At 42.3% G+C, this 72089-nt stretch overlaps 1 long non-coding RNA gene across 1 annotated transcript; it reads right to left on the bottom strand.

Annotated features, from left to right (window-relative positions):
• Positions 1–6783: 6783 nt before the first annotated feature.
• Positions 6784–26448, bottom strand: LOC120403802. The gene is made up of 4 exons (XR_005597738.1): positions 26114–26448; positions 14749–14944; positions 7367–7450; positions 6784–6864 (listed from the first exon to the last, which is right to left on the bottom strand). It is a non-coding gene; the product is annotated as an uncharacterized LOC120403802 (long non-coding RNA).
• Positions 26449–72089: the final 45641 nt, after the last annotated feature.

The raw sequence follows: 72089 nt of genomic DNA on the forward strand, positions 1-72089 counted from the left end.
TTTCAAGTTAAGGTTTTAGGAGATGATATCGAATGCTTTACTATCAAGTCCAGCTATGTTACATCTACAACACTTCGTAATTTTGTAATTTTATCCCAATAAAGTGATCAAGTTTATCTGACTTGAATTTATTTTTATAAAATCATGTTTTTATCGTTTTTCGTTTTATAAATATATGATAAATTATCCATATCTAGATAGATAGAACATATATTTCTCTTTGGGTACATTCCCAACTTGTCATAACTTTTCAAAGTTTATTAACTGATTATTTTAATACTCAGGAATGCATATCATTTGGTCCTGCAGATTTTATTCCCTTTTTTTTCCCTTACTTGCTTTTTCTAAATAACTCTATAAGATCTTTGTTATGTCTTCAGTCTCTATCTTATTTCCTTATCCTTCTCAGTTTAAAAAAAAGCAAAAACTTCTCAGTGTTATAGTCTTGTTAAAGTCATCATTAATTTACTCTCCCTCATCATTGTTTTAGAATTTTGCGCTACAGGCTGGAATTTTCAAAGGCACCTAAGGTTGTTAGGTGTGCAACTCCCATTGAAATTCAATGGGATTTGAGTCCTAATTCTCTTCTGCTCCTTTGATAATACCAAGCATAAACTGTACATTTGTAGGAGTATAATAAGTCCACATGATGGAATAAAAAACCCAATGGGATACTGTAATAGCTGACTATAAATTATACAGAAAAGAGCTAGATTGGAGAGGTGGAGGGATAATGCTATGTACATACAAGATTCCATTGCATCTAGTGAAATAAAAATTGAAAGAGAAATCTTGGGCCCATTCAAGTCAATAGCAGAACTCCAAATGATTTGAATGGGGCCAGGATTTTACCATCTGAAGGGAGAGGATCACACAGTAAAATGTGTATGGGCACAAGTCCCATATTATAAGACTACAAATAAACCAATAGCTCATATTGTACTATTAGATTCCAGATCAATAAAATGATACTAAGTGTAGACTGCTGAGAGAAATCAAATAGGTAACAAGAGATAATAAAACAGTAATAATGGGGAACATCAACTACCCTCATATAAACTGGCCAAATGTGACAATGGGATAGGGTTTAGACAAGCAGTTTCTTGTCACCTTAAGTGATTGCTTCTTGGAACAGCTAGTTCTGCAGCATGCAGAGAAGGACACTTTTGTCTCCTAAAGAAAATGCAAAGTAGGTTCAAAAAATATTAAAATTTGAGCCACTAAATAAGAGACTTTAGGAGCAGGAGCATGTGATAGTACTCTGGAAGGTTTGTATGACAGGCACAGCTAATGAGTGATTTTACTTCAAATACATTTTGTTTCCACGAACACTGGAGAAAAGTTTTACCAGCTTACAAATATTCACAGAAAGTGAATTTCAAAGAGACTTGCAAATTTGCAGGAACCAAATTTTGAATTTGCATGCATCAATATTTTCCCTGTCACATGACCAACATGACCAAACAAACCTAAGCAACACATCTGGAATGGGTATTTGTGATCAATCTATAAAGTAAAACAGTGAAAATGACATTAATTGTATAACTAATAGATTCAAGAGCATAACAATTTGACCATAGATATTTTGTCATCAGGACAAGGGGCTAAATTAAATGTATAAATTATTTGCTATGAATTCTATGTTTTTGGTTTCCTCAGCATATTTTGGTTTTGCTAGGGACACAAGTATCATCTGTCTTTCATGAGACATGCTCACATTTGGCAGCCAGCTCTGTCATACCTGCTTGCTGCCCATGTACAATACCATGCTGTCAGCTGGACTGCAACTGCAGTTCCGCCTCCCAGCCACCATGGCTATGCTGTGGTCCTGGATTCTCTGGCCTTTCCTCTCTGCTACCTCCCTCTGCCCCCATGATCTCCTCTCAATTGTCCCTATGCCAGTATGGAGCCTCAGCAATTAGGAGGTGGTAGCTCCTGCCCTGTGCATTGCTGATAGGGAAGCGAGAGGCTCAACAGAGGGAGATCAGAATGCAGAGGCTGAAAGGGGACAGAATGAAAGAGGTGACCCCCAAACTCCCCACATCCCCAAAAGCCTTGCAGGCTCCCACTGCCCCCACAACCCACCCCCTCTTGCTCTGCCTCCCTCTCGCAACAACTCCCCCAGGCTGCGTCTTGCTCTTTTGCCACCTAGCAATCTTCTAGGCTTCCTCCATCTAACTATTCCTCTCCCAGACTCTTCACCCCTTAAGTTATCCCCTGAATTCCCAGATGGTGCTGAATACCTGAGTTCCTCCTTGCTCTTCAAACTAACTTCCACCCCTTCCATCTGACTCTTGGTTCTCCTCGAGTCCTCTTGCTTCTACATGGCTTTTCTCCCCGCATCCTGCCCCACATGCTTTCCCTTTCTTACTCAAGACATTTTTCCACTGGGAGTATATAAAGGGATTTGCATTACGCCACATTTGTTTTGATGCTTTTATCATCTAGGGAAGGCCATCTCTACAACAAGTCTGCTATGTCGTGCGATATGGTCTCTTGCTCTCTATATCTGACTAAACCAACACCCTTCGGATCTGAACATGCGAGCGTATAGAAGATACTGATGGCATAAAGGAAGTTTTGAACAACTGATTGTAATCATAAGAGCTCTGTAACAGAAATGCACAGTGGGCTGCACTCTTTTTCAGCCGTGTCACAGAGGCGTGAAACACTGGTCATTAATTTCAAAGCACGTGTGCGCCTATATTATTTTGCAAAAAGAACAGGAGTACTTGTGGCACCTTAGAGACTAACAAATTTATTTGAGCATAAGCTTTCGTGGGCTACAGCCCACTTCTTCGGATGCATAGGCTGTAGGCTATGAAAGCTTATGCTCAAATAAATTTGTTAGTCTCTAAGGTGCCACAAGTACTCCTGTTCTTTTTGCGGATACAGACTAACATGGCTGCTACTCTGAAACCTATATTATTTTGGAGAAGGATAGGATAAAGATGTTACATGTTTGTATCCAGATGGCTCCCTATTGTTTGCACACTTATGCAGGCTCATACACTTAAGGTAAGATTGATGTCAGCATCTTAGGCTCGCTTTATTTGCTCCTTATCTGACACTTTCAGATGAGTACAACACAACACAACTTTATGCATTTAGCTACATTTAGTTAAACTGTGCCCCTTTTTGGAGTTCTACCCGCACAAATGTGGATCTGGTGATTCACACTATATGGTGGACAGAAAAATCTGGATACATCAACAGGTTGGCAGGGAGACTGCTAACAGCTGCCAGGAGTGAACATTGTTCCATATTGTGAAGATCTGCAGTACAATAACAACAGCAAAATTGAATGACTTGAAACTTTAAAATGTCATCTATGCTTCCAGGCAACATGCCTTCATATTCTATAAGATGAATACTGAGTTCTTGGGTTAGCTTTGGTATAGTACTTTCTCAGACTACAACTTGTTCATCATAACATCTCAGTTAATAATAGGTGCATTCTATTTTCATTGTACTTGTATCAAATCTCTGGCTATGCAATATTGTTGAGATCAGCAGAGGTGCTTGAGTTGTAGTGTCCGGGGCAAAGAGAGGGAGCTTATGAGGAGCTGCTCTCAACGAGGGCCCCTCCACTTTGGAATTAACTCTTTCCCACCATCTGAAATAATCCAACTTTATTAAGCTTTAGGGCAGTGGTTCTCAACCTTTCCAGACTACTGTACCCCTTTCAGGAGTCTGATTTTTCCTGTGTACTCCCAAGTTTCACCTCACTTAAAAACTACTTGCTTACAAAATCAGACATAAAAATACAAAAGTGTCACAGCACACTATTACTGAAAAATTGCTTATGTTCTCATTTTCACCAGATAATTATAAAATAAATCATTTGGAATATAAATATTGTACTTACATTTCAGTATATAGTATATAGAGCAGTATAAACAAGTCATCGTCTGTATGAAATTTTAGTTTGTACTGACTTCGCTGGTGCTTTTTACGTAGCCTGTTGTAAAACTAGACAAATATCTAGATGAGTTGATGTACCCCCTGGAAGACCTCTGTGTACCCCATGGGTACATGTACCCCTGGTTGAGAACCACTGCTTTATGGCACACTGTAAAGTCCATCTATTTGGGCTGGCACATAGGAATCTATCTCGGAGTGTGGATTATTTAATTGTAGTGGTCTATGTTCTGCAGGAGCTAAGGAGAAGAGAAGTTTGGATTTTCTGTGTAGGTTGTTGTTTTGTTTGTTTTTTGCATGGAGAGAGATGGTTGCAACTACCAGCTGACAGTTTTAGTTTTGTATTTTTGATTATATGTTAGTGCCTGAACTAGGCATTCTTGGTAATGTTTGTATGTTGAAAATCAAAATAAATAAAGAAATACATTGGGTGAACTCCTGGCCCTATTGAAGTTTTGCCATTAACTTCGATGGCATCAGGATTTTACCCACTGAGTCTGTGACCCTCAGTTGAATGGAATATGATATAGTACTGCTCGGACCTTGTAACTATTTTTATTCTCTACTTTGTGATTTGCATCAGATTAAACTGTCTGACTTTGGTTACTTCAATATTGTAAACAAATTGGTGGCTACCTACAACGGCAGAAATAGAACTCTGATCCGTTTGCTCCAAAAGATTAGGTCTCTACAACATGAGCTAAAAGAGAATCTCTGTTAGCTGTCAGAAGTCAGGTCTTATGGCACACAGTCTGGTGGTTTCAATTCCATTCAGTAAAATAGTAGTGACACACAGGCATGATAAAATATGTACCATCTAGACTTGATTATATTGTCTACATTTATTACTATTATTATTTGTATTCTCAGAGTGCTTCAGAGTCCTAGTCATGGACCAGGACCCTGTTACATTAGGAGCTGTATGTATATTTTTAAATAGAAAAATACATAAGCCTTTTCCCCTCCCCCCCAAAAAAATAACAATAAAAAGCAAGAGATGTCATGCCTATAAAAACATAGGGCCAAATTCATCCATGGGGTATCTCCAACTGAATTAGCCGAGGGATGCATTTGTACCCTTATTTTGTATTCACTCTGCCAACTTTGCAGGAACCCTTCACTAATGCATACTATTCTGAGAGCTATGTTTTCATCATCAGTGATACCCGTGCATAAACAAAGATATTCTGGCTAGGTAATAAGGCACGATCATAAGCTAAAGTTGTAAATGTTGATGTAAATTTCCATGGCAAAATTGGTAGGGAACACAATCATTTTCAAGTTTCCTAGAGGTATAACAGAAAATGGAGCTTCTGTAAAAAGGTATAAAAATAATCACTTAACTGTCCTTTTAACAAACAGGGAAATTTTGAAGCCCTAGCAAACAGGTTTCCAAATATGATCTTGTCGGATAGGCAAGATGGAATGAAATGAAAACACTTTAAAGGTATTTTTCCCATTTAGAAAATAATTTACATATATAGTACCGACATGGCTAGTTTTGCACTCCTTTGTAATAGAGTGCATGCTGGTGGCAAGCCTGGATGTAATTTTAATTTTTATCGCTTAAGGATTCCAGCTATAGTTCTTTTAGCAATAGTTTCTGAATAAATGCATTGGCGGGGGGCAAATCCTGATTATATTATTCTTGCAAAATTCACTGGAACTTTTGCATGAGTAAGGCAAGAAGGATTGTTCTTATCAATTCAGGGCCTTTCATTATTTAAAAGATGAGGCAATATTTTCAGTACTTTAGATTTCTACAGCAAATAGTCCGTTTCTAAATGTAGGTAGTTTTTTTTTAAATATTAATAACTCCTGATCCCTGCTAGACCTTTTATTTACATTCTTCTGTCCCAATAAATAAAATAGTACATAAAACCATGTTGCTTACATGATGATGGACTATTAATATCTGTATGGATGAAACACAGGATTCCTAGAGCTTTCATTGAAATAAGTCTTTTTTTTTTCTAATAGACCATTTAAATTGATTATAGCCCTTCTCATGTCACATATGTTATCTTCCAAATTTCTTAACAAAAAGAGTTAGTGTGCAGTAGCCACATCATTCCATTTAGGTCATGTTTGTTACATCCAGTCCACGGTGATTGGAGATCCTTTATGTAACACGGTGCTCCAAGTGTAAAAGGGCAAATCATTAGCTTAGCACTCTTGACACGGGAGGGGGTTTAAATTGATGTTGCTTTTATATTGTATCACTAATAAGGACCTGTGTGTTTGTCTTTGCCAACATGCCATGGTTGATCATTGCCTTTGTTGGGCAGTTCCTTAATTTATTAGGCAGCTCTGCCATCTGAACCCAACAAGAATGTTTCTAGACTTCATTAGCACTCCATCCATTTCTAAATGTGTTCGTTCATGCAATTTTAAACATTCACAATCCCCATCTGTTGTTCCCATATTTCAGAAAAGAGCTTGAAGGTCAAGGATATCTTCAAACATTTCTGGCTTTCACGTTTTAATAAAATATAATCTGCAGTTTGGCTTTTGATTTGGGTTTTTTAAAACTGAGTCGAAAGACACTGTCTTCTTTCATTGAAAGGATTGGCTCTCACTTTTACATTAAAAAAAGAATGAGATATTATTTAAGAGGCATGCCACTTACATTGGTCACAGCAGGGAGACTAACCTCGCTGCCCAACAACATATTTTTCTCCTGTTAGCAATTGCCTTTATTCTTCTTTAAAAATGACAAGGTTTTCAGTGTCAGTAAACTGCTCTAAGTGCTATTAGTCATTTTATTAGCTGTGCTTTTACTTTGACATTATGAGACAAAGAATGGTACTCAAATATCATTCACTTTCAAAAATATTTTATTTTCTTGAATTACTATAATATCTTAGCATTGTTGTTATTGCTTCCTTGCATGTGGAGAGATAGGGAGATGTGATAAGATAACTTTGAGGTGCCACATCCAACCTGAAAGACAGAATTATTTATAGATGTTTAGAAAATGGGACAGGCACCATGGTTTAGCAGTATGCACACCTGTTACTACTACATTCTCAGTTATAGACATAAGCATCACCATCATCCTTATTTTACTATTTGTTTCTGGTACCACCCACAATGTAAGCTACCCAGTACAGCTTACACCATAAAATGTCTCACAAATACCATTTCAAAATTCTCATGCCTGCATTACTTATTCCAAGCTATCCTACAATCCTGACTCAGGCAAAATTCCTATTGAAAGTATTAGTAGTTTGCTCTGAGCACTGAGTAGGGCCTCATTTAATTGGCCCTAACATTGTAAACAAAAAGCTGAGAACAGGCAAATCCTACAATACTGTTAAATCGAAGTATGCAATTGTCTGTGCCAGTGAGATGCTTGTTAGGAAGGATCTTGTGCTTTCACAAGTTGTGATATGAACAAGACATAGAAACTCTTAATACATTTTCACCTTTGCTTGTTCTTTACCTTTCTTACTCTGAGAGTGCATTTTTTGTCCATAGATTTTCTTGGCCTTCCATGTTTCTGTGATATAATGTCCCTTTAGCACAGCTAAACAATAAAACAGAGGGATATTTCAGGGAAACATCTGGAAAACAAGCTACAGTAAATGAAATAATTTTCCCTTTTCTTTAAATATTTTCTCCATTTATTTGACAAGGTTTTAAGTGATGATTTCAGAAAGATTTAGTCCACAATTCTTTGTCATCTAAAACCACATATTGGTATAAAAATGAAAGTGTTCGGCATGTCTAAAATTAGGACACTTCACTGAAATGTCTGTCCCATCTGAGGACTACCCAACATTAGGGCTATCCTCAACTACTGTCATCTTATGGCAGTTTTAGTCATCATTGTGCTACAGCAGTGCTAAAGGGTCTTAAAACTGCCTTAAGGCAACAGCTGAGGATTCCCCTGGTGTAGAGGAATCTTCTGCTAGTTATTCCTGCTTTGTTCCTCCCCCCTTTCCCATTGTAGGGTTTTTTTTAGCAAGGGATTGGGTTGGGGAGGAATGTAGTCACATTTGAGAGATAATGAGAATTGCATGATGTGTTCTAGTGATTTTTGCCAATGGCGCAACCTTTCCAGGATTTTATCCACCAGCAGAAGTTAGAGCAACTCTGAGGCTGCTCTAATTTGTGACAAAGATTGTTTCAGCTTCTAGCAGTGTCCCTGGAGGAGACAGAAGGAAGAGTGAATAAGTGGTATAAAGCCACCTATGTTTCATATCATCAGGTGCACTAACTACTGCTTTGAAACAGCTGGGGAATCTAACCTTTCCTTTTTCAGCACTGTCAATCTATATTCCCTTTTAGAAACACTACAATAAAAGGCAGAAAAACAGATAATATAACAGGGGGAAATCTAGGCTTATTTAATGGACATAGAAAAATGGGGAGAGAAATTTATAATAGACAATTGACAATATCTCCTTTCGACTTTTAAAAATTCTTTTTGATGAGTACATTGGGTGATAAACCTTTAAAATGTATCACATAAACATTTTTAAAAACAAACAAAAAAGGAAATAAACAGCCATATAAATGTCTGGGAGGGTCGTTTATTTTGAGATTTGCTGCTGCTATTGCATAAATTCTCTAACTTTTTACAGCTGAAATAGCAAGGTTCAGCATTCCTCTACTAGTGTTCTCCATCTAGCAAAAGAAGGCATTCAGGTCTGCGAACTACACTGACCAGTGACAGCAAGAGAACGGGAACTATTGGTACACTGGGTTAATGCATTTATCTTTTAAATCCAAAGACTCATTTTCAAATCCAGATTAGATTGTGAATTAAAATAATTTTGAGTTTAATCTATCCCCTAGCAGAGATCTGTCTACTCCACAGCACAAAACCACTTTACGGTTCTCTATAAACATCAGCCCAGGCTTCAGGCCTGATCATGTTTCCACTGAAACAGTTTCAGAGGGAGCAGGATGAGGCTGTTAGATAGCTGGGGTGGCGGGGGTATGGCTGCATATTAGAATTAAGTTGTACAAGTAAGATTTGCCAAAATCCTGTCTAAACTGTGGGGTCCATCCCACATGCATTCCGTACATGGAACTCCCATTGACTCAAATGAGAATTCTGTGCATAAAGACTTTACAAGATTCAACCCAGCTACGTGTCGTCCTAACTAGCACAATTGTCCTAACATTTCAGGGCAAATTCTGCTTATCTTCCTCACACAAGTAGACCCACTGACTTTGTGAGGAAAGTAAACAGGGTTTTCTTCTTACATGAATATATCAATTCAACCAATTGATAAAATAAAGGATTACGTGATTCAAACACCTGTTCCAGAACTGTATTTCTAAGGAACTCTATATCTCTTCAGAACTGTATCTGTGGGTATGTCTACACTACAAGACTATTTTGAATCAACTTAAGTCGAATTTGTGGAATCAACCTTATGAAGTCGAATTTGTGTATCCACACTAAATACACTAATTCGACTGTGTGAGTCCACAGTAACGGGGCAAACGTCGACTTTGGAAGCAGTGCACTGTGGGAAGCTATCCCACAGTTCCCGCACTCCCCGCTGCCGATTGGAATTCTGGGATTTCCCCCAATGCATGCTGGGGGGGGAAACTGTGTCGAGGGTGGTCCTTGGTAACTGTCAGCATTCAACCGTCACTCCCGCCGGCGGGAAATCAGTTCGCGCACTTTTCCTGTTATAAGTGACAGCGCGGACGCCACAGCACTCCACTGCGTTCATGGAGCCCGCTGCGATCATCGCTGCACTTATGGCCGTTGTCAACTCCTCGCACCTTATCGTACACCTCTTCAACAGTCAGATGCTGAGAAATTGGGCGAGGAGGCTCCGGCAGCGCGGTGAGGACATGAAGTCTCAGACTGGCACAGACCTGTCAGAAAGCACGGGACGCTGCGCCGTGGAGATCATGGTGGCAATGGGTCATGTTCATGCTATGGGATGGCGATTCTGGGCCCGGGAAACAAGCACGGACTGGTGGGACCGCATAGTGCTGCAGGTCTGGGATGAATCACAGTGGCTGCTAAACTTCAGGATGCGTAAGGGCACTTTCCTTGAACTGTGTGACTTGCTGTCCCCTGCCCTGAAGCGCAAGGACACCAGGATGTGAGCAGCCCTGACAGTGCAGAAGCGAGTGGCCATAGCCCTCTGGAAACTTGCCACGCCAGACAGCTACCGGTCAGTAGTGAACCACTTTGGCGTGGGCAAATCTACCGTGGGGGTTGCTGTGATGCAAGTAGCCAACGCAATCGTTGAACTCCTGCTCTTGAAGGTAGTGACCCTGGGAAACGTCCAGGTCATCATAGATGGCTTCGCCGCGATGGGATTCCCAAACTGCGGTGGGGCTATAGATGGGACTCACATCCCTATCCTGGGACCGGACCACCAGGCCAGCCAGTACATTAACCGAAAGGGCTACTTTTCAATGGTGCTGCAAGCACTGGTGGACCACAGGGGATGCTTTACCAACATCAACGTCGGGTGGCTGAGCAAGGTTCATGACGCGCGTGTGTTCAGGAACTCTGGTCTGTTTAAATGCCTCCAGGCAGGTAGTTTCTTCCTGGACCACAAAATAACTGTTGGGGATGTGCAGATGCCTACAGTGATCCTCGGGGACCCAGCCTACCCGCTAATGCCCTGGCTCATGAAGCCCTATACAGGCGCCTTGGACAGTGAGAAGGAACTCTTCAACTACCGGCTGAGCAAGTGCAGAATGGTGGTGGAGTGTGCTTTCGGAGATCTCAAGGGGAAATGGCGGAGCTTACTGACTCGCTCGGATCTCAGCGAAAACAATATCCCCATTGTTATTGCAGTTTGCTGTGTGCTCCACAATCTCTGTGAGAGCAAGGGGGAGACCTTTATGGCGGGATGGGAGGTTGAGGCAAATCGCCTGGCTGCGGATTACGCTCAGCCAGACACCCGTGCCATTAGAAGATCCCAGTGGGAAGAGCTGTGCATCCGGGAGGCTTTGAAAGCTAGGTTCCTCAGAGAGCAGGGTAACCTATGACTGTCCAGTTGCTTTACAGAGAAGCTGAACCTGCCCATTTCTTTACCCATTTACTGTTGACTCTCCTCTGCAGTCTCATACCCCGTTCACCCCGTTTGCCCCCTTCCAACACATGTGTAAAAATAAAGGTAATGGAGCATTGCTATTTAAAAACCTTTTCTTTAATAATGATTTCGCGTCAAAGGGTTGAAACAGGGACGCGGACTGTGGTGGGTAGGGTGTGCAGTGATGTAGAGACCGCTTCTAGACTCTAGGAATGATAGGCTACTGCTCCTACAGCGTTCTCTGGGGGAGGACGGTTACAGGTGGGTGTGCAGGAAGGGGTGAGGGGTGTAGGCTTTGGGACGGAGTTTGGGTGCAGCCTCAGGGCTGGGGATGGGGGTGAGGGGTGAGGGGTGTGTGGGAAGCGGGAGGAGGCGTAGGGGGTTGCGGGCTGTGGCTGGGGCTGAGGGTTTGGGGCATTGTGGAGGCTCAGGGCAACGGTAGAAGGGCAGGGTGATGGCAACCTGCCTTGCCATTTGTGGATGGCAGGCGCTAGTACCCTGGGGCAGCAGACAGCATTTGTGCCGGTAGCCGCTCTACTGTCAGGTAGGGACACAGCGCGGGAGTGACGACACACCGGGGGAGGGGTGGCAGGTGGGCGCTGGGACCTGCTCCAGGCAGGGAATTGACGGGGCGGGGGGAGACCCGCGTGGGCCAGGGCCCGATCCAGGCTGGGCCGGGGGAGAGACCCACCTCCAAGTATACCTGGAGCAGGGCACCTGTCGCCTATGAAGAGAACATTAAAAACACCTCACAGACTGACCAGGGTGCCTAGTGACTGCACTCAGTGAGTAACCTGCTGTTGATCCTGCCCCCATGTCTGTAACCTGTTCATGGTGACTGTCCTATGCAATTACCAAACCCCTCTCCCCCATTCACAGAAAGTCTTCAGCAAACAAACATGACAGAAACAGTAATTAACAGCAAACTACTTTTAATACTCGACAACACAGTAAAGGTGAGAACTTTTCAAAATCTAGGGACTGAGAACTTTTGGGTAATTTAGCAGTCCGCTGTGGTGCAGTGACAGTTTTCACGGCCCTTGGTACCCCTCCTTCTTGTTATTCTGGGAGAGGTGGGTATTGGAGTGTGTGGCAGGGGAGGGCGGTTGCAGACACAGTGCAGGGGGGCTCTGTCCTCCTGCCTGCGGTCCTGTAGAACATCGACAAGGCACCTGAGCGTGTCCGTTTGCTCCCTCAGTAGTCCAAGCAGCGTTTGAGTCGCCTGCTGGTCCTCCTGACGCCATCTGTCCTCCCGTTCGCTGTGTGAGCGCTGCTGCTGTGTGAGGTTCTCCCTCCACTGGCTCTGCTGGTCCACTTCTGCTCTGGAGCAGCCCATAAGTTCTGCAAACATCTCGTCCCGGGTCCTTTTCTTACGACATCTAATCTGCACCAGCCTCTGTGAGGGGCATGGTGGAGCAGGTCGGGATACTGTTGCAGCTGTGTGAGGGGGAAAAGGGAGTGAATTGCTTACAAAGATGCCTTTTCTTAAAAATGAAACATAGTCTACTCATTGCCTGTGAACCAGACCATGGACAGCACCTATCTCCTGAGCACTCACTCAGGGAAAGTTCGATTTATCTGCATTCGCTTTCATTGCCTGGGGTATTGCACTGCAGACCAGACAAGCGGGGCAGGAAAGCTGAATCCGTGGAGCAGCCAGGCATGGTAAGCCAAAGGCTTTTGGCTGCTTAAAAGTCAATGTCCAGCTCTGTCCTCTTGCTGCAGGCAATCCTGAAAGCATAAACTCTGCCCCTGTTCCACCCCCTCGCGGTTTTCCCTTGGAAAAGATCCCTGTATGCTGCCACTCTATAGCCTCCAGCACGTGGCTCTAAAGTGACGCTTCTTGTTGTTCTAAGGAACAGTGAAGCACTACCAATAGTAATAGTACACAAATCACTCTACTTCCATGCAGGAGTCTGCGCGTGAGATCACCCTGAGGAGGGTGTCACGGAGAGACAGGGAGCGCATGCTGAATGAAAGCCAGCACAAGCCAGGGCCCTATGCTGCGATGCTCGTCAAGGCACTGGTCCCGGAGTACCAGCTGAGAGCGTGGCGCGGAAAAGTGTGCTACCTCGGAGCACCCAATAAGCCAGCTCTCCCCAGGAACCTCCTCCATAGGCTTTTCGACTATCTCCAGGAGAGCTTCGTGGAGATCTCCACGGAAGATGCCTGTTCCATTCCCCTGCATATAGACCTTCTGTTCGCCTAGTCTATTTTCCTGTTCCATTAATAATAAAAGTTTACATGTTTAAAGCACTGATCCTTCTCCTGATTCAGGGTCCGTGGTAACGGCTGCGGAGGGTTGGTAGGGGATCTCAGTGAGGGTGATGAAGAGATCCTGGCTGTCAGGGAAATCAGCGTTGTAAGCGCTGTCGACTGCCTCCCCCTCCTCATCTCCTTCCTCATCTTCCCCATCTGCGAACGTCGACGAGGAACTGGCCGTCGACACTATCCCTTCATCAGAGTCCACGCACACTGGTGGGGCAGTGGTGGCAGACCCACCGAGAATGGCATGCAGTGCCTCGTAGAACCGGCATGTCTGGGGCTGGGCTCCGGAGCGTCCGTTTGCCGCTTTGATTTTATGGTAGCCTTGTCTCAGCTCCTTGACTTTCACGCGGCACTGCATTGCATCCCAGCTGTATCCTCTGTCTGTCATGGCTTTGGAGACCTTCTCGTAGGTCTTCGCATTCCGTTTGTTGGAGCGCAGCTCCGAAAGCACAGACTCATCGCCCCACACACCGATCAGATCCAAGACTTCCCGGTCAGTCCATGCTGGGACCTCTTTCTATTCTGGGATTGCCTGGACTCCTCTGCTGGAGAGCTCTGCATCGTTGCCGGTGCTGCTGAGCTCGCCCCGATGTCCAACCAGGACATGAGATTCAAAGTGCCCAGACAGGAAAAGGAATTCAAATTTTCCCAGGTCGTTTCCTGTGTGGCTGGTCAGAGCATCCAAGCTCGGACTGCTGTCCAGAGCGTCAACAGAGTGGTGCAGTGTGGGATAGCTCCCAGAGCTACTAAGTTTGATTTGCATCCACACCTAGCCTAATTCAACATGGCCATGTCGAATTTAGCGCTACTCCCCTCGTCGGGGAGGAGTACAGAATTCGAAATAAAGAGCCCTCTATGTCGAATTAAATGGCTTCCTGGTGTGGACGGGTGCGCGGTTAATTCGCATTAACGCTGCTAAATTCAAATTAAAGTCCCAGTGTAGACCAGGCCTAAGGCAACTTTAGTGTTACTATACTAGTACATCACAGAAACAGGAGTTACAGTGTATGCACAAGCTTGAGTCACCCAACATCTGCCCTAAATCTGACTAACAATGTTGTACAGCACAGCATTCTAAAAGTTAATACCGAGTAGTAAGAAGCACTTCTCTCTATCTGTAAGCTAAAGATGTTATTTGAATTAAATATGCAATATGTAAACATATATGCATACTCCTACACATAGGACAAGATCTTCACCTGGTGTAACTTTGCATAGCTCCATTGACTTCAATGGAGCTATTCTGATTTACATCAGCTAAAGATCTGTCCAAAAGTGGGCAAAATTCTAGTCTCAGCTATACCAGTGAAAACTCATTTAATTCAATGGCCTTTTTACCAGTGTGACTGGGAACAGAATTTGTCATGAAAGATACATACAGCTTTAGGTATTTGAAGTAATCTTTTCAGAATTTGTTACCTGATTCCTGCTTGCAATTGCCAAAAATGTTTCTACTCTGCATTTGACCTCATTGGTAACACTGAGAGCTTTATGAAGCAAAATGGCAACAGTTGGTTTGTAATTTATATATACTAACCTTTGATCTCTGGATCCCATATTCAGTCCCACTGGCAGAATCAAGTTAAATGAATTTGGTCTCAACTTGGTGTCTGGAAGGGGATAGTCCAAGGAGATAGAAACTTGATTCCTCACAGTGTGGTAAATTCATGTAAGTTCTTGAACACAGCTTACAAATCTGCATTATTCATGGCCGATCCACTTATTTTATCATACTGTAAAATGTAAAAAAAGACCTTTATATAATTCTATAGTGCAATATATGTTCTTGCTAGCTGATGTATGATTTGTTTTTAGAGATGAGAGGGTTGATACGAATCCACCTAGCAGCCTCACATTCTCTTTTCTTACTCCTTTTATTTAAAAGCTCTCCAGGCTTGCAAGCCTGTATGGGGATAAATTAGAGTCAACTTCCAAGAAAACAATGTAAGCATTCAAATATGGAAAAGTCATTTTGTTCCAGGCTCAAAACAGCTTTCATTGTGATCTGACATAATTGCAAATAAAATAAATTGAATAAGAAATATAAATATTGTCATCTCTGTCTTGCTTTTCTTGAGTCTAATGGGTGAATGACAGTGAGTCTGTGAACTATTCCGAGAGAATCAGAGTTTGAATCTCTGATGATTAGTTCACTGCAGCTCTAATTTACAGTATTTTGGTGGTATATTGAAAATGGCTACCATTTTTAGCTTGATATTGCAATTTCTGAGTAAATAGTAATGTAGGCAGAGAAGTATAAGGTTCCCCCGCTAAAAGCTTAGTAATCCACTCTATTCTGACTCCCATCTTCATTAAAGTCCACTCTTGGCTCAGTGCAGTAAGGGAAATGCATAACAGAGAAAGTTACACCATTCCCAACATTCAATCTACATAAGGGAGTAAAACACTGCAGTCGTTTGCACTGGTTTCTCATGATAACTCCCATGTAATTGCTCCTCTTCTCAAAGCAGGTCAGATTTGAGTGCAACCTGCTTGCAAACCCTACAGTACAAATAGTTACACATACTATACTGCCCAAATGACCTGGGAACTATAGTATGTGTAATGCATTTTGAGAAGTAATGTGCACCTTTAATAGAATGCAGTAATGATGCAAGAACACTATGTACACTAAAGAAAACCCATAGTAATACACAGAGGTATGCCCAACACAAAATACAATGATCTGAGTTATTATGATTTATTGTTCTGTAATGCCAAAAGTGTGTTAGCTGTTGCACTGGAGGTATAGGAGATGTACAAAATATACAGGCCTAGTGATTCTAGACCCTATACTCCAGAACTAGTATTGTATTTGGAGGCAGCATTCTCCCTCCATATCTCATTATAGTGGTTCAGGTTTTCCAGTGATGCACTTCTATGTATTTAGATCACTTCAGCTCTAGATTCAGGCATGGCAGAGGTGAGGAGTTATGTAAGTGGTAGGCATGTGTGAATTGCTGAGCAGAGTAAGCTCTCAGGATGATTAAGGCTGCTGCATAGCTGTTTGATCAAGTATGGGTTAGGAAGTCCTGTCACTGGGTCCAGACACACACTCTTTTGAAAGCTGACATCTCTCCTGTTTGGGCTATTTGGCCTGGAACAGGTTGAGAGCCAACAGAGGGACATTAAGGCCAGCTAGTATTCTAGTAGGAGAATCTAAAGCCAGTGTGTCCTAGTGAAAAGTGCGCCGGACCCCAAGTCAGGTGAACTTAGTTCTAGTTCCAGGTACTGCCTCTTGTTTGCTGTGTGAACTTGGGGCAAGTCCTTAACCACTCTATGCCTCAGTTTCCCCATCTGTAAAATGATACCTCCTTTGTAAAGTGTTTTGAGATCTATGGACTAAAGATGCTATATAAGAGCAAAGAATTATTATTTTCCTCACTGAATACAACTGATTGCTCACTAGAAGTAGCTCATGTGTGCTCCTAGGAATTCACAGGAAGTAATCTAGTATTTGTAAGATTTGGCCATATAAACCTCACCTTCATCACACATCATGACATGCCAAGTCCTTGACTTCCAACAACAGTCTTGTCTCTCTCTCCAGCATAATCTTTATATTACAGAGTGATTTTTTTTGTGGGGGACGGGGGTTAGATTTGGTCTAGCAATACCTCATCCTTCTGAATCTCCATTTTCAATGGGTAAATGTACATTCCTCAGTTCCTAATTCTTACTCCAGATCACTTACACTTTTTCAGCCACTGCAAACTTATACCAATGTGTATCTTTCTGTATGCTCACAGAGTCTTTATTTTATCTTCACTGATACCAACATTCCATTAATCTTCCACTTAGTTGTAATCCCTAGTAGGCTTGCCAGAATGGTATTACAGTGTGAAATAAAAAAAAGTAATTAGAACAGAGATTGATTACCAATTTAGTTAGTTTTAATCCCTGCTAGATATACATATCTCACAAGGGTGATGATGTTAATCTTCAGAAATGCATTAACTGAAAGAAATGTTTTTTAAGAAATGTGTCCTACAAGTCAGCTGTGTCAATATATTTTCCCTGAAGACCTTACTTAATTATTACTATAGGCATTATAAGTCTATTTTCCAAGTGGTTTGTCAAGTACTCATTTAACAGAGTTCACAGTACATACAACCTACAATAGAAATGGATACTGAATTAGCAGATAAAGTTTATCATCATCTACTGGATTATTATCCTGAAATACAATCAATTTGAAAGATGCTACTGAACAAAAGATAATGTATTTTTCTGCACTTAGCACATATGTTCTCTTGTTCCAGTCACATCAAACCATTTTGTTAGACAGATTTTATAGGAATCATATCCAAACAGTTTGTTCTTTTTAAAGATATAACCATACACCAAGTACAATAATTGTACAACAGGCCTCATTATGTATAACCTTAATCTCTCATGTCTTCTAGGAGATTTCCTTCTTTTTCACCATAAACATACAATGTAGAAAATATGAAAAGTGTGTTCTTTTGTGTGCAGACTTTGCTTTTTTTAGGATTAAATATTAAGATTCCGTTACTCCCTCCTTCCTACTTTCTGTACATATGTTTATTTCGTGGTCATACTAAGTTAACTATCTAATACCTTTTCCCCCAGCACTCAAGGGTCTACCCCTTCTCTCACTGAAGTCAGCGGCAAAGCTCCCACTGAATTTATTGGGAACAAGATCAAGTACAAAAATATTTTTGATATCGATATACTTTTCCATGGATGCACCCACAAACCATACTATGACACCTGATAGACTCTGGTATCACCCACCATATCTGCGATGTCAAAATTACCAGAGCCATGCGTGGCGCAGAATGCTGGACAGACCACAGATTGGTAAGAGCAATGCTCAATCTGCATATTATCCCCTCACATCGCAAGCACCCCAGGCTCAACAAAACAGCCTTCAACATAGCAAAGCACAAGCACATTGACTATCAGGTGCAGTTTCAGTAGTCACTTGATGACAAGCTTTTATCATGCCCATCAATCACTGGCAACCCAACAGAAAAATGGAACCAGTTTAAAGATGTGATTATTGACACAGCTAAACCAGTGCTGGGGCCAAAGAAAAGTGTACACCAGGACTGGTTCAATGAGAACAGTAAGGACATTTCCAAACTCCTAAGTGACAATCAGAAAGCATTTGTTGAATGGCAGAATGATCTCACTTCCATCTCAAAGAAATATAGGTTTAAATACCTACAAAGCAAGGCCCAGTTTGAACCGAGGAGAATGCAGGATGAGTGGTGGGAGAGGAAGGCTGCAGAAGTTCAGCATTACACAGATACGAACAATGCAAAGATGTTCTTTAACTCTCTCAAAGCAGCCTACGGACCATCTAACTCTGGCACAGTTCACCTGAAGTTGGCAGATGGCATAACCCTCATCAAAGACAAGGAGGGAATTATACAGAGCTGGGCTGAACACTTCAATAGTCTACTCAATAGAGACCATCCACAATCAATCAGCATGACCTTGATCAATTACCTGAGAAACCCTTCAAAGAGGATCTCAATCTCCCTCCATCAGTTGAAGAGGTCATGAAAGCCATCAAACAACTGAACTCTGTCAAAGTGTCCAGAAAGGATTGTATTCCAGCAGAACTGTACACAGTAGCAGGCGCAAAGGCTATTGAGGTGTTCCACGACATCTCGAATAGCATTTGAGAGGAAGAAGAAATGCTATTATTGTATCACTGTTCAAAAACAAAGGCAGTAAAGCTGACTACAGAAATTACAGAGGTATTTCTCTCCTGTGTACAGCAGGGAAAATACTAGCTCACATTCTACTGAACAGACTCATTGCAAACATACTTGAGGAGAATCTGCCAGAAGCACAGTGGGGTTTCAGACCAGGTCATAATACTACAGACATGATTTTTGTCATAAGGCAGGTCCAGAAAAATGTTTGGAGCAGAACATGGACTTGTATGCGGTCTTCATCAACTTGACCAAAGCTTTTGATACAGTCAACAGAGAGGGTCTATGGGCTATTCTACATAAACTGGACTGCCAAGGAAGGTTCCATGACCACATAACAATGCAAGTGCTCTCAAATGGGACTCTTCTGATGCATTCAAAATCTCGAATTGAGTGAAGCAAGGCTGTGTACTTGCTCCAGTGCTGTTCAATTTGTTCTTTGCCTGTGTTCTCAGCTATGCCACAAGGGACTTGGATCAAGAGATATACATCTGCTACCAACTCAATGGCTACCTCTTTGATCTTCAAAGGCTCCATGCTAAGACCAAGATGCTGGAGAGACTTCTCACCGAGGCCCTTTTGGCAGATGACTGCGCCTTGGTGACTCATAGATATGATGACCTTCAGGTCATCGTTGATAGATTTTCTGACGCATCTCAGCTCTTTGGTCTCACCATTAGTCTCGGTAAAAGAGAGTTCTTGTTCCAACCAGTTCCTCATTCCAATGTCCCAGTGCCAGCCACCTTCATCTAAGGCAAACAGCTGAAAAATGTGGATCAGTTCAAATATTTGGGCAGCACCATCTCAAGTGACAGTTCCCTTGATAAGGAGATTGCCTCCAGAATCAGTAAGGCCAGCCAGGAGACTCCAAACAAAAGTCTTTAACCAACAAAACGTATGTCTCTCCATCAAATTGAATATCTTCAGTGCAGTGGTTCTAACATCTCTCCTGTATGGATCTAAAACATGGACTCTTTATAGACAGCACATTAAATAGCTCGAGTAATTTCACATGTACCTCCTCTTCTCAATAATGAGCATTCGCTGGCAGGACAGAGTGAACAATATTAAGGTCCTATACAGAGTAAACACAATCAGAATTGAGGAAATGCTATTGAGAATATAACTTAGGTGGACCAGACATGTCATCAGAATGGGAAGACTGCCGTCTCCCAAAACAGATCTTGTATGGGGAGCTGAGGCAGGGCAAAAGAAAACTGGGTCGTCCATATAAGCACTTAAAAGATCATCAGAAGAGCAGTCTCCAGTGGGCTGGCATTAATCTCAAAGAACTCAAGCAAATGGTTCAGAACAGGAATCATTGGCAGTCTCTGACAAGATCAGCATGTAACAGGTTTGAGCGGGATCGATGAAATTGTCTCCAGGCTGCATGTGAAAGGTGCTACAAAGCTGCATCGTCAAACATCATAGATATGGACTTCTTATGTCCTCAGTGAGACCAGCTCTGCATTAGGGTTTGGACTTCAGAGTCATATGAATAGTTATAGATGAGAATTGTTACAATATCAGCAGCAGCAGCAGTGATGGACTACCAACCAATGTTTTTCTGTAGCAAATGGAATCTATACGCATTTTTAAAGAAAGAGGATAGTATGTTTACAATGTATGTCCTCCCTTTATGAGTGTATTTCATTTAAAGTGCCATTGTATAATATCATCTTTCTTTTATTCTCTATGAAGTAACTGCAAAACTGCCAGTGTTAAGTTCATTTATGTATATGAGAGCTAAAACAGACATGAATTTCAAGCCTAAATGAACAAAGGCATTCATATAAAAAATCTCAGGTAGCTGTAGTGATATGGGTTTCTATCTCAATCCCATAGTTATCTAAAAAATACTTTTTTAAACAGAAGTTACAATTCATGTCCTTTGAGACAAGCACTCTGCTCTACATTAGCTGCACTTTTCAGAATCTGAATTCTCTAGAGTCTCTCTACTTTCCTCTTGATGGTATATTCTTCTCTGCTCTCTCTTGCCATTTCTTTCTCTCTCTTGTACAAACACACAATCAGGCAATCTTTTCCACCCCTGTGTCTCACTAATCCAAACCTCAATCATGATTCAAATTCATTATATTTTTATATTTTTAAAAAACCACTCTACTGGTATATGCCCCTTTTGTATCTAAACTTGTTAACAATAACATGCTGTAACACCAAAGAGTATTTCCAGGATTCCACAATACCATAACAAAGTATCCGAATTAGAGACATAATTCTCAACCACAGAAAATGTATGCAGGACTAAACCCAAATCTTTTCACTTAGGACCAGATTTTTAATGTTTTTATGTGGCTACTGGAATTTTCAAAAGCACCTAAGTGCCTAACACTCATTGAATTAAATGAGTTTTAAACACCTGGATACTAGGCATTTAAATATCTTTAAAATCTGGGCCCTAGTGCACATTAAAACATAGACAAAAAGCAGAATGCTAAAATAAGAATGTTATTTTTACTTTAAATGATCTCTACTTGAACAAGGAAAAGCAGTTTACTACAAATACAAATATAAAGTTATCTACTACAAATATTGTAGTGCAGATTTGTATGGAAAGCTCTCCAATACTCTTATCACTTTATCAGCACACTTCAGGAAAATCAATTTGTGCAGTTTGTCTTCAAACTATGTCCTAAGCAGTCAAAGCTCAAAATATTATACCTTAGGAGAAAAAGCAGAAAACAAACAAACAAACAAAAAGTCATCAAAGAAACTGAAAATGTTAGCTATTCTTTACCTGCTGAGAAATGGCAGTACAACTTTTCAACATACTTTTTATCAAATGTTCCCTCTGTGGAGCAGTATTGAACTATTTGGTGTGTAGAGAACACACCAGAAAAGTAAGCAGTGGTATGTAACTGATGTGGGATTTCAGTAAGATGTGGTCTAACTTATAGATGCATTTTAGAACACTGTGTAGCCATGTGGGATTTTTACTAACATTATTAGGGCAGCATCATTATTAGTGTTGAGAAAAGGATGCAGATGCAATGTGCCATAGATATATCTGAGCATGTAGCACTCTACTCCCATGAATAAGAAGAAGAATATTTGACATTTAGATGGCCCTTCTGCATTTTCAAATTGCTCTGCAAGCATTACCTAATTAATACTCACAATCCCCCATGAGCCAGGTTATGAATATATAAAGCCAGATCCTCAAATAAAACTAAATGCTTGTCAGAATGCATGTGTTTGTAGATTTTAAAGCCACAAGGGGCCCTTATGGTCATATTGTCTGACCTGCATAACATAGATCATAGAATTTCACTAAATGGTTCCTGTATCAAACCCATAAGTAAACTGTGGGCTGGAACTGTGCAAAGGTAGCTTTATGTTCACTTTTGCTGTCTTCCAATTTGCACATGACTGCAATGGCCACAGGGGGCCAAAAACACAGCTGAGGATCGGTATGATAGAGGCACCCTGGCCATACACTGTTTCTTCTGGTCCTGGCTCCTTTTCCCTGCTCTGCCAGATCAGGGAGGGGAATGGCATTAAAGCCCCTAAGCTAATGCTTCCATCTTGATCACTTTACACTTGTATGATCCTTAATGGGTTTGTTAAAACAGCTATAGAACCAGATTATGCAGGCAATGCTAAATGGGCACACCACAGAGAATCTGGCCTACATTAACCCCATTTTACAGAAAAGGAAACCAAGAGCTGGCAAAACTGAAAGGTTAAGTGCCTACTCAGGCCCCTTCATTTTCAAGCAAAATTCCCACAGACTTGAACTGGGTTTTTCTTGGATAAGGAGTGAGTAAAGAATGTTGTATAGGGTCCTAAGCCATTTGTCCAAGGATATACAGCAAGCCTGAGTGAGAGTTGAGATTTGAACTCTGGCATTCCTGGGACCATGCCACTCATGTTACCCTGTCATAATAGCTAAACTGTAAAATTCAGTAACATTTGTACTTTCACTGTAAAATATATGATAATTTTCAAAATATTTTATACTAACTAGGTAATGTATCAAAATATCTTCTTTTAAAAACTTGTTTCTATAGCATATTAAACTTCTGTTTAGATAATGACACAGTTCTCACATATTACACTACAGCTTTTGTAATACAGTAACATTTCCTTTGGCTTCAATGGGAACATAATCAGAGTTTTAGCCAACCATCAGGGGAGGAGTTCTTTGGTACTAATCATGAAGTTGTAAGAGCTGTATTATGGGCTTGATAAATATGGAGTTACCCCCAGATCCTCGCACATATTTAGACAGCTAATTCCCCCATTGAAACGGATGGAAGTTAGATGCCTAAATACTTTTGAAGGTCTGTGCCTTACTTCTTATCCATCTCATTTCAATATACTTAATACTTCAGTCAGTAACAAATTAATTTTTAGATGTCAGTTTGGGGGGAAATAGGAAAACACAGGGAGAGAATAATTGGGTAATGACTGCCGGGTTGGGCGAATGGAAAAAGGAAGCCCAGGGTGCCTTTTGCTAGCAAAAAACTAAAATGGAAATCAAACTTTCTCCAGACTTTTCAGCAAAAAAATAAATCTCTTTTAGGTTTTCCACTACAACTGACATTTTTTCCCCACCTTTTTGACAGTTCTCTCCGTTGTAGTTATTCCTTCCTGTTACAAACTCATATTTGGGGTGAACTTCTGGTTCCATTGAAGTCAATGGTCAAACTCCCAATGACTTCAATGAGGCCAGAATTTCACCCTCTGTCAGACTGTAGAAATAGCAAGGGTGACTTTCATGTTCTTAGGATGTTGCTTGTAATCTGTCATTAATTAATACATTATAATAGACAACAAGCATAGCTCCTAAATGTAGCTAGTGATTTTGAATAGTGCAACTATAAATCTAAGACAATGATGCTTTACCAGAGCCTCTACAAATATGAGGCTGATTAACACTGGTTATGAGCAGACCTATGAAACATGGTAAATGAATAATTAATGGTATTTGAACTCAATATTTATTATCTATGCACACATATATTCATGTTTAACACAGATGCCACTAAACTTTTTAATCTGCCCCACTCCATCCTACCCTGCATGTGAATGATTTAGACATTGATTTGCTGTAAAATAATTAACACTAAATGATAGAGTTATTATAATTGGATTGAATTTTTTTTCTCCATTTGTGGTTTAGGCAGAATGTGTGCATTGCTGTCATTTGGAGGGGATATGTAATATGGTTTGGCATGTTAAAGTATGAAGAGCTCTTTGCTACTTAGGAAGGAATTAGTTTATTAGTAGTGAAACTGCAATATTTAAATGAGGAGGGTTTGGGGGGGAGGCAGTGGGGATTGTTTTATTTCTAAATAATTAGATGCATTTGAAAAACATACCCATCACCATTTAAAATGCATTTATGATCTTTTTGCTGTTCAGAATTGTTGCGCAACAGACATTTCACTGTGTGCATGAGCGAAGTAAACAAATGCATTGCTACTGTAGTTGCAGGGCAAGTAAACACTGATGTCACTGCTGCTATAATCACATTAGTAGGATCTGTTAACGGTAATGTCCAGACAGATCCACTACCCAGATCAGGAGATCTTTGAGATGCAATTTCAATTTGATCACAATTGAAAATGAGAAACGAATCTACTTTAAAATAGGATCTTTGCAACAGATTGCCTTTCAAATAAGAATTCTGTTGTAAGAGTATGGTGTCCCTAGCCTCTGTTTGCCAGAAGCTGGGAATGAGCGACAGGGGATGGATCACTTGATGATTACCTGTTCTGTTCATTCCCTCTGAAGCACTTGGCACTAGCCACTGTCAGAAGACAGGATACTGGGCTAGATGGACCATTGGTCTGACCCAGTAGGGCTATTTTTATATTCTTATGTTCTTAAGAGTAATCTTGCCATCACAGACATACAGCATCAAGTCACCTTGAATTGCACAGTTGCATTTAACTACACTTGTGTATCTTTTCTTTAAGAACAAATTCAGTTTTCTCTTACTCCCCAGCACACACAGACATAGATACACACACAGAGTCAGACTATATCCCAGTCAGAGGGAATACATACTGTAGTTAGCAGTGTATTCACATTCCTCAACGCTATTTGGTCAAGGACAGAAACATCACAGTCTGAACGTTTAGTACCCTTTTCATTTCTAAAGGGCTTCTCATTTTTAAAGATAATGTATCTATGCCTTTAAATATGCTGATACCCCAGTATGATAGCACCCTGTAGCAAAACAAAATACAACAATAATAGCAATAGCAATCACTGGATGAAAATCATTCAGGTGTGGATAATAACAGCGCAGGATGTGTTTCCTGGAGTGTTCTCCGTGCACCTCAAATATGCGCTCACCGATTCTGCAATTACACACTTTATCAACATATGCTGAGACTGCTGGGTTTGCTTGGTTTTTAACCCTTAGCCATTGACCCTCTTGCACAGGGTAACGTGGGGAAACCAAATCAAATGCTTTTGCCATTCAGAATTTACAGTGCACATTTTTTTCTTTTAGTAAATCTATTACAAAAGGAAAAAAGAAGGAAAAAATAAAGAAAAAAGAGAGGAAAAAACCTTGTTTTCGCCATGAAACGTGTGTACTTTTGCCTTGTGAATAATATATATGTTCTCTCTAATTTTCAATTACTTCCTTGATTTTCTCCTTCAAATTGATGAAGCGTTTGCTTTTCTATCGCATGGACTCACCTTTATGGTCTGTTTAGCACTGCAGCTACCTCCTGCATACCAATGTGGGGCTGCAAAAGGCACCACCACATCAGTCTCACTTTCCTTCCAGCCCTTTCCCTACTACCAACAACCAGACGCATTTTTAAAGTAGTTCTCGCAGCAAATATAAAGACATGGATCCCATTATAGTTCGGTACTATTGTATATATCTACAGTGCCCCACGATCAAACAGAAACGGGGGACCTAGCAAGAGCAGGCTGAGCGGAAAGACCCCGCGAAGAAAAAATGTTCTCTGAATAAAAATGACAGAAAACACGGTCCGCACAAGCAGGAAAAACCAAAGGGACAATTTCTTTTTGGTAACTATACCCACCCACGGAACAGCTGTGGAAGGCAGTCCAGGCAATCTGACATTGCAGTAGTTTCTGAGATCAGAAGTGTAGCTGGAAGGTTTTGTTGTACAATCGTTGCTTAATTAAGCACAAGAAGTTCTCTCTTCTCTCCCTCCCGCTCCCCACCCGCGTTTGTACACAAGATCTGTGGAGACTCACCGGGTCACCCTGATCTCTGAAGGTCAATCTCAGGTTGTGCCTCGGCTGTGGCTCTCTCCCCTGGGCTCTTTTGGCTGGCTTCGATTTTGGTTTGGCTTGTGTGTCTGTCACTTGCTATGTTAAGCCGCTGCCCAGCATCCCAGCTCAGATTCCGTGATCGCAATCCACGTCTCGGCAGATGTACCAGAGAATCACATAGAGGATCAGGAGGATGGCAAAGATGAACAAAGCTACCAGAATAGCCTTGGTCACAGGAGAAATGAGGGACTGCATGTCACCCAGCAGGAGCCGCAGCCGGAGGAGAGGAGTTAGTAATTGCAACGATCCTGATGGTCTCTGGCAGAAGCCCCCCACCCTCCCACCCACCCTGCCAGGCAAGCAGTAGCCCCCACTAAAACCGGTGGTGCATCTGCATTGGTTCGTGCCGAGTTGCCAGCGCTTTAGCAACGGGCTTCTTCTTCTTCTTGTGTGTGTGTGAGTGTGGCGAAGGAGACACTCACTCCACGGGGCACAGTGAGGCGCTCACATGCCCCCGCTGCGGCTCTCCGGCAGGGAAGATCAGCGCTCCGCTGGGAACAAGAGGGGCCAGAGCGGGCGAATGGAGCGACGCTGATAATCCTGCCATGGGCGCCGCCGGGGCTCCAGCTCCACTCGCCTCTTTCTTCAAGCCCGCGCGGAGGAGGAGGCGGCGGGAGCGCGGCACCCGGGGCGTTCAAACTTAGGCGCGGAGACAGCCCGGAGGGGGCAGGGGTGAAAGGCCCGGCTCCTGGGAAGGTCTCTAACGAAAGCCATCAAAGGGCAGTGGGAAAGGGGGGAAGAGGCGAGCCTGGGGGTGCAAGTGACGGGAGCCCTGTCTGCCTGCCGGGAGCACGGTGCTTTCCCCCGGCGCGGTGCGTGTGAGAGCCGGAGCTCGCGGTGTGTGTGTGTGTGTGTGTGTCTGCAGCGCCGGCAGCGGGGCTGCTGCAGACTGGGAACCCGGCTGATTAGTATTCCGCCCAGCAGCGCCTTCCCGCCCCTCGCTCCCTCCTCCTGCTCTCGCCTGCGCCCCTGCTCCCCAAGGGAAACCTCGGCCGCGGCTGTGCCTGTAATGAGAGGGTGGCGTGCAGTGGGATTCCCCCCCCACACACACCTCCCTTTAATTGACGTCCCCGCCGCCCTGGTGCTTCATTGGCGACCTGCTGCTGTGACTAGCGGAGGGGCTGGCGCAGGGTTGCCCCTGCTGCTTGCCACCGAACAGGGCAGGGAAGGGAAGGGACGCTGGGTGGCCGGGAGGGGCTGTGGTAAACACCCCGCACCGCAGCCCCGGCGGTAATAAGGCGGGAAGCTGAACATCAGGTGAGGCGGATGGACCCTCTTCGCCGGCCCGCGTCAAATGACCCCCGACTTGTGGGGAGGGATCGCGCTGGGGTGTGAAGCGAGGGAGGGGTATTAGGTGCTGCTCAGTGGCTGAACTGAGCCAAGGGGCCCCTGTGGTTCCCTTTGGCTATGCCGTGGGACCGTGTCTCTTGGGGGATTTGTCAGAGAAAGAAAAAAGCCCCCACCAAAACGGGGAGCAGACAAGCGCGCCCTACCTCAGCCAGTCTGCTGACCAGCCAAGGGTCTCACACACACACACACACACACACACACACGAATGCGGTTGCCCTCTGCGGCCATCCAGCGAGGTCAGAACCGGAAGGGATTAGCAGTTGTCCAGTTCTGTCCACCACAGGTTGGTATTAGAAATATCCTGCCAACGGGGAGGCATTCACAGAAGAACAACACAAGTTAGCAAGGGGGGAGAAGGGAAGCTTAAAAACCAAATGCGTGTAATTTGGGTAAAGGAAAAACTGGGGAGACATCAGAACACTCTGCAAATATTTGATGGGTGCAAACAGCAAGGCACCAGGGGAATTCCTTAATGTGATGCCTGGGGGAGGGGGGATATAGAAGAGCAATGGGACACAACAAAGGGGAATTTTAGACTGTATATAGGAAAACCTCCCTGATAGTGAAATATCTAATGGCTGTGGAATAATCTCCCAAGGGAAGTGGTGGATACTTGGAATTTTTAAAACTTCCCTGTTTTTATCTAGGAAGGATGGTTTTGTGAGTGAGGCACCTGAGCGAGACTTAGGCCATCTAGGAATACCCACAATTCCTGCCTCTGCCATATAGTTCCTGTGTCACCTGGAGCAAGTCACTTAATTTGTCCGTGCCTCAGTTCCCCACCTGCAACATGTGGATGACAATAATACTTCCTTTCTCCCATTCTCAGTCTTGTCTCTTCAGAGTGTAAACTTTTCAGGGTAGAGATTGTATGTTCATAAAGTTCTTTGCAAAATGAACTGCTTGGCACTTCCAGGTCTGACTGTGATACAAATAATAAATGTGTTCATGAAATCCAGCACAGATTCCATGCTCACCATGACTCATTACTTTATCACAGATAAGTCTGGTAGTAGATGCTATTTCAAAAACAGGCATATTCTAGAGATTTAGGACATATAGCTATTAATACCAACGAAGCATCTTTAAAACTCATCTTGGCCTTGTAATAGTTTGGTTAGTGGAAGATTCAACTATAAGAAGAAAATTAGTTGTTCCATAGAATGGCAGTTTTTCACAGTCTGGCATTCAGCACTTATTCTATGTTGTCCTTAGAGAAGCCTTTCTTAACTTGACAGCACTCCAGCAAGTAATACCAAACTTAGCAGCATTTGACATAGTAGTAACAAGAAAGTTTGTTTAATATTACAGAACTTGTCAGAGGGGGAACCAGAGTAGTGCATATAGTTTTAAAAGGGACACCATCACCCTGTTTATCCTCCAAATGTAACTTGAACAGTCTGGGGAGGAATAGCTTTTGAATTCTACACATAACATTCACATTTATATATATATATATATATATATATATATATATATATATATATATATATATATATAAGAGCATCACTGAAAAATTAAAAATATAGCTTGTCTGTGTTTTATGTGCTGTCATTGGTGGAGAGTGAGCAAATAGAGAAAGCACAAGTTGACTAACAAACCTGTTGCCCAAACTATCCTGATTTATGTTGACAAAGCTGGTTTACGAGTAAAGAAGTAAACAGAAAAGTCATCTCAGATCTCTTATAAGTAAGAGAAAGTGGCGAGGGAAATCAATATTTGCTCATTAGAAAAAGTCAGCATTGATAGGAAAAGTTTTAATTTCAATCGTGTAAGATGATATTAAATTAAAGGGGAGTAGTGATGTAAACTATTGGTCATTCTTCTTTTAATTTTCTCTTTCGTTATGTTTGAGAATGAGACTGAGCTACAGCAAATAAAAGTTTACAGTTTATCCATACAAAAATGTGTGGATAAATCACACATGATGTGGTAGTGTTGGTAGCTTTAGGTGTGCTGAAATTAAATCCAAACACAATGTGCTTACACAAGATGGCCATTTAACATAGGCTTCTTGAAACATCTCTTGATGTCACAGTAAGTCTTAGCCAAAACAACACAATCCAAACTCTATTCCTGCTCTAGCTCTACTACACTTCTTATCCAATGTCCTAAGGCGTAAATGGCATCAGTTACAAAAAACAAAACAAAAATATTTCTTGAGTGCGTGATAAAGCCAGTGGATCTAATACAAATCCGGGTTTTGCTGGTCTACATCACTACAATAAAGGATATATTCAGGTGGAAAGTACCTCCAAAGCACACACAACCCCCTTTCTGCTGGGCGGCCTGAAGTCAGTACACCCTCAAAATTGGGCTGTGCTGTGTGATGAAAGGTGTGGCCAATGTCTGCAGTCATTGTTTTAAAATAACATTCAAAGAGCCTGATTCCTCTGTTGCTTACAGAGTCTGCACATGTATAACTCCAGTGACATCAATGAAATTACCCGAATGAGAGGAAGATCAGGTCCAGGGAATCAAACAAAAACTGATCAGGTCCAATTTGCTTTGGTTACGGGTTCTCCATATATATAGTATCCACCCCAGTTATTTTCTGTTTTCCTTGGTTTCAATGAGATTGTGTGGAGAAGAAATATAACAGATATCTATTTTATTAAAATGATTTTGAGACTAACAGAACTCCACATAGGGTGTTATCACTTGTGTATTATAACCATGTCTAGGGTACTCAATGAACATACCTGTCAGATGTTCCTATATTTCTTTTCATAACAACAATAAGACTAAGAGTAAAATCCTGGCCTCATTGAAATCAATGGGAGTTTTACCATTGACTTCAGCAGAGCCAGGATTTTACCCTATAACGCAGTAATGCACAGTAAACTCAGGGAAAAGTGAAATATTGTCTTGAAGATAATCCAATAAAAGATATAAATAACTGACTATGAAAAGGAAACAATGACAAAGTACCGTTATATGGCTTAAAGGATTGGTAATGAGCTCTGGAACCTTTGACCACCACCCCATTGGTTAATATCAATCACAAACCAGTAGTGACCAAAAGATGTTAGTGAAGTTTAAAGAAGTGTAAGATAATACAATTAGGAAAGATTTATCCACAGGGCCTGGAAAACATGAATTAAATTTAGCAAGGTTAGAGGCTAAGGAAAGAGGAAGAGTGATGTTTTGCCAAGTTTATTTTAATGCTTTGGACTTCATACTTTTTGGCACAATGGATCAGAGGAGAGAGCAAAATTGCTTGAGTTAGGATGGAGATAAAGAGCCCTTCAGATGGATTTCTATGCACCCAACTCTTCATCACCATTAGATTTCAAAAAGGAATTATTGTTAGCCTCTTCTCTCTCCTATTTGGTACAATTTTCAGAATGTGGCAACTCTAAATAAGAAAGAAATTTCTCTTTTGACTTTTAATATGCTAATCGGATTTTCCTGCTTTAGTGTAGGAAAGGGAAATCAAATAATGAGCTAATAAGGGTCCATTATTCATTTTTCAGAGGTATGGGGGATTGTTTGTTCATTTGTTTTACGACAAAGAGCTTCTCACATTAGAGGAACCAAATAGTAAATTCACCCTAGATACAGACTCCTGAGTATCAGTACTTCCTGCTATTGGTACTTATGTTTATGAATTTTAGATCTACACTGAGTACTAGAGATTATTTGCCTAGACCATTCTTTTGGACAGAAAAATCTCTGTTGGAAGTAAACATCAGGGCTGAGCTGGTTTCTAAACTTTTTGGAGCCTGATGGAGTACACAGGTGATAAATACAAGACAGGAGTGGAAGGAAAAAATGGTTATGGACCTGAATGTACAAGATAATTCTCCAAGGAAGGCAGATTATTACAAGATTGTACATTACTGATTAGGATCCTGCATAGCACAGTTCAATTCCTTCTTTTCTACAGAAAGTATAATCTTTGTTTTCCAACCCAATGCTAGAAGGGATGTGAGTGAGAAGTGTTCTCATTTTTGTGTGTTGGGAATGTCGCCAGCACAGCATTTGAGATCAGATTTTGGATATTGTGGACATCAACACAGGCCCCATTCAACTGAAGGTATTTTTTTTCCTTTAGACACCAATCAAGTAATAGATCTTTAGGGCTAACAGCTCCACTCGCACACATATCTAGATAAACAACTGTGCTCTGATGGAAACTGGAATCAACAATCAAGCTGTCATTTAAACAGTTGAAAAAAATTCCTGCTAATGTATAAGGGAACATTCAAGGTGAAGTGGCCCATTAATACCTCCCCAGTTATGTGGTCACGAGGGGAGAAACACTATTGCTATTGGGGCATTTGATGCACTGGATAAGATACGGCACACCACATGTTGTGATAGGCATGTTTAGATCCTGAAAGATGTGTTTTGGGGTAGGGGATTGTTTATCATCATAGCAATGGTGATATGTCTACAGGTTTTGCAGCTGTTGTGCTGCTTTGTGTTGGTGTGTCCTGGTCTGTGGGGAGATTGTTGCTGATGATGGTGAGGTTAGGGGGTTGTTTGAAGGCCAGAAGAAGGGGTTAGGGAAAGATTTATTTCAGAATGTGGTCCCCATCAACTATGGGTTGTAATTGTTTGATGATACCCCATATGGGTTACAGTGTGAGGTGGTAGGTGATCACTGGGAGTGTGCGATTGGAGGGAGTTTTATTTCTGTATTGAAGGAGGTTATCTCAGGGTATTTGCGTGACCTGTTACATGATGTGTTCTACTTCTCCAGTGGAATGTCCTTGTTTGGTAAAGGCAGTTTTAAGTGTGTTAAGATGTATATCCAGGACTTTCTCCTTGTATCTCTGTTGTATCTGTGGGCTTAGCTGTGAATAAAAGATTTCTTTGTGTTTCTGTGGTGGTTACTGGATCTTTGAAGGTAGGTGTGGTGATCCATGGGTTTTTTTGTATGTAGTTGTTTGTAGGGTTCCATTGTTGAAGCTAATTCTGGTGTCCAGGAAGATGCTAGTATAATAGTGTTCTAGAAAGATTTTAATGGTTGGGTGGTGGTTGTTGAAGTTCTGGTGGAAATCGATGATGGAGTTTAAGTCATCTGTCCAGAGGATTAAAATATCATAAATGTATCTCATTTGACGATACCCCATTTGATGATACCCCAAAGGTAATAATTGATTTTGAGGTGCCTTTGTCTAGAAATTCTTCTTCAAGGTGGCCCAAGAAGATGGTGGCATATCCATGAGGCATCCGAGTACCCATAGCTGTTCCCATGGTTTGGACAAAGTGTTTGTTGTTGAATGTAAGATTTTTATGGGTAAGGATGAAGTGGATGTGTCTGGGGATGTGATGGGTGGATATCTGAGTGTTGATATCTATGAATCTTGATATTCCTTCAGTAACAGTGCCATGTCCAGATATGGTGGGTCTGCCTGGGTTCCCTTGTTTGTGTATTTTGGGAAGCATGTAGAAGGTCCCAGGGAGGGGTTCATATGGGATTAAGTTGTAGAGTTTCTCTTGGAGTTGTTTGGGAAAGGATTTGATTATATCCTTAAATTCATGGGTAAATAGTGGTTTGAAGTCTTCTTTGTGTTCTTTATAGTTGGTGGTGTTGGAGAGCTGGCCTAATTAACTTAGTCATTACAGTTGAGAACTATAGTGGTGCCTTCTTTGTCTGCTGGTTTGACCAGTATCTGATGGTTAGATTTCAGGAACTATTTAGTTGTCCTCTTGGTGGTGGAGAGATTGTGATGGATGCAATGTTTGTTAAGGGTTTCATAGTCAATTTTTTTCCTGAACCAATCAATTTAATGACCATAAGTGTGGTTTTGTCCGCTGTGGGATTATCCGGTCAGATGCCTCTTTTTTCTTATGACTGTTGTTGGGGATGTCGTAATTGTTGGTTGTGTTGCCATTGTTGTGAAATGATTTCTTGAGATGGAGTTAGCAGAAGAATTCTTCTCATTCTCCACATGTTAGTATGGTATCAGGTTCTGTGGTGGGCCAGAACTTCAGTCCCTAGGAAAGAATAGCTTATTCAGCTCTGGTTAGGAATAGTCCTGATAAATTGATGATGTTGGAGTGTCGTGTAGTATCCACGTAGTGGATCCCGGTGCCATGGTTTCCCTAAAGGTGGTGTTCTGTGGGTGGTAGAATTGCTATAGTTGGTTACACTTTTTGTTTTTGTGTTGGATGGCTGTCATCAGGTTTTTTTGATAGTTGTTTTGGGTTTCTTGCATGATTTCTAGGTAAGTTTCCTAATATTTTTCTTTCACTGTGTGGCAGCATGTGGTGATTTCTTGTTTGAGATGGCCCTTCTGGGGTATGTGAGGTGCAGTAAGTGGTTCCTCAGATTTTCTAAAGTCCTTCTGTAGATCTGATGTTTTTATTTATTTATTTTCTTCATTTCATGTTGTGTTTTTCTTGTGGGTCATGAGACCTTGTGTTCACCTTCTTTCCAAGCTCTTCCTGTTAGGAGTCTGCTCACTGCTGGTTTGATGCGAACTAGGAAAATATGGCTAAAAAGTTAGTGTACACACAGCAGTTAGATTTCCAAAACTTTACTATTTCTTTCCACTACACTGTGAAACAAGCAAAAAAATGACAAGTTTCACCTGTTTTTCTTCACATCAAAGCTTTTCATCCACTTCTCATAAGCCTAGTCATGATAACTTGATGAATTTTAGTGAAAAATGTGGTAACAGAGGTAAAGGCTGGTCTTCTGTCTTTAAACCACCCTGTATTTTACCTAAATATTGCAGCTCATATAAAAGTGAAATTCATCCCATTCAGAAGGCCAACACAAGATGTACACACCACAAAAGCCACAAAATAAGACATGTGGAACTTCAAGGTGCATGGGCCCTGTGCTACTACTCTGCTCAGGGGTGAATTTCACACATAAGATAGTATGCAATACACAGTGAATTCCCCATAAGAGGGTTATAGCAGCTGCAGTAGATAAAGAAGGATGGATTAAGACTGAGACATAACCTTCAGTTAATTTTTTGAGGCTTTCAAAGGACCTGTATTAATTCTGTGATGTTAACATGCATTAGAAAGGAAAGCTGATACAATAGTTAAGGTGAGTAATAGCTGAGATTAACAAAACCCAACTTTAGTTCTGTGCTCTGTCACAGACTTCCTGTGTGACCTTGGGCAAGGCATTTCACCTCTCAGTGCCTCAGCTCTCCATCTGTAAAATGGAGATAATCGCATTTCCCTACCTCACTGGCGTGTTGTGAGGATACATACATCAAAGATTAGTAACAGGGGCCATATAAGTACCTTGGGTATTATAATTGGGAAAGAGAAATGACTCTGGAGAAGGACATTTGAAAGGAAAACTGAGTACACAGCATAGTCACTGATATCATCCTGAGAATAACTCAGGTGGACACTATAGATCAGATTTAATTTGAAAATAGCTCTAGCTCCCATTGGCCTCAGTAGTCAAACAGTGGGTGGAAGATGAAGTAGCAGTCTGCCATGTGACAAGAGTAAACCTGACTCATGCTCATATGAGCCAGGAAATAGAGCTCAGCCTTTACACTCTTGTCTGTCACACCCGTATTAGAACAGCAGGTAAGGAAGCGGCATTGCTAGGGATGAGCCTTTGGGGAAATTTAAAGCGGCTCTTGACCACAAAAAACTCTGAAGGAGGTTAGTAAAACAGATTGCTTGTTCCTAAGATGGGGGAAGGGAATTCCCCTTATAGTGTCCCAGCCCCAACTGATGGAAGAAATTGTCATCTCCTCATGTTAATGAGGGCAAATCCAACTCTGTGTATAGATCGAAGTCCCCCTGGTAATAAGGGCAGCTGATTTCAACACACACCCAAAATTGCCAGTTCTCGTGTCTCATAACTGCTGGATAAGTCTTCTCTTAACACAAAGCTTAAATAGTGTTTACTTTGGGTGCAAAGCAATGCAAACTAAAACCAAGGCTAAAAATGGAACAGGAATTTTGACTGTTTAAGTGTCTACAAAATGTGTTGTTGCAAAAACTGGAACAAGCCAGATTCTATTCATATAAATAACAATAATTCCAAACATCATAGACTTTAATGTCATGAAATGATCAGATTTTCTTACCCAGGAGAAATTAAATCCTGACAAGTGGCTAAACGCCATTGAAAATGGTCCATTATGAAAGTGTTACATTTGCATAAAGCAAAGATAAAAATAATAGGCTTTCCTCACACTTGAAGTGATTAAATTAAGTTAGTCATTCCCCTTAAATAAGGTATCGAGTCTTCTAGGAACCAATGCAGATTTTTTTCTGCCATACATATCTGTACAATCTGCAAAGCACTCATTGACACACTAGTCAACTATATATATTTGCCCCCTTAGTAGACTACAGCTATTTAGCTGACAAAAATACTGAAAACTACCTATTTATTGTAGAAAAATGAGTGATCAGTTTAACCACCAATAAGCTTCAAGATACAAAACATACACCGGTATAAAACAATACTTGTATTGTAAGCTCTTTGGGGTAGGGACAGTCTTTTTGGTCTGTGTTAGTACAGCGCTAGTACAATGGAATCCTGATCCATGACTAGAGCTCATAGGTGCTACTGCAGTACAAATAATAAATCAAATAATACTTTAACTCAGTGGGTTTTCATGTTCAGTCATGTAGGAAGCTAGAATTTAAAAGCAGGAAATGTTCAGAGTTTTTTTTACTCATTTTCATTTTTTAAACATCTTATTTAAAATTGCTTTTATGGATAACTTGTTTATGACCATGTTGGCATTACCCCTTTTCAGCCTGATCCTTCACTGTTAATGTCCGTGGGACTTTGTCCATTAACTTCAATAGGAGCAAGATCATGCCCTTACTGAGATTCTGTTGTTGTTTTTTTTCTTCTCTTTAATTCTTTGTGTGCACTAGTTCTCTGTTTCTATGTCTATTTCTCTATCTGTCTAGGTACTTATATCACTCCTATTGCTGGAGTATCTGAACACCTCAGTCTGAATAGTGTGTTAAGCTAATGAAAACTTAGCTGTACGGGAAGGTTAAAGAACAATAATAATTTCAGTTGTATGTGATAAGCTTTTACTGGGATAAGAATGGACCATATCATAAGGAGAAAACTCTTAGCAGAGAAAAATATGTGAATAACACAGGACTAATATTTCCAAACAATGCCTGCTGTGCTGACTTTTACTCCATTTCCTCTTGTCTGATGGCTCCACCTAATGGGATTAAAAGGAATAAATCTGCCCTTAAGGCTTTTCACCAACAGCCACTATGTACCTGTTTCTTTTTATTTTGGGTGATGTGTGTCATGGGGATGGTGTGGACAGAAGTGAATCCCTAGGCTTTTTGAATATAGGACAGCCACTACAGAGGTTTTCTGTATTATGACTCAGCTTCCTCTTATTTTATTTCAGCCCCAAACAACATGAGTGCAATGTTATTTCACTAAGGCCTACTCGTGTTAGCTGCTCCATGAACGCTGAAGTGAACTAAATGTGAGATGTTTTACCCAATTTTACATTTGCATCCTCCTATTCACACTCAGTTTGTTTAAACTTCAAGTCCCTAGTCATCTTGCAAGCAGCTGTGCATGGGCGGACTATAAGGTTCTGCATAGGCACAGGGGTTTGCCCATATGGATCAGTTTACAGGATCAGGGACCACACTTCGGATAGGCTGTTCTTAAAGGAAGTCAAATTCCATGCAGCATCCCTGGACATGCAACTTCTTTATATAAGCAATGTGACTGTAGTGGGGTCAACTTGCTTAATACTCTAGGCTGTGAGGGCAATGGAAGCAAAACATTCCCAAAGGAGCAAATAACTCCTGAAATTATGCACTACCATGTATGAAACTGCACTATCATGCATGAGACTGGCTTTAAATTAATAGATCTGGGGTTCTTTTTAATTGCCATTTCGTATTTGAGTTGTTAGGGTGCACTCAGATCATGTTTTCAAGCTTTGCTATGCAACCTTGAAGGCTAGACATGTACTTATTTTTCTAATGAAAGCTGAGATTCTTCCCTAATCCCAGACCTCCAACAGCTGAGGCTTTAAGAAAAAACATCAAACATCATAAGACTTGAAATAAAATGGCAAGAATTGGCAAAACTACTCTATGGAGTTTCTTTTTTAAATCTAAGAGAAATTTTTTAAACAGCTATGGTGCTCCAAACTGAACTGCATTTGTTTTATTAAAATCTGAGAATTGTTTTCTCTCCTCTCCTCCCCCACTCCCAGTAGGGAAATCTCTTTCCCCTTGTCAGGAGCCATAATTAAGAGAGACTTGGTAGTCTCTGGAACCGCTTCCATTGACGGGAACAGCTTTTCATAGTGGGAGAAGTTTTAAGTCCCGTGTGTAGTAGCAGCCTTTATGAGAGGAATTGTTTTTTTTTATACTTGAGGTGAGTGAGTGCCTCTGCGCCCCTTTAGGAGGAGAAGTATTTGGGAAGCTTCAAGGGCTTATACAAACTTTGAGTCCTTTTCTGCCACCACCACCCCTAACGTAAGAGCAGAATCAGGTGAAAGGAAGAGAAGGATTAGGGACACTGCCTCGTATGGAGACATCCCAGTCACTACTGTGTGTCCCCACTAACTCTCATTTTGAAACCAGAGAAAGAAGGAGCTGCAGCTGATGTCACTTATCACAGTCACCCTCCAGCTTCCATAGTCAGCTCCAGTTTCTGTCTGTCTCTCTCTCATCCACACATGCACAAACACACCAACCAGTAGTAATGAAGACAGATACCAAATATTCTTAACAATATGGACTATTTCCTGAATAGTCGTGCACTTCTGGTGATATAGGGCCAAAGTGTCAGTCTGGCTTTTATCTTGGCCTCTGGTTTCACCTGCAATGATTTGTGTACAGAATTTCTGTTAATATTTTAGTACCTAATTGTCCCCACAAATCAAGTACACCTCTACCCGATATAACGCTGTCCTCGGGAGCCAAAAAATCTTACCCCGTTATAGGTGAAACCGCGTTATAACGAACTTGCTTTGATCTGCCAGAGCGTGCAGTCCCCCCCACCCCACCGGAGGACTGCTTTACCACGTTATATTCGAATTCGTGTTATATCGGGTCACATTATATCAGGGTAGAGGTGTACTTAGATATCTAAGTGACATATATTGCAGGTATAAAATAAGGTCAATATTAAAAAATTTGCTTCATAGTCTTAACCAATGGGAACTTTCAGAAAAATAACCAGGTAAAGACAAAATCTGTATTATATATAGTGTATATATTTTGTGCATTGTTTGACTCTTTAGCAGCTCAAGCATAACATTTAGCATCCATAAGTGATGCTTATAGGCCTAAACAGATTGCCATTGTCCCTTTAAATAGCTGATGGTAAAATGTAGTTGAAGTGCAATCTATATTGTCTATCCCATGATCTTATAGAATGTAGTATACTCTTGTCTGTCAAACAAAAAAAGGTGTCTATAAATAAATTTAATGTATGCTAGTATTTAATCCAATACTATTTAATCCACTCTAAAACACTCTTTCTACATAATATTCTATGTTTATTTTCCCAATTGGCTCTTATTCCCCCCACCCCTTCTAAAACTTCGTTTTAATATAGACTGAGGACTAATTCAGCTACACCCACATCTTTTTGGACAAAGAAATACTAATTTCTGGATTAATCTTTCTCTTTGAAGAACAAGGAATCTAAATTTAGACTGGCATATGCATTTAGAGGATTAATATTATTCAACATGATGACTACAGCTGCCGTCCTTACAATGCAGAATAAAAAAGAAATACAATTCTCTCTCTTGGGGAAAACAAATGAAAGCTAGCCTGGTGAAAGAAAAGGGAGCATGATACTGTGAGGTTCACCGCAGAGTTTTCCTCAAATCATTCTGTTGGGGGCAGGATTTGACCCACATGGAACAAACAGAAGATCCTGCTTTCAAAGCCCACAGATTCTCCAAGACCCTCTGCAGCCTTAGGTTTGTCTGCATAGATTTCACGTTTCTGCACTTGCTCTGGGGATTTCTGCCCCTGGAACTTCCTGTAAATGGGGGCTTTTAAGAAGAGGAGGTCTGTGGAAAAGTCAGCAAAGCTGAGGCTGCATTAAGGGTCTGATTCGATGCTCATTTGAAGGCAGTGGGAATCTTTCCATTGACTGAACCCACATCTCAACTTTTTACTTACTTACTGTCTGTGGCTGAGAAAATACATTTAGCTTATGCTCTGCCTTGCCTCCATCCTTCCCTCCCCGCACCAAATCTTGTACCTTCCTTCCCAGTGGTTTCCCCCAGACATGCTGTGCTCCCTCCCCATAGAGGCAGCACCTTCTCAATGCACTAAAATAGGATTAGATTTGTGCACTGATCTAGAGAGCACAATCTGGAGATAGGCTGTGTCTGCTGCTTTGAAGCCATGCAGCCACAAAATGGATACATTAGAAAAGGAGGAGAATAATGTTTATTCTGATATTGTCTACTAAATTCCCTAGGAATTGAAATATTTTGTTTTCTGGAAAGAACCAATTAGCCTCAGAGAACTACCTCAAGGGAAGTACAGTACCTTTAAAAAAAAATAAAAGCAGTAATTTTAGGATGTTTTTGTGTGTGCTGCAACCATCTTCTAATTCTATCTGCTATGTCTGCTGTGGTGCCTACAGCAGCCCCCTTTCCAGCTTTTCTGAATTTTACCATGTATTATGCCTTGCTTTTCATCCATTTTCCCTGCTGGGCTTTTTTCTCCTTATGCTTTGCTTAGTTTAGGTGTGTTGCAGCACCTGGCTGGTCTGTGTGCAGTTTGTGTGGTATCCTTTGGGGGCTGCATTAAAGCAGAGGCATGCAACTTTTGAATTCAGGTCAAATGAGACGTGTGGGCCATTAAATCACAAATATGTAATTATAAGATTCAGTTTCCTGTACATCTTTGAACAAAGAACAGGCGTGTTTTGATGTACAATCTTTGTGTGTGTTTGTTTACTATTAAGGCTCTAAAAAACATTTGGGTTGTAATACTGACCTAATGAAGATCAAATTAATTCAAGAGTGAAATAGATAAGACCAAATAAATTGCAGAGTAGTCTTGTTCCTTCATTTTCACACAAACTGTTCTTCTTGCACGATGTCTGTTTTAACTGCACTTTTGCCATTGAGCACCTGGTCCAGTGGCAGTTTTGCCAGAGTAACTGACTGCAGGATTAAGTGCTAAAATAGTAACCATTACTGCTGAGCAAGCACTATGTGAGTGTGGCAGGAGGGGGGGGGTGTCTGCAAATATTTGTTGAAATTTGAAAGAAGGTTTCGATTCAACTGCATTCTTAATCCTTGAGATCAGATTCTGCAAATTTTGGAAGGCTCAAGCTCTACCAGCCAGGTACTCAGACTAACCACATTTTAACTTGAATGATCAAATACAAATTTTGAACTGTAGATTCAACTGTAAAATTCACAGTTCATGCTGTGTTGGTTAGTTACATAAATCATCCAGTTATAGAACAGAAACAATGCCACATAGTCTACATGAATTATGAACATTTGCAATGATCTGTTTTCATTTGCAGATTGTTCACAGAATTATTCATGGAAGGGGGTGGTGAATTTTGAATAATAAGAAATTTAAGAATTTTTTAACACTATAAAAAAACCAGAATTCATTGCGTAAGTTATTTGTTGTGCATTATTTGATCCTCTCTTGTAAGTAGTCATTTTCATGTTTGTTCATTGTGGATTAATATTGTACTAGATGATCTATTTATTTGATGTGATAGCTACTGTGCTGAACTGAAGACAAAAACTTCCAGTGACGTGGAGCCAGATCATCTCATGTGGTTTTGTCCATGGAGGATTCCCTAACTGGCAGATGTACAGATGGGTTGATGAGTGCTGTGCACTGGTGTTGTTGTGTTTTGGTGTTGTATAGACACTTAAGGGGTTTTGTTACTATATCAGCTTGGTTAAGTGAGAGGCTCTGCCGCTTGAGGTTCTGTCTGGCTCTGTGCTGTCTCTCTCTGCTCTCTGCCCTCTGTGCCTCTCTGGCACCAAGATATAAAGGAAGTAACAGTGGTGATAAAACTGCGAAAAAAGGCTGCTAGAAAAGGCTGGGAAGAGGAAGTAAAAAAGGTAAAAAAAAAAAAACCAAAAAGTGCTAAGTGTGCACTGAAAAAAAAAAGAAACAAAAACTAAAGACCTGGCAACCAGAGCCCTTGAGCTTGCAATGATGTACACATGAGTGAGGCATGGTATTGCTTGAGCGTTTTTTTTTGACATGTAAAATGACATTACAGAACTTATGAAGGTGTGCCACTAAATTTAACTTAGTTGCTTACTAAAACTTACTCTCTGACTAAATCTGACAGTGACATTAAAAAAGACTAAATGACATTTTCCAATGGAAATCCTGCCACCCCCTGACATCTAAAAAACTGTGAATAAAATCCTATGCAAAGAAAAAAAGAAAAAAAGAAAAGCAGAGATGAAACAGTTTAAGGAAGATGAAAAAAATGAAGCAAAAGACTAAGATTTAAAAAGTGTAAAAAGTTAGCCTGTGTGTGCTGCAGTGACAGGCATGTTGTGTGTCTACTACTGACAAGGGAAGCGCCTAGTGCCAGACTAAGGCACAGACATACATTACAGCTGCAGCTTGCTGGGCTTACATGGCTTGACACAGCAAGGCAAAACAAAGGGTGCGGTGCTAGGGTGCAAGCAAAGAAGCAGCCCAACTGAAGAACACGGTGCAAGTTACAACAATGTGCAAGTGTGCTGTAGGTCACAGGCTGTGTGAAGACTGGCTGGTGTGGGGGTGTGTGTGTGGCTAAAAGGAAAAACAAGAGACACATTGTGTAAAAAAAAAAACAAAAAAAAAGCCTGTGGAAAAAAAAAACAGAGGAAGGACACCTGAGACTAGAAAGAGGATGATGCAGGATGAAGACAGATGACCAAAATGAACAAGTGTTGCACAACATTGTCTTTGCAGGCCATGGCTCACACTGGGTAACCCCTAAGGGGCTAGGAACTTACTGGGGCAAACCGCAACCGCTGGCAGCTGGTGCAGCGCTGTCTGCCTGCTTCCTATATGAAAAAAATGAAAAAGCTGCGCTCTAAGGTCAAAAATGTGCAAACTGTTCTAAATATACAGGAATTAAGTGAAAGTGGGCAATTTGGTGGAGGGTGTAGGAGCTCAATGACAGGTGGCCAGTGCCTGTGGAGCTGTAGGTGTGGTGGCAGCCTTAGGTGAGAGGTTGCTGGTTGGGGTGGGGTCAGCCTTACTGGAGAAGCAGCAGAAATGGGAAGAAAGAAAGAAACTGGTCAGTGAAACAAAAAGATCTACATGCTGCTGTTTTTGGAGAGGAAATATTTATATGATTTGGTGACATTGAGGGAGGGACTGTGGGATTGAACGACCAACCCCTGGAATCTTGAAGCCAAAGAAGAAAGCCACTGGGCCACCACTGAAAGACCAATGGAGCCAGCCAACCTACAATACCTGGTACCCAATACCAGTTACCCACTCCCTATCCACATCCTAATTGGCTCCCCCACTAAAAAAAGATGGCTAAAAAGTGATTCAAAAGAAAATTTTTGTGCTGTGAGTAAAGCCACTGTCTGCAGTGTGTCGTCCAGACAGTGCATCTTGACCCGCTTCTCTGACCTCTTGGCAGATGGCTCTGGGGACAAAAAATTGACATTACAGAAGCTGAGTAAGAATGAGTCAAGCATGAAAATCCCAAGAGCTGAGATGCATTGTATCGACAGCTGTTGACTATTGTGACTCATAATCGCTCGCGCCTCTGGGCCGCCCCGCCCCCCGGATGTTCCATTGTCTGGCTTGTCAGGAGGCTATGACCCAGATGATGATCATCTGCTTGGATGAAAGTGCTATCTGGACTGGAAGAGGATCACTGGAAGAAATGAAGAAAAGAACTTAGAATTACAAGAAGAAGTTCAAAAGAAGAAAGAGAGTTCGCAAACACAATTCTGAACAAGTCCTCTGTCCTTTTGTCTTCACATGCATTCTGCAGGTCTCATCAGGTCCCCTCACAAAGCAAGGCCTGCAAAGCTGAGGCCTGCCCTCAAATCGAAATGTAAGCTCCTTCAGCTCTACTAAACTAGCTACCACTACAGAACATCACACTCTGAAAGCACTTCACACCACACTGTTCAAAACTGCCAACTGGGCTCCTGGAAAGCTAAGGGATGGAAAGTGGCCTGAAGCCTGTGATGTTGCATTTAACATTAATAAGGATGCATTTTCTTGTTCTGAATTTCTTGCTCTGATCATGCCCCTCCCACTGTGCCCTTGGCCTGGTCCTTCCTTCCCTTATGGGGAAAGAAAGTCTCATTGACTTAAGCGCAGAAAGACCTAAGCCTGCCTAGAAACGCTTAACTACTAAAAGCACTAACTACGAGTTATTAGGAAATCATTTTGATTAATTTTTGGGTTTGGGAAGTTTCAGTTTTTTCATCACATCTTACTCTTTATGCTTTACTCTGACTCTTACAGACAATTGACCAACCTTCACCCTCTGACACATTACCCCCCCATTGCCTGTAGCATGCACACACATATGGCACACATGGCAATAATACAATCACAACACAAATAATCAAATCCACTGCTGCAATCCACTGCTCATGGCTCATCAAGAAAGATAGTGCCCAAAAAAAATCAAGATAGAACACCCAGAGAATACACCCATCACTGTTGCTCACATACCATCTCACAGCCATGTTGCTCAAGGCATAAAAAACAGACTTACCCTTATGGTGATGGCTATGCATGGAAAATGGCGGAAAATCTCTCCGGTCTCCTTGTTCCCACCTCTCTCCCCCTGATGTCCAGGCCGTCGGACGGAGTTGTGTGTTGGTCTTGTTGTTTGTTGGTTGTGGTGATGTGACATTCCACCACCCCCCTGAGAGACACCTCACTGACAGCTACATTGGTGACAGTGGAATATGATTGAAGGAAAAGAGTGCATGGCATTTTTTTGTGTGGCAGATTTTTTTGAAGCTGAAGAGAAAGCAAAGTCATGTGAAGGTGAAAAATGTAGGGTGTAAACATTGCACCCACCCCACCACCCCCCCACCCATGGACTGGCCTGAAAGCGGCCTGAGCGTATGGCACGTTGACTTTGCTTCCCCCCCTGGGGAAGAGCATATTAGATGCCAAGCCAATGGCCCCATTCATGCATAGAAGTCTAGAATGCAGTCCACTACTACAGAGACTACTATCCAAAAAAACTACGACTTTTTTTAGTCTTTGAACAACTGCTGAAACAACAGTGGCCACAGCGGACCCTCTCAGGAGTTCTCAGTTTTTTCAAAATTTGAAGGCAAATCACATACACCACATCACACATCCATCATATCATCAACACCCAACGGATTAATGAAAGATTTGTGCAGACAATGAAAAAAATCAGCAAAAACACAACAACAAACAACAAAGCAAAAGCTTCTCTTACCTTTCTTTCTTCCACACCACACAGCACTCTACCACAGGCACCCAGCTTTTTTTTCTTTGATGATGGGGGACGCACTGCGAACTTGCTTTGATCTGCTGAATCCTCTTTCTGAACCCAGACAACAACAACATCAGCAGCAAATCAAAATCATCAGACGGGGGCCCCAGAGCAAAAGACCAAACCTTAGGCCAGGGCAGGGCAGGTTTTTTTCGGGCTCACTTTCCAGAGGCTAAATGGGTCCGCATCAGTCATCACTCAAACAGGACCTGTTTCTATACAGTCCGGACTGCAGAGAATCTTACCTGCGCGCGACAGTAGATCAGCTGTTTGCCAAGTCATGCCAGTCTTGGACCCATCTGCAGTTGAGGGGTCTGACTCACCCCTCCTGGTGAGACACCGAATCATGAGTCACCTGTTCCTGAATAGGCAGTCTCTTCTTCTCTCTAGTTTAGTGTGTGTTTTTATTTGGGGATGTTCTATTAGGGGAGGAATATGTTGTGTATTGTCTATAAAATAAATGGAGGTTTTGGTTAGCTGTCTGCTCTCTGGCCTCAAGTGATTGCTTCCTACACCGGCTGCCCCAAGGATATAACATGCACCATCCCTCTTTCCTTGCTCCCTGTGAAGTAACTGGTTATGCTCCATAGGGTTTTGGTAGTTAGTACCAGGGTCAGAAGGGCTGGAGCAGATGGCTAGCTGGTCTCCATAGCACCATCTCCTGCAGACCAGATGGATTTCAATGGAGCTGTATTAATTAAGTCTGGATCTCCTCTCCAATAGCCACTATGCCGCGGTAAGGTGACTCAGCAGAAGCTATGCTGCTAAGGAACAGAAGCAGCAGTGGAGCTGTACACAGGGACAGCCATCTACATGTGTGTCTCCTTACTCCACGGATCAGGTGGTGCTTCTCACTGTGGATCATTAAGACCCAGAGGATTGGAAGACCCTTTGCAAATTCCAGGGGCCCTAATACCCCTCCAGTGCTGTGCAGGCTACTCTACAAGGGTAGTTTTCCCTAATTTTCTCATGACCACTCTCATGGATTTCTCTGCCAGAGGCATGATCTATCCCTTGACATGGACCTGAGTGGTTCCTGAAACTGGTGTCCCTTCTCCAGAAGCTGCAACATATTCTGAAATACCATGCAGGGGTCTGATTTTGCCATCAGTAAACTCAATGATAAAACTCGAATTGACTTCAGTGAAAGTCTGATCAGACATTGCTGCTCAATCCCATATTTTCTTGCCCAGGCAAGACTCTCATTGATATAAATGGAAAATTTTCCTGCTAATGGCTCATGGGATTGAACCAATTAAGATGATTCAAGAGTGTATTGTATCACCCTGATGAAAGCCACCTTGCAGAAATGATAGAATAGCTTTCCTCAGTTGTCATCTTTGAATATATTTCCTACACTACAATGGTGTAATGATTATAAATTACTTTTGGAAGTGAAGTTTAGCTTTAGTAACTCAGAAAACATGAAATGTAAGCATTTAAATCAGATTAGATTATTTACTCTACATTAAAGACAATAATTGCCTAAGATTAATATGCTACCATGTCCTAAATACATCAGCAGTTTTGATGCAGATGTTTATTCTTTAAAGTAACAGAAATAAGTCCTATTTATTGTGCTAGGGATTAAATACCAGTTTCTGGATAATTCTAATATAACCTTCATAAGGCCATTTGTCCACCTCTTGGCTCTGGAATAGAAGATCATGGGTTCATATTCCACACCAGAGCATATGTTTTTACCTAATAATGACGCTACTGTGCAGCACTAAGGTGGTGCTGAACTATTAGAGCATTTCTGAAGAAGGTGCTAGATGGAGTTCCTATGTTCCCATCTCTGATCAAAGTTAAATAGTCCAGCACAATGTCATGACCCATAGGTCTTGAACCTGGGCCCACAGGAGCAGCTGTACTCCAATGGCTTACCTGGGACCCATGAAGCCCAGCCCAGCCCCTCTGTGAGATTCTGTTCCTGAGGGCTAATTGGCAGAGTCCCTTTAGCCAACAGCAGGAACAGGAAATTATCTGAATAACTGGGTTCCACCCTGCTTTTGACTGTGTGCCTTGTGCTTCCTGCTCCTGCTGGATTTCCTGACATTCTGACCTAGTGTGACTCCTGGCATCTGACTTGTGGTTCTGAGCTCCAGTTTGTCTCCTGTCTCTGACCCCATGGTATCATGCCCCAGTTGACTCCTATCTCATGACTGTGGACTCTGCCTCTAACTACTAGGTCTGACCACCCACAACCTGGCCATGACCGGCGTTTCTGATAGTGGCAGGATCCTGGTTGATATTTACTCTTCGAGTTAAAAAAGCTCTGAGTGTGAGATTCTCACAAGCGCTCAGCATCGGCCTAACTCTGCTTGTATGGAGCCAGTGGGAGTTTTATCACTGAATCCAACAGAAGCGGAATTAGGCTAATGCTGAGTATTTTTTAAAACCCACCCCCTGACCAAAGCAGCCAACTGTTCTGCAGTGTAGAATGGCTGCTGCATTTGTTTATCTGCAATCACACCCATACTGGTATGCCACTCATTACTCTGGAATACCTTGACTATGAATTGTGCTATTAGGGCCAATGTGGAATAAAGCCAGGACATTATTGATGCATCATGTGATGTCTATGAACACACAGAAATGTTAGTATTTCTAGATCTGCATTCCACTGTCACAGCTGTTCAACTACCAACAGGCTGGGCATTCCAATTTGAATGTAAAAGCACTGTGCATTCAATTAGGCTAAAATATTGAAAATCATTAACAACTTTAAGATCTCTAAATTAGATCTAGCCTAAGGGTGAAACTTACATTTTCACAGAGCAGGAATACCAGTTGCCATGATGTGTGCTTGCTAAGTTACTAATAGTAACTTCCTTTGACAAGAACAAAATTAACAAATTTGAGTGATTATATAAGACCAAAAATGGGGTTAGAATGGAAATTACAGTTACAAAGTGATAATTAAAGCAAAGATACCAGTGATTGCTAAAGTTAATTAGCAGAGGACACAATGAACACATATCAGTTTTACACACAGGGTGAAATTCACTCTTGTACAGAGGCCAAGTGTGAGGCCTAATCATCACCTGAGACCCACTCAGATCAGGTATTAAGAGGCGCACAGGCTTTGTGCTAGAGCCCAGCACAGGGACAAATTCACATTCTCAGAGGGCAGCCAGACCGCTATTTTTCAGGGATGACAAATGTTAGGGATAGATATGAATATGAAGCTCTTCCATGTTGATCTTAGATTATCACAAGTAAAAACATGTTTTTGTAGCAATTCAGTGTGAATTGATAAGGTGATATGATGATCTAGAGCTGCATAAGTGCATATACTATGATTTATAATGAAATTTGAATTCTTCCAATATAGACATGAGGCAAAACATATGTTATTTATCCTATAATTAGTGTTTAATATTGATCTCAGCCAGGAGCAACAGAAGCTTCTAAAAGTGGGGAGGCCACCAGTGCCTGAACTGTGGCCCCACCCCCATGCCAGCCTTTCCCCCCAAAATCCCCCTCTTGCACCACCCCTTCTCCCCAAAGTCCTGCTTTCACACTGCTCCTTCCCCTTGAGGCTCTGCCTTCGCACCGCCACTTCCTCCCAGGGTCTTCCTCCCAAGACCCTGCTCATTCCTCTCTGCCCCCTCCTCCCCTTGTTGCTCGCCCTTATGGCCAGTAAAAAGTGATGGGGTCATGGCCCCCAATACCTCCTCTCCCGTTCCAGTGCCCCTGATCTCAGCTATATCTATATCCAAAGATTACATGATAACCCTCCTTATGGTTCTCTCCATACATATGCATATGTAGACTTGTCTGCACTGAAAGGCATTGTTCTCTATATTGATCTTTTAGCTGTTGCTAGATCTGTTTTCTGTAAATAAGTTTTATCTGCTACATTTAAACTTAGAACAAAATATCTACAAAATAATTTTGTATCTCTGTATAAAAAACTATTCTTTATGCTGTTCATTTTCTTATAATTTAGATACTATGCAAAGGATAATAATTAGGATTACAGATTATTTGTTCATGTTTGTGATGTTCTTTAAGAAAATGGAAAATGTTGAATTCATTATTACTACCATTTTTGATCACTTAGGCTACGTCTACACTACCCGCCGGATTGGCAGGTAGCGATCAATCTATTGGGGATTGATTTATTGCATGTAGTGTAGATGCAATAAATCGATCCCCGATCGCTCTCCCATCGACTGCTGAACTCCAGCTCGGCGAGAGGCGGAAGCAAAGTCGATGGGGGAACGGCAGCCGTCGATCCCGCACCACGAAGACGCAAACTAAGTGATTCTAAGTTGATCTAAGATACATCGACTTCAGCTACGCTATTCCCGTAGCTGAAGTTGGGTATCTTAGATTGATTCCCCCACCCCCAGTATAGACCAGGCCTTAGATTACTAGTTTTAATAGAAGTTGCAGTGATCAGTGTAGTGTGCTGGATGGCAATTATATTTCTTTGAAGTGAATCTGTTAGAGAAGTGGGAAATTAGGCAAAACCCATATATGAATTAGTGCCACTGGCTCCACTGAAGTTCATGGGCATTTTCCCATTGACTTCAATCAGGTCAGAATTTCCCCACTGAGCAAGTGCTTAAAGGATCACGTTCTTAGAAGGGATATTATCACTTTTTCATACAATTGAATTGGAAGACAATGAAAGGATTGAATGGAATGAATATACTAAATATCCACTGATGACAAAATACATTGCTGTTTAGAAACTGACTCTTAATTTCACCAGTCCACTGTTTTTTTCACTACTGCACACCTATCCAGTGTTTTCTTTTTAACATGTTATGCATCATAATCTATTCCCAGCACTCCCTTTATGATTCATTTTTACAAAAATAGGGAATTGACTGTTATCCTCTCTGTTGATGTTAGTGTTTTTTAAAGAGTAGAAAGTGATTTGTAAAGGCCGTGCTGGGAATACATACAAGTCACTGGATGACTGAGGTACTCATTTAAATTTCCAAGGCACTTTGATATATCTGCCAACACAGTTTTGATTTCTGAAATGTGTTCCACTAGTACTTGCCATATAAAATATTAAGTGTACTGAAACCTAAAGCAACTATGTAGTACAGGAAAAAGAAAGGGCTTATTTTACTCCATATATAGGCAGCATAACACAGCATTGGTCTGTATTAGTTGTGTTGTCTCAGAACATCACTCAGTGGCACATATTGTTCACTTCAAAGTTAGGGAACATGATGTTCTGCAAGTCCAGGAACTAGCAAAAAGCGAAATAAGGATAATAAGGCACTTATATACAAAAACTAATAATTATTTTATTAGTTTTTGTATATGGAAATTGTGTTGCTTATGGGAATAGTGGAACAATTCTATTTTAAAATTACCTTAATAAAATACATATATAATATATATGTGACTATATAATTATGAAGGAAAACATTATTCATTCTTAAAGATGGTAGAAGGATCACCAGTCCGAAACAATCTTACATGCACTTGCACATGTTCTTAGCTTTAAACATATTCTTAGTCCCATTGGTCCAGAGGCAGCTGGTGGATTTATGCTATCAGGGGTGGTGTGAGGTGGGGGGTTATATGTGACAGTGCAGGAGCAGGCAGCCTTCATATGAAAGCCCCTTATCTTGAGAGGATCTCTCAAGATTTGTGTGGCTCCAGGTGGATCGATGGGTTGGTGTCCCAGAATCTTTCATGAAGAGCAACAATTGATCTCACACTTCCACTCTCCCACCCTGCACACCCACACACACTTCCAGCGATGGGAGATTAAAGAGGAAACTCTGCAGTCTGGAGCTCCAGTATCCTCTCTGTGACATAACCCAGGAAGCCTATAACAGGATGATTTGGATCTTTAGCAAGTTCGATAAGTGTCTGAAATCCAAACTTTTCAGGGGTCTTTGAGTGACTAAAGATTTTGGGTGACTCAAGTTTTGGGTAGCCCACTTCAGTACCTGGCCTCTGAAAATCAAGCCTGTTCAAGGTGTCTCAAGTAATAAGTGAAAAAAATATCAGATAGAAGTGGAGACCAGACCACCAAGACAAAAACTGGAATGGTGTCAGCCAGACTTATACTGTACTCCAAAGGCCTCAGATATTTTTTCCAATAATATTACATCTATTCTTTGACCCATCAAAGGGTTAAATGAAGAAAATTGTCTTAATGGATTTAGTCATCACATTTATGAGTTAGGATTCTGCAAACATGGATCATGTTTAAGTAATGAATCTTTAAAAAGTGTATGGGTTTTGTATGCATGGCCACCATAGATGTCACTTCCCTACACACCAGCATCCGTCACCATGACAGCATCGCTGCCTGCCTTGATTATCATCAGTGGACAATGCTCAGATATCAACCACAAACACATCGTCAAATGTATCCATTTCATCCTCACCAATAACAGATTTACATTCAACAACAAACACTTTTTCTAAACCATGGGAACAGCTACAGGTACTAGGATGGCTCCCCAATATGCAGCAAAGAGTCCTGTGGCACCTTATAGACTAACAGAAGTCTTGGAGCATGAGCTTTTCGTCAGATGCATGTCATGAGCTTTTCGTCAGATGCATGTCAGTCTGCTGCTTTTACAGATCCAGACTAACACGGCTACCCCTCTGATACTTGTCCCCAATATGCCTAACCCTTCATGAGTCACCTTAAGAAAGAAATTCTGGAAAAATGCACCAATGGAACCAATGATTATATCTTAGATACCTCAATGATATTTTCATATTCTGGACAGATGACTAAACTGCCTCTTAGATTTCCACCACAATTTCAACAACTACCACCCTCCATCAACTCTCTCTGGGACACTCCCACTAGCATCAACTTCCTGGACACCATGATCAGCTTCAGCAAAGGAACCCCACACATCCCTAAATACAATAAAGCCCTAGATCATCACACCTACCTTCACAGGTTCAGTAACCACCCCAGTTATACCAAGAATTCTGTTCTCTACAGCCAGGCACTCAGATACCACAGAATATGCTCCGAGGAGAAAGTCCTGGATATACACCTTAACACATTTAAAACCACCTTCACCAAACAAGGATACTCCACCAGAGAAGCAGATCTCCTCATAGAATGGGCCACTCAAATAACCCAGGAGAATCTGCTTCAAAACAAGGGGGGAAAAAAACCACACCAACTTTATGACCCTAGTTGTCACCTACCCCCCCACACTGGAACCCATATACAATATAATCAAATAATTATAACCCATGCTTGATGGGGACCATATCCTGAAAGAAATCTTTCCTGAAACCCCTCTTCTGGCCCCCATCCTTGCCAAGCTCATTATCAAAAGCCAACTCACCACAGACCAGGACACATTAACTTAAAGCAGCACCAGACCCTTTCATAAGAACAGTGGCAAAACCTGCAGACATATCTCCATTGCTACAATGATCAACAGCCCCCACAATACACTTTTCAAGATCCATGGGTCCTATGTATGCCTATGACAACATGTGGTGTACCTCATCCAGTGCATCAAATGCCCCAACAAAAACTGTGTGGGAGAAGTCAGACAATCACTACATTCTAGCATGAACTCATACAGGAAAATGATAGAAGACAAAACACCCTATTTCCGGTGGGTGAACACTTTTCACAGAATGATCACTACATATCTGACCTCTCACTTCTCATCCTCAAAGGAAACCTGCACAACATCTTTAGAAGACAAGCAGGGGAGCTTAAATTCACAACATTGCTAGACACTAAAAATCATGGACTCAGAGACACTGGCTTTATGTCTTATTACAACATTCTGTAACCCACTAACTCTCCTTTGTCTTATGACTGCAGAGGTATTAATTGCCCACTTCATCTTGAATGTGTCCCTTGCAGCATGTGTTAATCCCTGATGCTTAACAATCTGTTCCACCTTGTATTTAGCTGTGGCACTCTGATTACCTTTCCGAGACCTGATGAAGAGCTCTTTGTAGCTCAAAAGCTTGTCTCTTTTTCCAACTGAAGTTGATCCAATAAAAGCTATCACCTCACCCACCTTGTCTCTTTTAAAATTCAAAAGTAAACACTAGAAGATTGTGGTTAGAGATTATTACATTTTATTATGGATTCTGGTCAGGAGCAGTGGAAGCTCCCTAAAAGTGAGGGTGCCACCAGTGCCTGAACTGTAGCCCTGTCCCCATGCCATCCTTTAGTCCTGAGGCCCCACCCTCGCACTGCCTATTTCCCTGAGCCTCCTCCATCACACCTCCCCTTCCCCCAAGGCCTCCCTTGCCACCTCCCCCCCTCCCCGCCAACCTTGTCCCCTGCTCACTCCTCTCCGCCTTTCTTTCCCCCATTCGCCCTTATGGCTATGCCTTCTCACTTTTAAAAGTGATGAGGCCATGGACCCCTGACCCCCACAACCCCCATTCCGGCACCCTTAATTCCAGTCAAACTAATACTATGGTAAGATTGAGTTTGGCTGCAAATAGAAAGTGTTTATCTGAAGAAAGTGACCACTGTTTCTAAGAGTCTTCTGAAATCAGGTTACTACTACATTGTAGTGATCTTTTATTGATGGCAATACCAAGGACTGAGAAATTGTTCCTATTCCCACAGTTTTTCATGACACTCCCGTACTTCAAATTTGAATTATACTTGTTTATATAGCTAAGCATCTTGAAAGATCTTGAAGTGAATCCTCCAGTAGAGCTCTGTGTGAACTTAAAATCTTGTCTCTCTCAACAACAGAAGTTGGTCCAATAAAAGATATCACCTCACCCACCTTGTCTCTCTAATATCCTGAGCAACACAGCTACTACAACACTGCATAGACTCTTAACATAGTTATTCTAGTATTTAGTTCTTAGATGTAGATGCTTAGATGAACTATTCACTGAAATGTGTAGCTTATTCAGTATCTCTTCTAAGATCAGCAGCATTTTATGGTGACTTATTTTGGGTTTCTAATGTTTTAAAAATAACTACAGCAGTTTCCAGCATTCTAAGCATTTCCCCAATGACCACTAGATGGCACTATACCAGGATGGAACTAAAACAAAATGGTGTTTTAACAAATCCCTCTGCCCACAGGTTGTATGCAACCCACTTGTTTAATTCCTCCAGACTGCATGTAAGTTTAAGACTGAACTGCAGGTTGTTTCACTATTGACAGCAGAAGCAATACTTTAGTCCTTTGCATACCAAGTTGGCTGGAAAGGAAAACTTAATGGAGCACCAAGATTCTGGCCCCTGCTCTGGCTGTTCTTGGTGCTCCACCAACGTAAAGCAACCGTTAAGCTGGAAAATTCCCTTTGCATAAGGGGAATCTCTAGGTGGTGTAGACCCTGTGTAGCAGTTCTAGGCTAGCCCCAAATATAGGGGATGCTGCTGGGAAAACAACTTCTGTGCTCTGGCTATTTCTGCCTGACAGAATGGAATCTTGTGGCCATGGGTAACAGGTGTAAGTTATAGCAGCCATCCATGAAGAAATGCAGATGAGACTATGTACAGATGAGACTGGAGCTGTATTAATGCCTTCTGGGTCTCCTCCATGCAGAGGGGGCCCCAGCCAATGGCAGCATGAGGCAAGCTGGAACTTTGTTGCCAATAAGGAAGGGTCATCATCAGAACTGCCCGAAAAAAGCCATCCCTTGTGAAAGAATGTTCTTGTGGTTAAGGCACTGGAGTGGGACTCAGGAGATCTGGGTTCAGTTCCCAGCTCTCCTGGAGAGTCTCTGTATGACCTTGTACAAGTCACTTAATCTCTCTGTGCTTTAGTTCCCCCCTGTAAAATGATTGTGATGTTTTTATAGGGTTGTTGGGAGGATAAATACATAAATGGGTGAGATGCTTAAATACTACTGTGCTGTGACCCATATCAGTACCTATGCAGACACGCGGGTTGGCTCCTGTGACGTTGTACTCCATAATGCTTTATGAGAATATGACATAACTGGAATATGTTTTATGCTACTGATGCCGTATAACATATCTCTGTAAAGGTCATGGCCTACTGTATCTATTCATCTTATTTGTACATATATATCATTTTTGTACTTGAAGTTAAGAATATTGGCTGTATACTTGCTTGATTTCTAAGTAAGCTTTGTGAGGCATTTGGTCAGCTTCTTCAGAAAGGAATTCACAAAGTTAAGTGCTCAATGAAGAAGCACTTAAGGAACAATGGATCTTGGAATGCTCCAATCCACATAAGAAGTCTCTTTGAGGACGTTCAAGGTAGCATGTGAACAATGGCTGCTACCTGTAGTTCTGAGACATGCATGGACATGTGGCATGCCCACATGACTCAAACTCCATCTTGAAGCTGGACTTTGATAGGAGGAGGGGGTCTCTCTCCACCCACAAGAGAAAGTCTATTTAAGCCCATGGGAGACCCCTCCGTTTTGTCTTGAGCTGGCTAAAGAGAGAGCCTCTCCACCCCCAAAGATACCTGAAAGAAACTGGAACAAAGGACAGTGACTGCAAGGAGTTTGAGTGATTGCTGGACCCAGACTAAAAGGAGACTAGTCTCTAAAAGGAAGCATTCTGGAACTGGTGAGGATTTTATCTGTGTTCAGTTGGATTAGACAGACTGGCGTGTTTTATTTCACTTTGTTCTGTCTGTCACTACTTGGGACCACTTAAATCCTACTTTCTGTATTTAATAAAATCACTTTTTACTTATTAATTAACCCAGAGTATGTATTAATACCGGGGGGGGGGGGGGAACAGCTGTGCATATCTATCAGTGTTATAGAGGGTGAACAATTTATAAGTTTACCCTGTATAAGGTTTATACAGGTGTAGCGCCCCTTTCCACCTGGTTACCTCCTTTAATGCCAGTCCGCTTACAGGTTTTGATATACAGGTCTGGGTTTTTTTGGATTCCGCCACCCACTTAGCAGGGTGTATGTTCCTTCTGATGGGGGACAAATGGTGCTGCTTCAGGGTTAAGTATTTGAGCTAGAGGAGGCCCAGATTCTCCCTCTTTAACAGTTTCTACCTTACATAACAGCTCATGAACCATAGGAGGCATTGGATAATAGCTCCCCACACAGCCAGTCCTGCCCTTGCCCTGGCTCACTCCAGACTGACTCCAAAATGGCTTCTCCCCTTTCCTGAACTCCCTGGGAGGGGCATCTCACTCCCTATTGGTTGTCGGGCAGACTCTGAATTTGCCTTGGCTCCCCCTCCCTGAGCTGCCAGCAGACAAAGCTCCAGGAATCTAGGTAATCTCCATGGGGGTTACACAGGGTAAAATGGATTTATTTGGGGTTTAGTCCCCATTGGGAGTTGGGCATCTGAGTGTTAAAGACAAGAACACTTCTATAAGCTGCTTTCAGTTAAGTCTGCAGCTGTGGGGCAAGTAATTCAGACCCTGGGTCTGCATTGGAGCAGATGGGCGTGTCTGGCTCAGCAAGACGAGGTGCTGGGGTCCCAAGCTGGCAGGGAAAGCAGGGGCAGTAGTCTTGGCACATCTCCTACCTCCAAGATTCTAGAGAGGTCCTGCTCCTGCAGGAGTTCAGAGGCTTCATCAGCGGCGAATCCTCCCTCTTGAGAGGATGCTATGCAGGAAACTCTGAGGTGAACTTCATGGTGCTTTCATTCTGCCCTTATCCCCTTTGAGGGTTTTCCATGGAAGGGGCAATCTGGGATAAAGTAATGTTACATTCCGCAAAGAATGAATCTGAGAGCCTTGTTCTTATCTCCATGTTGAGCAGTTTAAGGTTTGATTTCCAGAATCAGGGTGCAAGTTCAGCAAATGATCTAGTTAATCTCAGAGAATCACAGTTTACATCCCTTTTGTTGTCATCATTTATTTACAGCTGATGCCTTCTGAGTAACATCTTGCCACCAGCATAAATGTGCAATATTTATTGCTCAGTTGACCTTTCATTGCTGCTACTTTAATCAATCTAGCATGGTAAAGGAAAGCAACCTACTACTATTTAATCCTATTTCGTTTCCTTTTACTATTTTTCTGCCTCCCACAAAGTAATAATAATCAAAATTCACGTGTCCAGTCTTGTATTTCTGGTACTTTAGCCAACCCTGGGAAGTCGCTGTCAGATTTCTGAGAATCCTCTCCCTCATTTTTCTTTACCTTAAATATCTGACCTCAAGGTGTCATCATGGTCAACATCTTTCCAGCCGAAGAGGTCAGAATGAGATTCTCCTCACAGCTCATTAATACCAGTCTTAATATAGCTGTAGATGCAGAGCTGAACAAAAGAATGTTTCTGTGTATGTATGCATACATATGCAAAATGTGAAAGCTATGCAGGTGCTAGACTCACTAAGCTTATTTTTAGTATCTGGTGCTATGAGTAAGAGACTAAACTGTTTCCTCCCAGCAATTTCCTATTCCATCTGTATACTATGTAGCACCAATATTCAATAAGAAAAAAATCATAGTTTCTAGGGAGCATCTGCCCAGACTCTTTCCAGACACACCATTCTGGGGATTTGAAAGAACCAGCTTCTATATAAGTACCTAAGACAGACCTATGTACTGCCCCTGCACTGTGAGGGCCTTCATTTTAATTTAGTCCTTGGGCTATCAGGTACATTTTTCAAATCTTATTGGGAGAGGGAAGGGGCACAAATGAGTAAATGTATTGACAAGAGAGAAGGTGAAATCCAGCATCACTGAAGTCAATGGAAGTTCTGCCATTGACTTTAATGGGGCTAGGATGTCACCACAGGGGAAGTGGGGGACAGACAAAATATAAGAGAGGAGGTAGAGAATGTAAGTAAAATTGGAGAGATATAATGGGCAGAGGGAGAGAGAAGGGAAAGAGGGAAGAACAGACAGAAAATGAGGCAGGAAAAGATATACAATAACCTACAAAAAGAAAGAAAGGACTGAAAGAGTGGAGTGAAGTCAGAAAAGGAAAGAAAGTAAAACAAAAGCAAGATATAATAAATTACATTTTGAACATGCATTCAATAGAAAGCTGACAATGTGACAATATAATATTACACAATAAGTAGTACTCAACTCTTTGTTCTTTTAAGGACAGGTGGTAGCCTAAACGGTGTGTCATGGGATAAGTCTTTTCTTAACTGGTAGGCTTAGTCCTGGGGCCAGTAGGTGTTAGGTATGTCTTTCAAGCCTTGCTCTGGCAGACTCTACTGGTGCTGATTTTTCACTATTAAGTCTTCTCCTTATTTAGCAATGACAAAACTCTTCAATTTAGCAAGTAATTGCCAAGCTTCTGTTAAACACAATTGGCCCTTGCAGCCTTCTCAGAATATGGAAGCATCCCATGCAATTCCCCATTAGTAATTCATTGTACCACTCAAATAATTATAAAAGAGCAAGATTGTTTTGTTAAAATGGATTGATTGAGGGTGAGGGTCAGCAGGGGACCAGACAAAATGTGTATGAGAAGACGGCTGATTCAAAAGGTTTGCACAATTATACATCCAAATCCAATGAAATAATACAAGTGGAGATGAGAACTTGAACATTATACAATAATGCTATAAATCTGCCAAGTGTTAATCAAGTAAAAGACTGACCCTAACTCATTAAGACCATAGCCATTGAAAGCTAAGAATAATTTAGTGACATGTTCTATATAGATCTTAAATATGCTTAAATTATTGATGTCCCGTTTTGTCTATTACACTCAATAAGCAATTTAACTTTCTCTTTACAAGACACTGTCTGAATGCTGTCTCATTTAATACAAGCAGCAAAGAATCCTGTGGCACCCTATAGATTAACAGACGTTTTGAAGCATGAGCTTTTGTGGGTGAATACCCACTTCGTCGGATGCAAGTAGTGGAAATTTCCAGGGGAGGTATATATATGCAAGCAAGAAGCATGCTAGAGATAACGAGGTTAGTTCAATCAGGGAGGATGAGGCCCTCTTCTAGCAGTTGAGGTGTGAAAACCAAGGGAGGAGAAACTGGTTCTGTAGTTGGCAAGCCATTCACAGTCTTTGTTTAATCCTGAGCTCATGGTGTCAAATTTGCAGATGAACTGAAGCTCAGCAGTTTCTCTTTGAAGTCTGGTCCTGAAGTTTTTTTGCTGCAGGATGGCCACCTTAAGATCTGCTATTGTGTGGCCAGGGAGGTTGAAGTGTTCTCCTACAGGTTTTTGTATATTGCCATTCCTAATATCTGATTTGTGTCCATTTATCCTTTTCTGTAGAGACTGTACAGTTTGGCCGATGTACATAGCAGAGGGGCATTGCTGGCATATGATGGCGTATTTTACATTGGTGGACATGCAGGTGAATGAACCGGTGATGGTGTGGCTGATCTGGTTAGGTCCTGTGATGGTGTCACTGGTGTAGATATGTGGGCAGAGTTGGCATCGAGGTTTGTTGCATGGATTGGTTCCTGAGCTAGAGTTACTATGGTGCGGTGTGCAGTTACTGGTGAGAATATGCTTCAGGTTGTCAGGTTATCTGTGGGCGAGGACTGGCCTGCCACTCAAGGCCTGTGAAAGTGTGGGATCATTGTCCAGGATGGGTTGTAGATCCCTGATGATGCGTTGGGTTTTAGCTGGGGACTGTATGTGATGGCCAGTGGAATCCTGTTGGTTTCTTTCTTGGGTTTGTCTTGCAGTAGGAGGCTTCTGGGTACACGTCTGGCTCTGTTGATCTGTTTCCTTATTTCCTCGTGCGGGTACTGTAGTTTTGAGAATGCTTGGTGGAGATTTTGTAGGTGTTGGTCTATGTCTGAGGGGTTAGAGCAGATGCGGTTGTACCTCAGTGCTTGGCTGTAGACAATGGATCTTGTGGTGTGCCCGGGATGGAAGCTGGAGGCATGAAGGTAGGCATAGCGGGCGGTAGGTTTTCGGTATAGGGTGGTGTTAATGTGATCATCTCTTATTTGCACCGTGGTGTCTAGGAAGTGGACCTCCCGTGTAGATTGGTCCAGGCTGAGGTTGATGGTGGGGTGGAAGCTGTTGAAATCGTGGTGGAATTTTTCCAGAGTCTCCTTCCCATGGGTCCAGATGATGAAGATGTCATCAATGTAGCGTAGGTAGAGAAGGGGCGTGAGTGGACGGGAGCTGAGGAAGCGTTGTTCCAGGTTGGCCATAAAAATATTGGCATATTGTGGGGCCATGCGGGTGCCCATAGCGGTGCCACTGATCTGGAGATATATATTGTCATCAAATTTGAAATAGTTGTGTGTGAGGATAAAGGCACAGAGCTCAGCAACCAGTTGTGCTGTGGCATCATCAGGGATACTGTTCCTGACAGCTTATATTCCATCTCACAGGGAGCCAATTAAAGAAGGGCTTATTGGTAGCCAATCAGGGCCCAGATTGGAGGGAGCCAATCAGGGCCAGGCTCAGCCCTATAAGAAGGCTGCCCAGAGAAGGGAGCAGTCAGTTGGTTCCAGGCCTTTGAGAGGAGAAGGTCAGTCTCCAAGGGTGGAGACTAGCACCACAGACAGCGCAGTGCTGGCCAGGCTCGGAGAGGCTAGAGAGCTTGAGCCCATAACCACCAGGCTGCAGGCCCTGAAGGGAAGGGCCTAGCGAGTCCAAGGGGCCATAGGGGAAGCGGCCCAGGGAAGCAGACAGACGAGGGGAGAGAAGGAGGACAGTGAGGCTGCCGCCAGAGGGTCCCTGGGCCGAGACCCAGAGTAGAGGGTGGGCCTGGGTCCCCCTCCTTGCACCCCTTGTGGTACACCCAGCTACTGGCCGTAGGGGGTGGCCATTGTACTACGCCAGATCCCTGACAAGAGGGATTGGACTCAGAGGGTGGTTGGACATGGTGGCTGGGGTGTAGAACTGCTGATCACCGACCCCTGGAAGGGGGTGCAGATGGACTAAGGGGCACTGCCGGAGGGCAGTGGCCTCGAAGAGGCCGCCACCAAGCAGGCAGCAATGCGGGTCCAGAGACAGCAACAGAGGGCAGAATGACGGACGGGACACCACCAGGAGGGGGCGCTCCACTGGACAGAGCTAATTCCCAGAGTCACCGGCAGAAGGCACCAGGTGGTGAGTCCCACCCCGTTACAGACCTGCTTGAAACAAATAAGATCTGCACTACACCTTACCACATACAATAATATAGGCTAGTGGAATGTCTAAACCATATACTGACAGCTATGTTATCATTATCATAGATGAAAATCAACAGAACTGGGGCAGCTTGCTTCCCTATGTCATGATGGCCTACAGGACCACGGGTACACACCACATACAGTGATGTTTGGGCATAAGACTACCCTCCCAGTAGAATTGCTGGATGCGCAGATGTGATACAAGTGTATGCTAATCCCACAGAGTACCTAACACAGTTGGCAGGCATCCTCAGCACTGTGAGCCAAGCAGTACAGCAGACACCAGAGCAGGGCAACCCAGAGACAGAAGGAACACTATGATGTAAGAGTGTCTGCTCAGAAATACAGGAAGGGTGAGCTGGTTTGGGTCAAGGATCACAGGAGGAAGAGGAGTTTGAGTGCCATGTTACAACGGAAGTACCAGGGGATGTATAGGGTGGTCAGCTGGGTGTTAAAGATGCTTTATAAACTATCCACTGTCCTGGGTGGGACCAATTATGTCCTACACTTCAACAGGCTCAAACTACACCAGGGTCCTGACCCAACTGAGGGTATGTCCAACATGCCACAGCAATGACAATGAACAATGATTGAGAAAACCCTAGTTGGCTAAGAGGTCAAGTCCCAGGGCAGTGGAGAGGACCAGACCAGGGTGAGCGCTGGTATGTGTCCCGTTGAGTATGGCCACACCTTGGTACAGCATATCCAGGTGTGCCTTTAGAAGAGAGATCTGAGTCAGATGATGAGACAGAACAACTGGGGTTCAACCCCAACAACAGATCCTACCCCACAGATTGGAGGTGACTCTATCAGAGACTCACAGCTAAGGAGGAACCTGAAGCCACAGAGAGAGAGTGCAGAGTCCCCGCAGCACAAAGATTTCCACATGAACTAGTGCAGGATGTGAGGATACATCCTTTTTCAGAGTGGAGAGCAGTGTGAGGGATCTGCAAAACAGGGGATTACAACTTCCATCAGTCCCCTCCCTGCTGTACGTCACCTTCCCCTGAATAGGCAAGGGGAAAGGTCTTGAACCAGGAAGTGGCCAGGCTCTGTCCAGGAGTGCGAGCAGCATGGCAGCAGGGAATTGGAACTGTACAGAGCCACGTGTGAAACAGTCTGTGACTGCTGGACATCAGAGCTGGTTGCAGGGCTGTGTGGGACTTATGAGGGAGCAGCAGCGGCTGGGCAGGAAACCAGTGCAAAGGAGTCCCAGTGAGAAACACTGACTGAGCCTAAGCTTGGAAACCCGCAAATGCTTATTTGCTTGAACCGAGTCTGGACTGGAGAGAGCACCCCAAGCACTAGGCCTGCAGAGCCCTGACTCTTTATTGGACAGTGCCAGGGATCCGAACAAAAGCTGCTATTGATCAGTTTAAACAGTAACTATTTAAACCTCTGTACACAGGATATTTGCAATCTTTCCCATTTCGTGCCAGCCCTAGTAAAAACCTTTCCTTTGGGCTGAGTGATTATTGGGAGCCACCAGGGCTAGTGCCTACAAGGCTTAGCTACTGAAGCACCTATGGTGCTTGCCTTTGAGACATGGTACACTGGGCATGCTGCTGGTACCCTAGGTTTGGGGTACAGAGTAACTCTAATAATTACAATAGCTGTGATAATGTGAGAGCCAGAGGCAGGATTGTATGGGCAAATGGGGCACAAGAGAGAGACCTCACAGCTTGATTCTCAGTTTTAAGATTGGTTCTCACTGCAACAGAACTAAAGCAAATTTCTATAAATGTGGAAGGAAGGTTGTAATTTGTTTTTCATACATTATCTATTCTGTGCCATAACAGCTGACTGAGTCACTGAATGCACTGTTAGAACAATGCAGTATTTTTACAAAGTATTACCACACTATCATAATCTTTACAAATGTAAGCAAGACATTGTGATTTTTAAATCTATACCAACTTAAAGACAGAATGATACCATCATATTCTCATCCTCAGCACAGGCACCAACTTTCAGCTTTCCCCAGGGATGCTCCACCCCCACTCAGCCCTGAGGTGCTGCCCCCATTCTGTCCCTTCCCCAAGGCCCAACCTCGCCCCACCTCTTCCTGCTCCTCCCCTCCCCCTGAGGCTCTGCCTTCTCACCACCTCTTCCCACCCCGGCCCCCCAGTGCCTCCCACCCACCACCGAACAGCTGATCAGTAATGGGAAGGAGGCATTGGGGGGTAGGGGGAGGAGCTGATCGGTAGAGCCCTCTGAACAGCTGATCGGTGTGTGGCTGCTGGCAGATGCTGAGCACCCACTTTCTTTTTCTATGGGTGCTCCAACTTTTAAGACCTTTACTTTGCAACCTTTAATTTTCTTTTGACAGTTTTTAAAATATATATAACAAGCATCATCAGCATGGAAGCATGTCCTCTGGAATGGTGGCCAAACGATGAAGGGGCACAGGAATGTTTAGTATATCTAGCATGTAAATACCTTGCAATGCCGGCTACAAAGTGCCATGTGAATGCCTGTTCTCACTTTCAGGTGACACTGCTGCCTGTTTCTTATTTACAATATCTCCCATCAATGTAAACAAACTTGTTTGTCTTAGCAATTGGCTGAACAAGAAGTAGGACTGAGTGATCTTGTAGGCCAGGGGTCGGCAACCTGTGGCACGCAAGCCGATTTTTGATGGCACACGGGGCGAGCTGAGCCGCTCAGCCCACCACCGCTCTGGGGTTCCCGCTGCTGGCCCCTTGCCAGCTGGGGTTCCTCCCCTGCCACAGCCCCACTCAGCACCCGCTGCTGGCCTGGGGGAAGGAACCCCAGGCTGGCACCGGGCTGAGACCCCAGCTGGCAGGAGCCAGTGGTGGAAACCCCAGAGTGGCGGCAGGCTGAGCGGCTCAGCCCGCTGCTGCTCTGGGGTTCCCACTGCTGGCCCCTTGCCAGCCGGGGTCCCCTCCGCAGCCCCACTCACTTTGCTTCCAGTTGGAGTTCCAGTGCAGGCCCCCTGCCAGACAGGGTCCAGGCTTCCAGCCCTGCTCAGCCCTACCAGCCGCCAGCTCCACTCACCTCAGCTGCCGATCTGGGTTTCCAGCCACTGACCACCTGCCAGCTGGTTATCAACTGATCATTCAGAAGCCTGTGTGCAGCTTAAAGTATCGAAATACATGCCAGACATTGGAAAAGACAGCAAGGAAAAGAAAGGGCAAGGATCACACTAAACTAATAAGATCTGCATTCTAATTTAATTTTAAATAAAACTTCTGAAACATTTTGAAAACCTTGTTTACTTTACATATAACAGGAGTTTGATTATATATTATAGACTTATTAGAGAGACCTTCTAAAAAACGTTCAAATGTATTACCTGCACTCGAAGCCTTAAATAAGAGTGTATACAGGAAGACTCGGCACACCACTGCTGGAAGGTTGCCGACCCCTGTTGTAGGCTCTAAAGTTTTACATCGTTTTGTTTTTGAGCACAGTTATGTAACCAAAAAAAAAATCTACATTTGTAAGTTACAATTTCACAATAAAGAGATTGCACTATAGTACTTGTATGAGGTGAATTGAAAAATACTATTTCTTTCATCATTTTTACAGTGCAAATATTTGTAATAACAATGATAGTATAAAGTGAGCACTGTTCACTTTGTATTCTGTTTCAATAGAAATCAATATATTTGAAAATATAGAAAAACATCCAAAAATATTTAATAAATTTAAATTGGTATTCTATTGTTTAACAGTGTGATTAATCGTGATTAATTTTTTAATCATGATTAATTTTAGTTAACCGTGTGAGTTAACTACAATTGACAGTCCTAATTTTATATATAACATTATATATATATATATATATATATATATATATATATATATATATATATATAAAAAACACACAAAAAGACTGCGCATTTTTCTCTTGAAACATAAATAAGATTAGTTTGATTAAAATAAGCTTTAAAACTTTCAGCTTAGATTATAAAGAGACAACATGGCAGTCTCATAGACTTTAAGGTCAGAAGCACCCACTATTTTTCTCCTTTGGGTGCTCCAGCCCTGTGCCTGCAAATGACCTGTGCCCCATGCTGGAGAGGAAGGAGAAAACCCCCTAGGTTCTCTGCTAATCTCACTCAACTTCAAATATGGTGATCAGTTAGACCCTGAGCATGTGTGCAAGACCCACTATCCAGACACCTGGGAAAGAATTCTCCGTAGTAACTCAGAACCCTCCCCAACGAGTGTCCCATCACCAGCCATTGGACACATTTGCTACTAGCAGTCGAAAATCGGGCACATGCCATTGTAGGCAGTCTCAACATACCACAACCTCCATAACCTTATCAAGCTCAGTCTTGAAGCCAGTTAGGTTTTTTGCCCCCACTGCTCCCTTTGGAAGGCTGTCCACTGATCTAAAAATTCATGTTTTCCCTATCAGGGCTATGCTTCCAGTTATAGTCAGCACAGAGCTATTCAAGGCTTTTTATGTTCTGTCAATAGTCACAATTGCACTTTTGGGTCATTTCCAAAAGGAAATTAAGATCAGATGCACACTGATTAACTGGCTCCTGGCCCCTATCTGTGAGCATTTCCATGCTCAATGACAGAATGTCCTTTTTTGTCCTACATCTAGGACCATTAGGAGAAATTTGCTTATAAACAATTATTTACAGCATTTGGAGAGAAGTACCACCTATCAGGAAGAATAAAAGAAAAATACCTCTTTCATCCAAATATTTTGATTACTAATGAGATTATACTTTAATGTAATTAGTCATTTTATTATCCCATTTTATTATACTGCAGGGCGTATTGCAATTTGTAACTTGTTAATGGTGTAGTTATTGGAAAGTCATTCAGAACTTTGACATTATTCTGAGTACCATCTTACCTTGAGTTCATACCTGAGCTATCTGAATGCAACAGATTTTGATGCCACTCACATAGTGTTATCATGCCATTTCACTTATAAATAAGGTCCTACCTAATTTGTGATATTGCAGAAATGGTGGATTCCACAATATTAGGCTTTCGCTGCAATTTTGTCAGCCAGACAGCAGGATCCCCGGCTGCCAGCTGTCAGCCCTTGGCGGCTGGGGCTCCTGCCGTCAGCCCCACGCATTAATAACTGTAATACGGTTGCAGCAAAATGTCTGGTTATCAAAAAAATTAGCAGGCATAACATAATACTTGAGTGTTTATATTGTTCCAGCCAATTTTTCTTAAACAAATAGGTCTTCTCTGACTTTTCCAAATTACTGCAAATGATAAAGGACCATTATTACTTTTTTGCGATTTTGCATGTCTTGTCTGCAACTCAGTCACAATTATTTGACTATCATCCTGTGATTCAAGTAGGGCCTCACTTACTAAGTGAATTTTCAAGTCAGGTTCTAAATTCAGTTCTCTATTAATATCAGATATGTTTCTATAGACAAAAATTCAGCCAAGCACAACACTTTTTTTTCCTAAATGTCCAGTTGTCACAGGGAAATTACCAATGGAACAGCCGGGATTTTGAAAGGCCTGTAATGTTTACCTAGCCATGCCAGATAGGCAGCAATTACCCACTAACTGGGGGCCAATGAAAAGTGAGAATCAGTTGTTTTTTATTCTTGAAACAATTCTTGGCCTCAAAAGTAATCTTTTTTTAGATAGACATTGACTACTTCTGGATGATTGACTCTTAATTATTCATATACTCTTTTTCAGTGTGAAGTGGGGTTTGTAGGATCAGCACATAAGGAAGTAACAGTTAAGAATAGAAGCATTTCCAAAGTATCAACATCCAGACACAGCAGTTCACTAGGAACATCCTTGATTCGTACTGTGGCATCTATTGGGTGTTCACATTAGTATATCCGTAAAAAAAGGTTGAGATTTTAAAGCCAATTAATGGATTAAGCTACATATACTCCATTGAGTTTAATGTGAGTTTGTAGTTGAGTTTTTCAAAGCCAGTCACACAAGTACACTATTGGTAAAACTAGGGCAAGAAGCAACACACATGGCATATTTCCTTGATTTTTTCTCTACAGTTTTCCACTGTGGTAAACATGTTTCTGCTGGAAAAGGTACCTCTGCAAATGCTCCACTTCTGTTTTTGTCAGCATGAGAAGCATATCTTTCTCCTTTCTGGCCCTGTGGAATAAACTGACACAAACTCAGCTGGTGTTTATGTTAATGTTGACTTAATTGGTGATTTCCTGGATTTTTTTAAGTGATTGCCTTGATAGGAAATTTATTTGAGCAACTTTAACTCTAAAGTCTGGTCTACACTTAAAACTTATACTAGCACAGCGCTGTCTATCGGGGTGTGAAAAAACCTAACCCTCTAGCATCACAGCTATGCAGACAAACCCCCTAGTGTAGTTGCAGCTATGCTGACAGACGGGTGCATCTATCAGTTTAGTTAATGTCATTCTTTCCTGAGCTAGCAGAAAAACTCCTCCTGTTTGTGTACACTCTGTCTACAGGGGGCTACGCTGGCATGGCTCTGTCTGTGCTACAGAGCCTAGATCAATGTTGTTGGGGTTCTTTTTTGGGAAGGGAGGGAAATGAACTAATGTTGCATATATACAATAAACTTCTCTTTCAGCATACATATCTTGATTCATGTTACAGATGAGAGCGTAGGAGGTAATCTGGCAGTTACGATACTGCAGTTCAAAAAGGGGGGGATTTATTTGTTTGGAAGCAGTAAGTGAGAAATTGTCACCCAAGAGCCATTTCCTGAGTGAAAAAGGCTGTTGCTAAAGCTGTAAGGAAAAGGCGTGGGTATAAATTACCAGTCTGTAATTTGAATCATGCCTCTGTTGCTACTCAAGAAGGCTTAAGAGTATACTGCTACTGATGCAGTCTAGGGCCTTGTCTTCACTGAGTTAAGAACACGCCCTTTTTTACAAATTAGCTAACTCAAAATCCTAGTGAAGACAAGTCAATTTGTAGTTTCCCCATGAGTTCATAGGTCGAGTTAAAACCTATCTGAGAGGGAGAAACTTCTTTGTCTTCATTAGGATTTTAGCTTGAGTTAGCTAACTTGTATTAAGAGCACCTTGTTTTGCACTGAAGACAAGGACTAGAAGATCTGGTAAGAGCCTGATACAATTTCCCTATAAACAATTTCCCTATAAACACAGACAGTTCTACTGAAGCATCTGCCCCATTTGGATAACCATGGGGGCAACTATTTGTCCTATATGGAGCTACAGACTCAAAGATGTATGTTCTATACATTGAGAACAGCTGGTTTCCAGCTGTACTACTGTGGTATGTGGTCTATCCATTGTTCTGTACTGTGGAACAGTAAAAAAAAAAAAAAAAGTGGACTGTTAAATGCTTCTCTTGGCAATATACATTCATCATTGCCTTTCAGCAAGTGTACAAATTCCGAATGCAAGCACTCCTGCTCTTTCTGTACTCTCCAAGGAGTTGGGGTTAGTATTAATATGATGTCTCATTTTGTCAAATCTCTCCATAGTGGCTTTTTGAGGGTTCCACTATAGATGAAGACAGATAGGAGGAATTCTGTTATTAAGAGCTCGTTCTCCTATACTTTCTGGGAAAGACTGTATGTCGTCTATTGGATTCACAATGATTCAGTTCAATATAAAATAATTATACTGTTTTCATGTTCTCTGATTTGGAGGGGTTTGCCTCATACTAAGATTTTGCTGTATGAACTCTAACAGTTATTTCCTCCCTCTGTCACTTTGCTGGTGGTTTAAATCTTTCAGCATTGCATTTTGAGCTAGGTCATTAAAACTATTTGTTGCAGATCCTTATAGAGCTGATCCTTGATATAGTTTTCCCCTTCAGCCAGTGGAGCTGGGATGACTCAGTGTAAAACAAAAAAACTCAAGATTATTTATAATTATTCTTTAGTGCATTCTGCAACCAGGTCTGAAAAATAACTACGTACACTACAGTCATTATTGGTGACTCAGAACCCTCATCAAAAACATGGGCCAGCCACTAGAGGGAGAAATATAAGTAGCAGGCTGTTAATCAGAGGGTCAGCCACTATTAGGAGAAATGATCACATACATTAAGGCACTTAAAACAGGACATACATTTTAGGAGTGCTGCTTAGGGCTTCACCAATCTAGGAGGAAAGAGGAGAATCACACTAATAGATTTGCTCTTCTGCTTCCTTGTTTGGCAAGGGGAGAGTGAAGGCCTAAATCACCATTAACCTGTACCTGGTACAGTTGTTTAAACTCACTTTGCACTGGTGTAAAGTGCTACTAGATCAGAATAGCAGTATTTTACCAGTACTTTGCATTGGTGTACATGACAACACCAGGTGCAGGGCAATGATGAATCAGGCCACAAGGGTCCAGCAGGGGCTGAGAGAGTTGCCTAATCACGGTCCTTCCTGCAGAAAGCTGCTTCAGCCCAGGAGTTGGAAAGAATCAGTTTTCCAGGCTGACCTCCTATCCATCTATCCACTCCCACAACAGCTGCTGAAGCAGCACACAGCCCTTTTTATTGTCATGGTGACCTTCAATGAAAACATAAACCAGTTCCTGGAGCTGGTTGTTCTCCTTTTTAAAAAAATCAGCACAACAGATTCACCCTACCCTTCTCAGTCATGCTCTTGCCGGCAACCAGCAACATCACAGAAGAATTTGGGTGGAGGAAGGGAACAGGTGGTTGGAGTAGACTCACTCGCTGTGTTATCCTTCATTCAGAACTCTGCTGTCAGCTTCAGCAGGCTCTCCCAGCAGCACCATAGGATAAACTATCAGTGTCGTGAGACAGTGTCATGCCCTAGCGTGATGGAGTTACTGAGAAGGGGAAATAAGGGAAGATGTCTCCTGCAGAAACACAAGGGCACTGAAGAGGTTTATTTATTTATTTAGCATTTGCTTATTCGCCAAGCCAAGCAATAGCGTTCTCAGTGGCCAAGTGGAGCTCTCGGAGCCCATGGCTGAATTTAGTTAGCGGGCACTCCTCGACAATGTGTATCATTTGATATGTGCCAAAGCTGCAGCTTGGATTGTCTCAAAGACCCCAACAGTGCTGATTGTTGCATAGAGGTGTTGCCCAGTCTGAAATAGCTTAAGAAGAGCCCATTGATGATGTGGCAGGTTGAAGCTGGGCGGGCAAGCAGTAGGGTGATGAAGAGCTGATTGGTGGTTGGTGTTATGCACCAGTTTCCCATCACAGGGAATCCACTGTCACATACTGGTATGGCAGCCTCAACCACAACGATTGTCATGATGAAAGACATGTAGCTGGTGGGCTAAAAAAGACTAGATGAGGCCTCCAGAAAGGCACATTGCCCACTTGAGAGGGAGTGGAGAAGCAGCTGTCTCCAGCTTCTGTGAACCTATGTCCTAGCTTCTCCTTCTTGAAATTACTCCTTCCCAAGTGGGAGGATGAGGGGTTTAGTCCAGGATATAGTCTGCAAACTCTGATGTACTGGAGATGAAGAATAAATGCAATAAATGAAGGATGTCTAATCCTATATCCAACTGAGGAGAGCTGTTAACACCCAGATTTCATTGGAAGACTGATCACCTTTCTCAATCTCCACAACAGAAGTACAATTATTTTCTTCCACCATCCTACCCTTGTGTTGCTTAGTGTCTTGGCAGCCTCAGAAATGCCTAGGGATGAACTTTTAATACAAGCTTGACAGGACAAAGAGCCAAAAAGGTTAAATATCACTGGCAGAAAATCTGATGCCTCAGCCATGCTGTTTACAAGAAATGCCAATTATCGGGCACTGATGGTACGATGTGACTTCTGTCTTTGGAGAAAACCCCTCTGTATGATGCATCTCCTCCCTGACATTTACAGACACGCTGGGAGGCCAGTTAAAGGTTATTAGCTCTACAATGTTTTCTGTAAGTGCTAAATGTGTGTGGGAGTGTGTTGTTGTCCTATGTGACCGAAGATGATGCTGATGATGGTATTATGTCTTTTGAGTACAATTGTTGCTAAAAAGACCAATGTGCAACTGGCCATCCTTTCTGCATTGAATGCAGGCCCGCTGACGGGGGAAAGGGAGCAATTGCCTAGGGGCCTGGTGATTTAAAAGGGCCTGGGGGCCCCTGGCGGCCGCCACTGCTGCGGTAGCAGCAGCAGTGGCTGTGAGCCCCGGGCTCTTTTAAATCACCCGGGAGTGTGCAACCGCTCTAGGCCTGATCCTTTGGGGGGCCCCACAGGCTGGTGCAATAGTCCAGCACGGTCATTCCCAGAAGTGACAGATTCATCACTTTGGCCCCGGGTCCCGCCCCCTCAGGGATGGCCCTGGGGCGTAGAATTGCTATTGGTGGACCTAATTATTGAATGCATATGTAGCTCAATAGCAAGGAAAAAATTACAGTCTGTACCCACTAAATCTGCTGCTGTTTATCACTCAGTCTCTGTGCCTCAAGAGCCATATGGCAATTAATCTCGAACTGAGTAACCCCAGTGTTGACTGCTGCTTGTCAGCATGATGTGTACTCCCAGCTGTCAATGTCAGGGTTGCACTGTTATGCTTCAGTGTGTCCTTGAAGCATTTCTTCTGGCCTCCTTGTGTGTGGTTGTCCACTTTCAGTTTGCCAGACAACAATTGCTTTGGCATTCTGGTGGCATCTGTAGTAGAAAGAGACCCTGAGACATAAGGCCTTGTTTTGAGGTGTGAGGCCTAAGGCCTGAACTAAAGTAGTGGGCAAGCTTTGCTGATATAAAGCAAAGTTAGCAAAAGTCAGGCTGTGAGCAGAAGACAGGTCCTGCTATAAAACATGCCTGCTTGCAAGCTCACAGAATCTGGCAAGAACAGGGCTGGTATTGCAAAACAACACACATTCCTAGGAAGTATTAGGCACAGGACACTCACACAAACCCATTCCAGGAGGGTGGTACCAGAACACTCCAATACTAAGTATGGTACAAACACATTCCCCAAAGATAACAAGAACACACTGACCCCTCTTAAAGATAAGGTCAGAATGACAGTGTGTTGGATGCAGATGTTTTGATCAAACCAACAGGTACAAGGTAATGGGTGGTAACAAACCACGTCAGAGGGGCAATACATAACTTGTTTGTATTGATGTATAAAATGGAGTCTCAGGGGAATGTCTTTGGCCAGCCTAGGGGGGAATGGAAAGTCCCACCATTCACTGAGCTGTGTCCATTGTAACGGGCATACATGTATTGAGTGTACTTGTAGCAAATATAGAACACCAATACCATGCCTTGTTGAC

The sequence above is a fragment of the Mauremys reevesii genome, linkage group 1 (genome assembly GCF_016161935.1).
Source record: "Mauremys reevesii isolate NIE-2019 linkage group 1, ASM1616193v1, whole genome shotgun sequence".
Taxonomy (NCBI): Eukaryota; Metazoa; Chordata; order Testudines; family Geoemydidae; genus Mauremys; species Mauremys reevesii.